The 72089-nt window shown below is 36.3% G+C and overlaps 5 protein-coding genes, 1 non-coding gene and 1 pseudogene across 6 annotated transcripts; 4 read left to right on the top strand and 3 right to left on the bottom strand.

The window, feature by feature from the left end:
- Positions 1-22606: 22606 nt before the first annotated feature.
- On the bottom strand, positions 22607-22680 carry TRNAK-CUU. The gene has a single exon. It is a non-coding gene; the product is annotated as a tRNA-Lys (tRNA).
- A 1810-nt stretch (positions 22681-24490) lies between these two features.
- On the bottom strand, positions 24491-25282 carry LOC113278617 (pathogenesis-related protein PR-1-like). The gene has a single exon (XM_026527420.1). The coding sequence runs from the start codon at positions 25262-25264 to the stop codon at positions 24752-24754; it is 513 nt and encodes a 170-aa protein (XP_026383205.1). The 5' UTR covers positions 25265-25282; the 3' UTR covers positions 24491-24751.
- Positions 25283-25676: 394 nt separating this feature from the next.
- LOC113284647 lies at positions 25677-29974 on the top strand (annotated as a pseudogene).
- Positions 26168-28116, top strand: LOC113280827. Its single transcript, XM_026529406.1, has 3 exons — positions 26168-26222; positions 26452-27534; positions 27608-28116. Exons 1-3 carry the CDS (start codon positions 26168-26170, stop codon positions 28114-28116), a joined length of 1647 nt encoding a protein of 548 aa, XP_026385191.1.
- Positions 29975-30826: 852 nt separating the features above from the next.
- On the top strand, positions 30827-31701 carry LOC113284648. Its single transcript, XM_026534161.1, has one exon. The coding sequence runs from the start codon at positions 30927-30929 to the stop codon at positions 31485-31487; it is 561 nt and encodes a 186-aa protein (XP_026389946.1). The 5' UTR covers positions 30827-30926; the 3' UTR covers positions 31488-31701.
- A 450-nt stretch (positions 31702-32151) lies between these two features.
- Positions 32152-46850, top strand: LOC113280826 (putative disease resistance protein RGA4). Its single transcript, XM_026529405.1, has 3 exons — positions 32152-32172; positions 33483-33973; positions 45132-46850. Exons 1-3 carry the CDS (start codon positions 32157-32159, stop codon positions 46848-46850), a joined length of 2226 nt encoding a protein of 741 aa, XP_026385190.1. The 5' UTR covers positions 32152-32156.
- A 6177-nt stretch (positions 46851-53027) lies between these two features.
- Positions 53028-54473, bottom strand: LOC113280825. The gene is made up of 4 exons (XM_026529404.1): positions 54413-54473; positions 53666-54152; positions 53450-53534; positions 53028-53324 (listed from the first exon to the last, which is right to left on the bottom strand). The coding sequence occupies exons 1-4, from the start codon at positions 54471-54473 to the stop codon at positions 53028-53030; spliced, it is 930 nt and encodes a 309-aa protein (XP_026385189.1).
- Between the last annotated feature and the right edge of the window lie 17616 nt (positions 54474-72089).

The raw sequence follows: 72089 nt of genomic DNA, 5'->3' as shown, positions 1-72089 counted from the left end.
TTGATGATGAAGTTCAAGCTTGACGGTTGTTATCGTCATTACCAAAGAGTTGGGAGACTGCAAGGACAACCATTAGCAATTCCGCAGGGAGCGAGAAGTTGAAGCTTGATGATATGCAGCAAATATTAATTGCTGAAGAGGAAAGAAGAATAGAACAAGGTTATAGTTCTAGTACTTCAAGCTCGGACTTAAGTTTGCAGGAAGAAGATAGAGGGAGGAGTTCAAATAGGAACAACAACAACAACAAATCCAGATGGAAGTATAGAGGAATGTCTAGGGGATATCTCAATCCCGTCCTAGAGGTATTGTTGAGTGTTGGGCGTGTAAGAAAGTAGGACACTTCAAGCGCGATTTTCCGGAAAACAAAGGTGCTAATAATGGTGGAAACAAAGGTAATCAAGAAGAGGTCAACATAGTTACAGCTGCGGAACCGGTGAAGGTCCTTGTTGATAACAAGAAGGTGATTACGGAAGGTTTTCTACTAATCTCTGAGGACAAGCAAGATGAGTCTTGGATTATAGACTCGGGAGCTTCTTTCCATGCAACTAGTGATAAGAGTATTATGATCTCTTATAAACAAGGATACTTTGGCCAAGTATTCTTAGGTGACGGTGAAGCATGCCACATCATTGGTTTGGGTGATGTGATCTTGAAAGTCAATGGTTCGACATGGAAATTGAAGGATGTACGACACGTTCCAAATTTGAAGAAGAACTTGGTGTCTGTGGGCCAAGTTTGTGATGATGACTGTGAAGTTGTGCTTACGAAACACAATTGGAAAGTGAAGAAAGGAGATATGGTATTAGCTTGTGGAGTTAGAGTCGGTACTCTATACCGGACTTCAGATGGAACTACTTTAGCAATGGCTAGTAGTGGTGAAGACACTAACTTATGGCATAGAAGATTAGGGCACATGAGTGAGAAGAACATGAAGATTCTGTGTTCGGGAGGATATCTACCTAAGGTGAAGTTTGTTGATATGAGTTTTTGTGACGACTGTGTTCTTGGAAAGAAAAATGGGTTAGTTTCAGCAGAGGCGACAGAGCCTTGAGAAGTGCGAAACTTGATTTGGTTCACACGGATGTATGGGGACCAATTTATGTTGCATCTCACAGCGGGTTCCAATATTATGTCACCTTTATTGATGATCACTCAATAAAAGTGTGGCTTTACTTCATGAAGAATAAGTTCGAGGTGTATGAAGTGCTTAAGAAGTGGAGAGCTTTGGTTGAAACCGAAACTGGTCTGAAGTTGAAGTGTCTAAGGTCAGACAACGGTGGTGAGTATGACAAAACAAAATTCTTATAGTTATGTGCTACAAGTGGAATTCGTTTGGAGAGGACAGTTCCAAGGACGCCACAGGATAATGGAGTAGCAAAACGTATGAATTGGACGTTGAATGCACGTGCTAGGTGCATGAGGTTGTAGTCTGCTTTGACCGAGACCTTCTGGGCACATGCAACAGAGACGGATGCTTATCTAATCAATAGGACACCTAGTAGTCCATTGGATATAAAGATACCAGAGGAGGTTTGGACCGGCAAAAAGGTAAATCTTTCATATTTGAAAGTTTTTGGTTGTGTTGGTTATGTTCATCTTAGTCCCGGTGAGAGGTCTAAGATAGGTGCTCAAGCAAAGAAGTGTATATTTCTTGGTTACGTAAATGATGCTTTTGGGTATAAACTTTGGGACTACGAGGGTCACAAAGTTATTAGAAGTAGAGACGTCACTTTTGATGAGAATGAGCTGTACAAGGGCAGGAATAAAACACAAGTTGAAGATGTAGGATCAAGCAACGTCGATAAGGAGTTGTATATCGATATTGATGATGTTTCTGGAAAAGGTGTGGTACAAGAAGGGCACGGTGTTGCTGATGGCGGAGAAGTACAAGGTGAAGAAACTTCTGCTGCAGTGGGAGTTACTCCTATAGTTACACAAGAAGTAAGAAGATCATCAAGAACTCCAAAACCAAACCCAAGGTATGCTCTGAATTATCTATTACTTATGGATGGAGGTGAACCTGAAGATATTAAAGAAGCACTAGCGGTTGATGATTCAGGCAAGTAGAAACTTGCCATGGAAGATGAGATGAATTCACTTGAGGATAATGGAACTTGGGTGTTAGTAAAATCACCAATAGGTAAGAAGGCGTTTCATAACAAGTGGATTTATCGGATGAAGTCTGAAGCAAATGGAGATATTCGCTACAAAGCTAGGTTGGTTGTGAAAGGTTTCCAGCAGAAACCTGGTGTTGATCACAACGAGATATTTTCTCCAGTTGAGAAGATGACTACTATCAGAGTAGTGTTAAGTCTAGTGGCTTCTGAAGATGTCTACCTTGAACAGTTGGATGTAAAGACAGCTTTTCTCCATGGTGACCTAGATGAAGAAATTTACATGAAGCAGCCAGAAGGATTCATAGTAAAAGGCAAGGAAGAGATGGTGTGCAAGCTAATGAAGAGTTTGTATAGTTTAAAACAAGCCCGAGACAGTGGTACAAGAAGTTTGATAACTTCATGCATAGAGGTGGTTAATCACTGTGTAATGCAGATCATTGTTGTTACTTCAAAAGGTGCGGTTCTGACTACATCATATTATTACTGTATGTGAGATGATATGTTGGTTGCCGGAACATCTCTACAAGAAGTTGATAATTTGAAGAAACAATTAGCAAGTGAGTTTGCTATGAAAGATCTTGGTGATGCGAAGCAGATTCTTGGTATGAGGATCATAAGAGACAGAGATAAGGGTGTACTTATGCTTAGTCAGGCTGAATATATTGAACGAGTGTTGAAAAGGTTCAATATGGAGAATGCTAAATGAGTTAGTTCTCCACTTGGAAGTCAAATTCGTCTTTCAAGTATGTAGTGTGCGAAGACAAATGAATAAAAGGAGTACATAGCTAACGTAGCATATTATTTGGCGATTGGGAGTCTAATGTATTTGAGAGGTATTTGAGAGGTAACACAACCGTACGATTGTGTTACGGAATAGGTGGTTCTATCTTGAGGGGTTATGTGGATGCAGACTTCGTAGGTGATGTAGATAAAAGGCGAAGTACGACCGGTTATGTTTACACTATGGGGTCAGCTGCAGTGAGTTGGAACTCACGATTACAGAAGTTGGTAACATTGCATACTACAGAAGGGGAGTACGTAGAAATAACAGAAGCGAGCAAAGAGATGATTTGGTTACGAGGTTTGTTAGATGAGTTGGGAAAGGACCAACGAGATAATGTTCTGTTTAGAGACAGTCAAAGCGTTATACACTTAGCCAAGAACTCAGCCTATCATGCCAGGACGAAGCATATAGATATTCGTTATCATTTCATTCGGGATCTCTTAGAAAAAGGAGAGTTGAAGCTCGAGAAGATTCTTGGTTCGAAGAATCCGGCGGATATGTTTACCAAGGGAGTTACATCAGACAAGCTAAAGCTCTGCAAGGCTTTAGTTGGTCTCTCAGAATGAGGATTTGGGAGGGGAGCCGCACTGACATGAAAATGTTTTAGCACCGTCAAATCCAAAGTTGAAGAAAAGAAGAATTGAAGACAATACATGAGTCTTTAAAGTGGGAGACTGTTAGTTAATTGAAGACTAATTAATTATTTCGTAAAGTTAGCCGTGGTATTTTAGGAAAGGGGTTTCCTAAACCGGTTATAATTCTTGGTGGCCAAGTTTGTAACCTACATAAATAGGTAATTAGGCCTTATAGAATTGTATTGTGTTGAAAACGATTAAGAGATCGGTGAGATATTTCTTGTATAACTTTTAGGATAAATCTAGGATCTCTTTGTGAGAGCATATTTGTGAGGAACAAGAGACAAGGTTATCGTCTCGGGTAATTGTTGCGGGGTAACCAAGGGTTTGTTGGGTATAGTCTTTCAAATCAGGGTTTGCAATCAATGTTATCTTAGTAACAAAGCATTCAATATTCACCGTTAAATGAAAACCTGATTAGATTCAAGCTAATATCTTTGAACCGCTGGATCGAAAACTTATCTTGTTACACACAAATGAAATGTATGATTTTAGGTTTGTGTAACCGTACCCAAACATGTACATTTGTTGGTTGAAAAGTAGTTAACCAAATGGTTAGCCATATGAGCACTTTCATATCAACCATATTCTTCTTCACCATTACTAGTTCAAATGACTCAAATGAACTAGTTAGAGAGTTGTTCAATTGTATAAATCTTATATAACTATATAAGACACAATCGAAGCAAAAACGATTTGATTCACTTGAATCGATTCATGAACTTTATAGTCATAGTTTGCATTTTGCATTCCTTAGTTTATATAAATATAAGTTCACAAATAATCGTCTTTAGATATAACCAACTCAAGTTCGTAGACTTAGTTCGCGGACTTAAGTTCCCGGAAGAAGTTCACAAACTCTAGCAGATATTCTCGGGATGAGAACCTCCGCCATTTCGCGGACTGGTTTCACAGCTCTTGTTCCGGTTTTCCTGATCAACAAAGTACGCATACTTTGGTTCAAGGAATAAGGACTTATACATATATGTGTTTCCAAACAATGCATATATCCAATATTGGTTATATAATCTAAACTCTCATTTCAATCATTGAAACATTCTTAGAGGACGTTATATAGTTGTTATTCACAAACCATTTTTCGTCAAAGCCATTTTCAAAGTGATTGAAACATAACATGACTTTCGTCACTAGGTAAAGATGAAATTGGCCAAAGCGAAAGCGTACCAACACATATTTCGAGAAATACATAAGCGAGATAAACTCGGCTCGAAATAGTAAATGTGTATAATCAAAGTCTATATAGCAAAACGACATTTGTCTCAAGATTGGAGATAGAGTAGATAGACTTTTGAGTGATAGATAAGTTCAAGTCTCCACATACCTTTTAGTCGATGAAGTTCCACCAGTTCCTTGAGTAGTTCTTCGTCTTGTATGATGATCGCCATGGAGTTCTTGATCTAAACTACACTTTCTATCCTAGTCCGAGACTTAGCTATAGTAGACTAGAAATCAATACTTATAGTTTTGATCACTAACATTGACAAACATGCTTGAGATAGAAACACATGCGAGTTCGACCGAGCAGTGCTCTAACAACCTTTCCTGCTGAAGATCCGTAAGAGTGGAGTAGTTTCCTGAGTTGGTTGTTACATTGGGTAGAAGATTTGAAAGTGATTAGAAGGTCGTTAGCATACATTAAATGAATGATGGGTGGTGCTTTGTTTGATGGGTGAAGACCTTTTACTAGATTTTGGTTTTGAAGGTTTCCCAGGTTAATTAATAGATATGATTTCGGCACATATTATGAAAATATAAGACGAAAGAGGGTTCATTGCCTAATGCCTCTTTTTGGGTTGGTGTATCCATGTGGTGTACCATTAATGTGATTGAGTATGTTATAGTTGTTACACATAGCATGATGTAATCCACAAATACTTTTAGAAATCCATGCTTGATGAATACAATTTTGATGAATCCTCAATCGAGGCTATTGTAAGCTTCCTAGATATCCAGTTTGAGAGTTATTTTTGTATCTTTGGTGATGCATGAGGTTCTGATATGGTGGAATAATTCTCCAGCAATTACTATGTTATCGTGTATTGATCTCCGTGGAACAAAATCACTTTGAAATGAACTTAGTAATAAAGGGAGGAGTGGCCTAATTCAGTTCCCATTTTTGGGATGACTTTATAAGTGACATTTCAGAGTTTCATGGGTCTGAATTGAGAAGTTTTTGATGTACGTTCAAATTTAGGTATTAACGTGAGGTTTGTGTGATTCATGAGTTGGTGTATATTCATATTATTGAAAAATATTTTGACCATGACAATCAATTGAGTATGAGTTGTTTCCTAGAAAACTTTGAAAAATTTACTTGTGTAACCATCTGAACCAGAACACTCTCGGAGTTTATGGAGAAGAGAGCTTGTCTGATTTCTATTGTAGATACTTCCTTAGTAAGCAAGTCCATTTGTCTGGTAGTTAATGTTGGGTTGATATCTGCAAAAATATCGTCATCTATCACCTTAGGTGGAGCCGTGTATCGTTCATAAAAATGATCAAGAATGAGTTGAACCACATCATCTTTATTATTAACCCAGTTGTTTTGTGCGTCTTGGAGTTGTTGAATATTGTTACAGTATCAATGGATGGTTTCTTTAGCGTGGAAGAATTTTTTGTTGAGAGCGCCTAATTGTAGCCATTGAATTATGGATCATTGTTGCCAGTATGTTGCGTGTTATTGTAGCAGATCTGCGTGGTTGTTTCTTAGATGTTTTTATTGGACAAGCCAGAATTATAGGTCATTTATTGTTTGGGTGGCACACTGATTCGATCTATTTTTGTTTTAGATGTTGATTTCTTGATCATAGTTGGTAGGTGACCAAAGGTTTTTTAATTCCACCCCGAAAGATATTGACTGGTTGTTGTTTTTTTATACAAGTACGCATACTGTACTATATCCAATCAATGGTTAATTACTCTAAACTCCCATTTCAATCATTGAAACATTCTTTGAAGACGAGAATAGCTGTCTCACACAAACTATTATCTTCAAAGTAATTTTCATGTGATCGGATGATCAATACGAAACATTCCGAGTCTACATCAAATGACTGTCTAACACAAATCATATAAGATGTTAATAGGTGATGTTCACATGATCATCTTTTGACTTTCGTCAAGAATAAAAGATGAAATTGGTTAAAGAGAAATATTACCAACACATATTTCGAGAAATATGTAAGCAGTTAAACTCAGCTCGAAATATCAACTGTGTCTAAAGTAAAGTCTATATAGCTATACGACTTTTGTCTCAATAGGAGATAAAATAGAAATAGACTTCTGAGTGATAGATGAGTTCAAGTCTCCATATAACTTTATTTATGAAGTTCCACAAGCTCCCCTTAGTAGTTCTTCATTTTCATTGATGAACGTCGTGAAGTCTAAAGCTCAACTACACATTCTATCCTAATCTGAGACATAGCTATAAGTAGATTAGAAATCAAGACTTACAGTTTTGACAACTAAACTTGAAAAAAAAGCTTGAGATATCAACGCTTGCGAGTTCGACCGAGCAGTGCTCTAACAAAAACGATAATGTTTGTTGCTGCTGTTGAAGATGACGAAGAAGATGAAGATGATGTTGTTGCAGGTCATTTTTACGAATGAACTCTATTTTATGCGAATTTTTGTTGTGTATTCATTTTGAAAAATGAACTCTGTTTTCTTTTATAGGTTTTTTTAGGTGTTCATTTGAAAGAATGAACTCGGTTTTCATATAGGTTTTTATTAGGAGTTCATTTAAAAGAATGAACTCGGTTTTCATATAGGTTTTTATTAGGAGTTCATTTGAAAGAATGAACTCGGTTTTCATATAGGTTTTATTAGGAGTTCATTTAAAAGAATGAACATATATAATTTTCATATAGGTTTTATTAGGAGTTCATTTAAAAGAATGAACTTTGATTTCATATAGTTTTTATTAGGAGTTCATTTGAAAGAATGAACTTTGTTTTCATATAGGTTTTATTAGGAGTTCATCTGAAAGAAAGAACTCGATTTTCATACAGGTTTTTTTAGGAGTTCATTAGGAAGAATTAAATCTTGTTTTTATTCATAACGGCGGAGTTTTTGTTGTGTATTCATTTGAAAACATGAACTCTGACTTTTTGTTCTTAATAACGAAAATTTTGTAGAATTTAATGAAGTGTGTGAAGTTCATAGAATATAATGAAGGTTCATGAGACAAAATGAACTCAAATAAAAAAAAAGCCTGATAGTTCATCAAAAAGAATGAACTGCTACAAAGAATAAGTAATTAATTAACACGGAATAGTATGCTGGTCTATTTAATATTTTTAAATAATTATGGACCAAACAGGAAACGCGTTTACCCAAAGGACCAAATTGACTTGGGACCACCTAAAAAAGGACCAAACGATATTTTCCCCTTATTGAAAACTATCTACATCGTCAATCGGGAAAGAAGCATGAGCCTATCAGTCCAATTAAAAAGGCCGTCAACGTGAGCCATGTGGTCAACGAAACAGTTTTAGATTTCATGTGCGTTACTAGTATGAGGTCCAACACCACGAGAAATTGTTAGCTTCTATTAAATAATTACCATATTGTTGATATTAGTGCCATATTGTTTGAAAAATTAAGGATCTTGCGTCTTAAAATCCTTGGGCGATTCTAACTAAGAAAGCCTGTTTTCGAGTGGAGTTAGGATTATTGACTCACCTTTACTCCCCGTCATCCGATTTAGTGTTCACGTGATAGACCCGATGAGGCTATATATGATGGGGCGTGTTGAGATTAGTCTCACATCGTATGAGAAACTAAAGATAAAGATCCTGCGGTTCATAACCTATGTTTAACGATATTTTTACTTCGCGTCACCCGATATAATGTCCACGTGTTAGACCCAACAAGCCTACACGTGAGCGGGCATGTTGAAATATGAGACTACACGTGAGGGGCCGTGTTGGGATTAGTCCTACATTTTGTGGGAAACTAAAGATAAAGATCATGCGTTTTATAACTTTTGGGCAATATAACTTTGAAAGCTGGTCGAGATCAGTTAGGCCGATGAAATTTAATACATTTAACCGCCCAAGAATGTTTGGAAGGTTTGTTTGTTTTTTGTTTTTCTTTTGATCAGTAAAGTGATAAAAAACTAAACCAATTTTGAGGAATACTCAATTTTTTTTGAGGCATAACAAATCATTTTCCTACCTAGAGTAGGTTTATAAGGGGTATCCTAGTGAAGGGTAGATTACTAAATTTCTCATAATTATTTTAAATTGCATATCCTTCACCTAAATTTAAAACATAAACTGATGCGTGTCGTAACCACAATAAATTAATTAATATTTTTCCACCTAATTAACAAGTAATATAGTGTAGTCAAGTTCGTTCCCACGAGGAGCAAGAGGTTTTAGGTGTTTAGTTGTCACAAAAAGGTGGGATTGGTTTTAGATTTTAAAAACAAAAGAAAATAAACAAATCAATTAAAAGTGTATGTTGAAACCAATAAGAGAGATTAGATCAAGGAATCCTTCTTCGTTGCAAAACAATGATTTAAGTTATGTTCTTTTCCACTTTTTATTAGTCACAGATTATCACCAACCGTAGGTAAAGCATCTAGCTCAGTGCTAGACCCCTAAATCCCTAGTATCACCGGATACGGAAGTTCTCGACTACCAGATTCTATTCACCAAACCACCTAGTAGTAGCTCACTCAAGGTGTAATTTAGTTAAACGCATTAATATTTATGAATTTATTAGGTTGATATTAGTAGTTAGACTCTTAGCTCAAAGTCTACTTGCTAACGTTGTTTTCACACACAATTGCTCCACGGAATCCCTCCGCAAGGTCTCGTATTTGCTACTTGTGTAAAGAGTCAAGAAACGATTAATTATCCCCTAACTTTCACTAGCTTTAGATCAACTAACAAATAAATTTAGTATGCATCCTAAACGACCTATCAATCAACCATGAATGTATAAACATTCCTATTAGTAAAAACAAACGATAATCATGTGAAAGCTTCAAAGTAGATTTAAAACAAAACTCAAAACATGTCAAGAACTAGGAATTCATCCTTAATCAATAAAATTAGCTACTCATGCTAAGGAGTTCACATAAAGAATAAAGAAAAGAGAAGTGTTGTGTGTGTAGAGGTGTGTAGAAAAGTCGTATAGAGAACTTCTCTATTTATAGGCTTCAATTTGCTTCAACTCTTCTTAGGAATAGAATCATTTTTCCTTTGTAGCTCAACTTCCAAATCCAAGTCTTTCTCAAATCTTCCATCTTCTCTTTCCAAATCCAAGCCCAATTCTTCAAACCCATGAGTCTAGATGAGTCTAGAAAATTCTTCATTAATTGAGTCACCGGAACTTCACTGGTACCACCGGAAAGCTCTCGTACGGTCACTGGAATAGTTCTGTCGTCGATGGAATATTTCGTACCGTCGTCGTTACAGTTAACGGTCAAACAAGTCAATCGTCAGTCAATTGGGTCAAAAGGGAATCAGCTTCTTAGTCAGCCCGTCTAACTCAGCTTAAGCATCTGATTCGGTCTTACTCAACGAGTCACTGAGTCAACTCGTCAGACTGAAAAAAACGACAGAGTTCATTTTGATTTCTGGCTATTCCCGGCCAATTTCAGGCCTTTCTTTCTTCACCTGTTACAAGCCTAGCATACATCTAACATTATCAAATCCTTCAATTCAGCTTCCACCTGCATACAGGTCAACCCACATTCACATCACCATCTTTTGCATATCAAATCCTAGTTTCATCAACCCTTGATAATCAGCAGCATCAATGCCCATCGATCTATGGTAACCACAAACAACTTTCTCTGGATTTCACTCAATAATCCATATCAACCCATTTAAACTTCACCCATCGTTTCAGAGACAAAATCATATTCTTTATTCAACAGAGATCCCCAATTTCTTCTCAGTATCATTAATCGATTCAACAGAAACAAATTCAAACCCATCTGTAGATACCCATTTCTCAATTCTTTGAATCCCATCTATCTAACTTCAATTCAAGAACAACAGATTCATCTTCTACAGCTGCTAACCATCTCCATCATTTCGAACACAAATTCAGCCCCAAAATTCCTCTGATTCTTCTTCTTCTCCAATTTATTCTTCCAATCCAGATCCCCTTTGAGCTGCACCACTTCATCATGCCTTCGAAGTAAATTGGTCTCAATCTATCAATTCGTCACCAACCCATATCTGTTCTTCATCTAACTCATCCATTTCATCATGAATCCATCGACAGCAACAACACTGCAAATTCATGGTAGCTCTCATCATCTTCAATTCATTATAAGCAATTGAATCTCAATCAACACCAAAATCTAATAGTAATTCTCGATCCACAAAACCCATCTTCTTCTCTCTGTAACATCAATAGCATCTCCAACTTCTTCACTATTTCTCGATTATAGTCCTATAATTTTTTCTACCAGCATCGAGATTCAACGGCAGTAAACTTCGAATTCTTCCTTTTTGGTGTCGAAATCACCATCTAGCTGCTCCACTGCTCAAACCCATCTCTCAGTTGAACTCAGAATCGACATCCATCTGTGCTTCTCGATCATCTTCTCTGGATCTCAACCATAGGACTTTCTTCATCTGATTTCCAGAACAACCCATGTTTCATCTTCCTCTTTTGGTGGCAATAACACCAATTTCTTACATCTGCTTTTGATTTCAAATACAACACACAGATCCCCTGTTGAACTTCGTCTCAATCCACCAAAATAACTCAAACCCCATTTTTGTCTTCTCGTTCTAAGAATCGATCTTCTTAATTTCGACGCAGATCCATTTCGATCAATCTTTGTTCTTAGTTTCCTCTCTAAATCTCTCGGACACAACAATAGCAGCAGCGACTGCTAATGGCTGCGCCTCTATCTCGTCTCAATTTCAGGAGTTGTCTTGAATAAATGAATGAGAAACGAGTTTCTCGATTTAGGGTATAGAAGTAGGTTATATTCGATGCCCGGTCACCTTGATAAGGGCTATCCCACCTGGCAACCCCTTAAAATGAGCTGGCTGTCTTTTGTACTTCTTCAAAACAGAGTTTCCCCTTAACCTTGGCTGGGCTCCAGATAGTGTTCGCACTGGAAATGACAAATCTGCCTTTTCGTAGAAATTGGGTGATTTCTTCTTCTTTTCCTCCGTGCGACTCCAAAATACCTAAAACACTCAAAACAAACGTAAAATACAAAATTCACAAGAAAAAATAGCAAATAAAGCATAACTACTGCATAGTAAATTAGGTGTTTTAGACAGCTATCAAATTCCCCCGCACTTAGACTTTGCTAGTCCTCGAGCAAATCAAATTAAAATCCACTCTAATTTCAAATCTTTCCAGCGTGGCAAGCATCCAAAGAGATATGAAGACATAGAGTTTCTGCACGCTAGTAATAAGAAGTTGGAAATACCAAAGAACATATCCTCATTCTTAAATGTTGAGTGAGAAATAACCACACCATATGAGAGAATACGTGTTTGAGAAGCGATCAATAAGCATTTCGCCTCGACTTCTGCCTCACCAAAAAGGGTTTTATAAAATTTCACTCAAAAGACGTACTTTTTATGGTTCTCACATTTGTGCAGGTAGGAATGAAAAGAGAATTCCTGCAACACGTTGAATGGCGGGAAGGACAACTTCCGAAATATTTTAAGAACCCACATCTTTTAACATTTTGAAAAACCATTTTTCTGACGATCTCTAAGAAAGGAAATCAACAACTATTATCGAGAATGAGACTACTTACTCACCTTCACACCCGATTTCCAATTATGGTAACACCACTCTCACGACATCCAATAGAAACGTCTTCCACTCCTCGTCTTCATCTTCTTGGTCTTCGTCTTCGGCTTCAACTATTAATGATAAATGCTCGAACTTCGTAATTCCTTGACAATTTGTAACTCTTTACCTTAAATCCTTGTCGCTTGAAACTTCTTTATAGATTTTCCTTCCCCACGGCTTATTAAATAAAACAAAAATAAAATTTCTCTTGTCTCGTTTTTTTTTATGACAAGAGAGATAAAATACAAAACAAACCATGGCCTTGGGAAAAGTACTTTACCGCTTGATTCTTCACAACTTGTATCGTCTCGAAATCATAAACTTCAACAATTCCCACCTTTTTCTTTTCTTTGCTCTTGTAAATAAGTTTTCAACTTGGATATAAAATTACGCTCTTTATATGTAAGTCTTCAACATGTATATATAAAAATCCTCTCATTATATGTTGCTTTACTTGGATATGAAATTTACTCTTTTCTTGTTCCGTTGCTTGTAAACCTTGAACGTTTTCAACTTTCCTTGTAGATTTTGATGTCGATCCCTTGTTGATGATGATGGTGTTTCTATAGATCCGTTGTTGTCGAGACAGAGAATGGTGCTAACTGCAAATCGAACTACAAGAAGGAGGCTTTCATCTATAGACGTCACCCTTATGATTGACAAAATTAGCACTCAAGAGATCAAAGAGTAGTGCTTCTATTGGTGGGAGGTTGGGTAGCTCACCATTCTACCCGGAATTAACGTACGGTGACACACACTCAAAAGAAAGCTCTTTAGTTATTTATAAAGAAATCTGGTCGGTGCCTCGCATGATATAAATAGGGTAGTCTCCACTAATGATTGATCAACAACTCTAATAATGCATGTCTCCCTGCTCCTAATCAGCATCACCGGCATGATTAAATCCATTATTTAACACTCTAACAAGCAAGAAATCCGAACGTAATTCCCTAACACTTCCAAGTTCAGTTACGTCGGTCATGATTCTCTATGTAAACATACCTAGAAGTATGATAATGACTCTAAAATCTCTAAAAGTTGGAGGTTTTATGCAAATTTTTTTTTTTTTTTTGAATATGCTTAACCACTCCGCCACACTTAAACCTTACATTGTCCTCAATGTAATTGAATACTCCTAGTAAAGTCAAGGTGTGAAATCCTAACATGATATGGAACAAGAAAAAAAAAAAAAAAGAAAAAGGATAAGAAATACAAAACCTATGGGTTGCCTCCCATTAAGCGCTTGTTTTAAAGTCGACGACCCGACTTGGCTTCTTGTAATATTTACTCCCCATATACTAACAATCTGAAAATTTGGGGATCCACCCACAGTACCTGTTTTGCAAACAATAACTCCATACAAATGTTAGAACAAGAAAATAATAATAATGTTATCGCTCGATAGAAATTTCCCCCACACTTAGTCTTGTTCACACTCGGAAGTGTATAAAGAACATAGAATTTGGGAACTTCCATGTATTCCTCTTGGCAAACCTGCATAGTGTTAGTATCAAGTGTTTCCAATGGTGGATATCTAGAAACAAAATCATCCAAAAATACTTTCGAAGAACATACATTCAAACCAATAAGAGGTAAAGGAGAAGAATCAATATGCAAAGAGTTAGACAAACCTTGCACAATCTCTTGTATTACGGAATCCTCTTCATCCTTAAAAAATTCAAGTGAATTACTTATCTCTTGTATATCATGGTCCTCTACCAAACCTTGCAACCATTCTTCGTTGTTTTCCACATTAACCAAAGTCTTGGCATCATTAAAATCATTGGAAAGTTCAATTGGGTCTTCCATAAAATCATTCAATTCAGTTTCATTCTCGAGCATCACCTCTTCAACATTTTCATCATCGGAATCGGGCCATTCCTCTCTCATAAAATCTTCTTCTGTATAAATCTCAAGATCTTCTTGTGAGAGTGTTACACCGTTTATAACAATAGGTAAGTCACACCCAATCACCTCCTTTTGAATAGGTGAAGGATCGTTATTATGACCCGGACTTGGAATAACTTTATCCTTGTTGCAACGCTCATACACTACCGCGGACTCATTTCTTTCCCTAAGGAATTTTTTAAAAGCACTAATTGCATCTTCCTCAACCTTTACCTTTTGAATAGGTAATTGATCATTATTAAGATCAAGGCTCGAGTAAGATACACTAGCATCATCAAAAGTCTCCAAAGGTTGGTCCTTTTCAACACAACCATCTTCACTTTCAGATTCACCATAATAAGAATCTTCATCGGTTTCATAACCTTTATCCAGACGTCGTTTAAGTTCCATATAAATGGTCCTACTAATTTCTGCGACAAGCTCTTCCGAGGTTCCATCATCTTCCAACTTGTATAATTTCTGTGCAAGTTTCTTGACGTTCACACACTTACCACCGTTGGCTACAATAGGTTCTCTTTCCCAAGACTCTTCCCTTTGAATGGGTGAATGATCATAACTACGATCCAGAGTCGGGTAAGAAAAAGTGTTGCAGAAATTGGTTTGTGCGACGTTCTTTTTATCACGGTCAAGTTGGTCTAGTATTTGTTGCATATCTTGCAATTCTTTCATAATCTGCGTACAACTCGAATGAAGCCAATTAGAAGTAGACTTATCCCACCTTGGTGCTTGACTTACATACCTACTACAAGGTTGTTGATATGTATGAGAATATCCATAAGATTTTGTAGGAAATTGATCATAGCCAAAAGATTGGTTTTGATTGTATCCTAAAGATGGTTGGAAGTTGCCATAATGTTGAGGTTGAAAACCGTATTAATTGTTGTAATATGCTTGCTCTTGTCCACCATACATGGAAAACTGGTACCTGAAATAAGATTCTCAAAAACTAAGTTAGATACGATATAAAATCTAACAAAGCCATAATAAAGCAATAAAATAAAATAAAAATAACTAAAAATCGTCCGCTTCTCCCTGGCAACGACGCCAAAATTTGATGCGTGTCGTAACCACAACAAATTAATTAATATTTTTCCACCTAATTAATAAGTAATATAGTGTAGTCAAGTTCGTTCCCACGAGGAGCAAGACGTTTTAGTTGTTTAGTTGTCACAAAAAGGGGGGATTGGTTTTAGATTTTAAAAACAAAAGAAAATAAACAGAGCAATTAAAAGTGTATGTTGAAACCAATAAGAGAGATTAGATCAAGGAATCCTTCTTCGTTGCAAAATAATGATTCAAGTTATGTTCTTTTCCACTTTTTATTAGTCACATATTATCACCAACCGTAGGTAAAGCATCTAGCTCAGTGCTAGACCCCTAAATCCCTAGTATCACCGGATACGGAAGTTCTCGACTACCGGATTCTATTCACCAAGCCACCTAGTAGTAGCTCACTCAAGATGTAATTTAGTTATACGCATTAAGACTTATGAATTTATTAGGTTGATATTAGTATTTAAACTCTTAGCTCAAGGTCTACTTGCTAACGTTGTTTTCACACACAATTGCTTCACAGAATCCCTCCGCAAGGTCTCTTGTTTGCTACTTGTGTAAAGAGTGAAGAAACGATTACTTATCCCCTAACTTTCACTAGCTTTAGATCAACTAACAAATCAATTTAGTATGCATCCTAAACGACCTATCAATCAACCATGAATGTATAAACATTCCTATTAGTAAAAACAAACGATAATCATGTGAAAACTCCAAAGTAGATTTAAAACAAAACTCAAAACATGTCAAGAACTAGGAATTCATCCTTAATCAATAAAATTAGCTACTCATACTAAGGAGTTCACACAAAGAATAAAGAAAAGAGAAGTGTTGTATTTGTAGAGGTGTGTAGAAAAGTTGTGTAGAGAGCTTCTCTATTTATAGGCTTCAATTTGCTTGAACTATTCTTAGGAATAGAATCCCTTTCCCTTTGTAGCTCAACTTCCAAATCCAAGTCTTTCTCAGATCTTCCATCTTCTCTTTCCAAATCCAAGCCCAATTCTTCAAACCCATGAGTCTAGATGAGTCTAGAAAATTCTTCATTAATTGAGTCGTCGGAACTTCACTTGTACCACCGGAAAGCTCCTGGCCGGTCACTGGAATAGTTCTATCGTCGATGGAACATTCCGTACCGCCGTCGTTACAGTTAACGGTCAAACAGGTCAATCGTCAGTCAATCGGGTCAAAGGAGAATCAGCTTCTTAGTCAGCCCGTCTAACTCAGCTTAAGCATCTGATTCGGTCTTACTCAACGAGTCACTGAATCAACTCGTCGGACTGAAAAACCGACAGAGTTCCTTTTGATTTCTTGCTATTCCCGACCAATTTCAGGCCTTTCTTTCTTTACCTGTTACAAGCCTAGCATACATCTAACATTATTAAATCCTTCAATTCAGCTTCCACCTGCATACAGGTCAACCCACATTCACATCACCATCTTTTGCATATCAAATCCTAGTTTCATCAACCCTTGATAATCAGCAGCATCAATGCCCATCGATCTATGGTAACCACAAACAACTTTCTCTGGATTTCACTCAATAATCCATATCAACCCATTTAAACTTCACCCATCGTTTCAGAGACAAAATCATCTTCTTTATTCAACAGAGATCCCCAATTTCTTCTCAGCATCATCAATCGATTCAACAGAAACCAATTCAAACCCATCTGCAGATACCCATTTCTCAATTCTTCGATTCCCATCTATCTAACTTCAATTCAAGAATAACAGATTCATCTTCTATAACTGTTAACCATCTCCATCATTTCGAACACAAATTCAGCCCCAAAATTCCTCCATTGATCGATTCGATCCAAACCCCATCTCTGATTCTTCTTCTTCTCCAATTTCTTCTTCCAATCCAGATCCCCTTTGAGCTGCAGCACTTCATCATGCCTTCGAAGTAAATTGGTCTCAATCTATCAATTCTTCACCAACCCATATTTTTTCTTCATCTAATTCATCCATTTCATCACGAATCATCTATAGCAACAACACTGCAAATTCATGGTAGCTCTCATCATCTTCAATTCATCAGCAGCAATTCAATCTCACTCGAGACCAAAATGCAACAGTAATTCTCGAGCCACAAAACCCATCTTCTTCTCTCTGTAACATCAATAGCATCTCCAACTTCTTCACTGTTTCTCGATTATAATCCCATAAGTTTTTCTACCAGCATCGAGATTCAACGGCAGCAAACTTCGAATTCTTCCTTGTTGGTGTCGAAACCACCATCTAGCTGCTCCACTGCTCAAACCCATCTCTCTGTTGAACTCAGAATCGACATCCATCTGTGCTTCTCGATCATCTTCTATAGATCTCAACCACAAGACTTTCTTCATCTGATTTCCAAAACAACCCATGTTTCATCTTCCTCTTTTGTGGCAGTAACACCAATTTCTTCCATCTGCTTTTGATTTCAAAAACAACCCACAAATCCCCTTTTAAAGTTCGTCTCAATCCACCAAAATAACTCAAACCCCAATTTTGTCTTCTCGTTCTAAGAATCGATCTTCTTAATTTCGACACAGATCCATTTCAATCACTCTCTGTTCTTAGTTTCCTTTCTAAATTTCTCGGACACAACAATAGCAGCAGCGGCTGCTAATGGCTGTGCCTCTATCTCATCTGAATTACAGGAGTTGTCTTGAATAAATGAATGAGAAACGAGTTTTTCGATTTAGGGTATAGAAGTAGGTTATATTCGATGCCCGGTCACCCCTATAAGGGCTATCCCACCTGGCGACCCCTTAACATGAGCTGGCTGTCTTTTATACTTCTCCAAAACATAGTTTCCCCTTAACCTTGGCTGGGCTCCAGATAGTGTTCGCAGTGGAAATGACAAATCTGCCCTTTTCGCACAAATTGGGTGATTTATTCTTCTTTTGCTCCGTGCGACTCCAAAATACCTAAAACCCTCAAAACAAACGTAAAATACGAAATTCACAAGAAAAAATAGCAAACAAAGCATAACTACTACATAGTAAATTAGGTGTTTTAGACACCTATCATAAACCTAAACTAATCAAAATAAAAAATCATTTTCATTTCTTACCTAATCTAATCATTATCATTGTTTTAATTTTTTTTTGTCGCCAATGAATTTTCGATCCATAAATCTTTGATCATTTATTAAAATCATAAATATAAAATGAGTCGTGTGAAGCGTTGCACAAGAGACTTAGCTCCAGATTCGCATATTGGAACCCAAATCTTTGTTTTTTTTTTTTTTTTATATATATATCTTTCAGAAGAACAGTTCGGCAGGCATTGAAATATCGCGTTTTCAGCCAAACCCATATTATAATGAAGAAGGCTTTTAGGTTCGGCTGATTATCTGATATATTATTTTCAGCGAACCTTGTTTATTTCGCATAAAATCCATGTTTGTCTAGTTCGAAAAATTAAATTACTAGACGTACTTATAAGAATGTTGCACCAAGGAAAGGTTTGTCTCATATTAGAATTGCAGTTGTATAGCCGAATCTTCAACTTGTGTTTTTACACCATAAAGTTTGGCTATATTATAGTACAAGCCGGACATGACTCTCTAAGTCGCAACTTATAAAAAACTAAACAACGAAGTACAAGTTCGGCGATTGCAGTTCGAATAAGCCGAACGTCAAATATTTTTTTCAAACATTTATGTTCGCTTTTAGAAGTATCAACCGAACGATCTTCCCACCAAGATTCTGCTAGTAATTCTATAGTCGAGAACCCAACACTGAACATCCGAAAAAGTTTGAAAAAATTCAAACATTTTTAAGAATTAAATTTGTAAAATTTAGATTAAACATCGTCTACAACTATACATGTGAATCTGATTTGAATCACATATTTTGATCACTTCTAACTACTAAAATCCCAAAACTCAAAAAAAAATAATTCACGTTTTCTTTTCTTCCTCTCAAAAATCCCAACTCTCTCACGTAAATCTGATTATTCTATTAATTTACCATTAAGAATTTAATATTAATCAATCATTAACATTACTAATTAATCATTACTATAATTAAATGTAGTCATAATTATTAATACTAATCATATAAGATAGTCATGCCATTATCAAGAAAAAGTGGATAAGGGATGATAGAAACTTTTACTTAGTGATCCTGTTATTTCACTATTAAGTATGTCTCAAAAAAAATAAAAAAATAAAAGGAATATGCCTCAAATCAGGATGCTAAACAAAACTGGCATTTTTCGGGGCAGCCTAGAAAGAATTAGGGGTGCCTTTCTTATAAACATCTAATGAAGATGATTATGGGGTGTCTTAAACTAAATTTTTTTTATATTGTCCTCCACCTTTATACTAAATCTAAACCTATATCCTTTATTTTCATAATCATAACATTCCTCCTCTTCTTCTTCTTCTTCTTCTTTATTCTACCGACTGAAAATTTTCTCCATCGTTTTAATTTTGATTGAAATGAAATATCGTCGATCAAACTTTAGGATTAATTGTTTAAAATCAAAATCCAAAATTCATTACCCTTACAATTGAAACTTTGAACATCAAAAAAAAAGGTCGAATTAAACAAACAAAGATAAATAATAGTAGTTGTGTTCCAAAATTAGGATTTGATTACTTGAAATCAAAAGACCATTACATATAAAAAGATTCCCGTCACATCCAAAATTCCGTCACATAAAAATTCCGTCAGTACTATTGTTATGGAGCGTCTGATTTTCGCGTTATTAACAGTTAGATTTTACAATTTCCATAATTTATTTAAAAAGAATGCCCCTTATATTAATCTCACCCGCACACTTATTTTCGTCATTTTTTCTTCGAGTTTTTCTTTTTCCTCAACTCCATCCCTCTGTCGTACTAAGTCCTCCATTAACTATGTCTTCGAAATGCTTGAACTTTTGCTTTCAGAAAGTTGGCTCATAGCTTTACACAAAAGATATTGGATTTCAGCTGCCTTACTTACTCGGAGAAGGAAGGACTAATTATGCCATCGGTAGAAATAATGGATTTCAACTGCCTTGCTTACCGGGAAAAGGAAGGATTAATTATGCCATCAGTAGAAACATGATGACCTATGATCAAAGAGCCAATGGCAGACAAATTGGCTTGAAAGAATACCGTGTACCTCATTAACAAAATCATTACCGAGTCTAACATCGATAAAAAAACGTATTCCCTGGCTTGCAATATATTCGATGAGTAGAGTTTTGATTTCTCTGTAGAGTGTCGAAAATTGGAGATGAGAGTGGAAAACTGGCATTTGCTGACGTGGAACGCACGTATATTCTACTTGTAATCGGTAGGTAAAGTAGATTGTTATCTACCAATTATTTTTGTGTCAAAAACTTCAATTTTTCGGTACTAAAATTTTAGCACAATTAGTAGATAAGATCCACCTGTGTCTACCGATTGAGGAAGTAAACAAATTCGAAATATTAGGTTTTGAAAATTTTGAATTAGGGGCCAGTGTCACTATCGATATATAATTATTATCATAAAACTACCGATTGAGAAAATAAAAAAAACGCAAAAATCCACTAGTTTTTGAAAATTTTGAATTTGCGGCTACTACCACAATCAGTAGATAAACATTATCACGAAACTACCGATTGTAAAAATAGAGAAATACAAAATTCCACTAGTTTTTGAAAATTTTGAATTGGGGCTACTACCACAATCGGGTAGATAATGAACATCACGAAACTACCGATTGTGAAAATAGAGAAATTCAAAATTCCATTGGTTTTTGAAAATTTTGAATTGGCTACTGCAACAATCGGTAGATAATGAACATCACGAAACTATCGATATTGTGTAATCGGTAGATAATGAACATCACAAAAATACTGATTGTGTTTCTCTATTTGAACAGAAAGGTATAATTGGTAAATAAAATACTCTATTATCTACCGATTCTGAGACGTTATTGGCGCTAAATGCATTTAATCGTCTCATGATGTTTTCTACCTTCTTCTCCATCCTCATTCATTTTTATTTTATTTTAGGTAAACCTAGTTTTTTTCGATCTCTTTCTTTTTCTTCTTCTCTAAAATCTAAAATCTTAATAACTCAATTAATTTTCCTCTATACAATTTTTTTTTCTGATTGTAAACTTAATTACCAATTGTTAAGGATATATAGATTCACCATTACGAAAAATGAGAGTTAAGGGGTGGGTTCATTTTAGATTTGGGTAATCCTATTTTATTTTATTAGTCGCCACTAATTTCTTTCAAGTTGCCCCCAAAAATGTGACGTAAAAAAATGAGGCACAAAAGGCTTGCGCCACCCATAGGAAATATAACAGAGATAAGAAGAATACGAAGAGGACCACCAAAATAGAAAGAAAAGAGAACTAAAAGAAAGAAAAAGAAGACAGACTAATTTCTGAATCTCGTAAAATGTCTAGTGTGTCGATTCATTAATTGGCATTATTGTGTGAGTTAGTCGTTCTTCAGGTGATGTATCCGGTCTCATATGTACTTTGGTTTGGGAGCATCTTTAATCTTTAATATATCATTTACCTTCAGCTAAGAAAAAAAACCTTATGACACCACTAGGTCTTAATTTTGTAATTTATGGTTTTTTTTTTTGGATGTCGCTGGAGCAGAGAAAGGACAATGATTATAATGATACTACTGATATAGTGATATGCATACTCCAACTCCAAAGTCCAAAGCAAGGCGTTTTAACAAATTCAAACGGTCGTGACTCGTGAGCACGTTTAGACTCAAACAAGAAATAAAGAAATTGCTTTTAGAGGAGATGTTCTTCCTTGACAAATCTCAAAACCCCGGGCTAAATGTTAGTTCCCTAACTTAAAATGTTTACCTCATTCACAAATGTAGGAGTGAAATATCGCCCATTCATTATGTATGCGAAGTAAAGGTCATGTAATATGAGCGAAGATCATCGCGTATAGCCAAATTAAGATGATGTATTTGATGATGTCACTATAGTCACGAGTAAAGTGTGAAGATCTGTGTGAAGTATAAAGTGTGCGAAGATGAAGGAATGAACATGAGGGATTGTGTCGCACGACGATTCCGAAAATAAAGGATCCATTAGTTGTCATCCATTATTTAGTACCCTATATAAAGGAAAAGGTTATCATGTAATAGAGAGATCTCAGTGAGTGTGTTAGATAAGAAATTAGGAGAGAGAAAGTTTATTTGGAGAGCAAGTAAAACTTTTGTATTGTCTTGTATCCAATTTAAGATTTGAATGCGTAAATATATGATTTTTACCATGATTTGTTAATACACTGCTCAGATAGTTATACAAGTGTGGTTGTAGGATTTCCTGCAACTACATCTGGCGCTAGAAACAAGGATTGAACCGGTGACCTTGTGGTTAAGGGCCACACGCTCTAACCAGCTGAGCTATTCCAGGTTTGTTAAGTCAAAGAATTTGGCTAAGAGAACTAAGACTTCGCACAATGCATCATCTTCGCAGAATATCGAAGTAAGGAACATTCTTTCTTTAGTTTTAATTATATTGTTGCCTCTATTCCTTATCTTGGTTGACACGTTCTTCATGATCGCAATGTAGTAATGTTTAAAGAAATTCTCAAGAGTATAATCAGCAGGGTTGATAGCTTTGTCACGAAACAGTTCATTTCGCACTTCATAAGCATTGGAAGTTCCTAATCCTGCCGCGCGATGCGAATACTCCAAAATTATTCTAATAGCATCACCACTTAGCTGAAATATTCCCCGTGCGAACCGATCATCAGCCAGAATTTCATAGAACAAGGGAATTTCTGGGTTATACAGTGGGATAGGAAGAATATTCAGAAGTTGTCCTAGTGATACGATAATTTTCTGATTAGTCCATTGTTCGAAATTTATTAACTCAAGATTGAGTTTGGACGAATAACTAGAATCAGAAGGAAGGGAAAGTGAATAACCTCTGATATCAAATTCTTTCTTGAATCTGGTGAATTCTATTTCCATCTTTTTTCCAGCAGGAGCCATTGAAGGATTGGGAATGGTGAGTTTAAAAGTAGAAAATTCTTGATCAAGATCAAATCAGTAAAAGTGTGATCAAATTAGTGAAATTGAGATTAAGTTAGGAGAAGAGGGGAAAAAGTGGAGAATGATAAAGAGGATGGGGAAGAAATGATAGACTATAAAAAGGAAAAGGTGATGAAGAAAGTTGCAGTAACAGGTGAAAAGGAAAGAACAAGTAAAAAAAAGAAAGAAGAAGACGAAGGAAGATTTACTCTCGATTTCCGAGGTTTATCTCATTTAATGCGAAGAATAAACGGATAGGAAGAAGCGGTTATAAGGACGTGTCAGATAATGAATGGTCAAGAAAACACGCGTAAATCAAGAAAACTCAAATTCCGGAAGTATGTCGCCAAAGCAGAATATGAAAAGTTGAACATGCGCGATATTTTAGGATGTGGATTTCTCATATCGTTCACTCTATGAAGAGAACGAAATGATAAGGAGCAAAATATAGGAGTGAAATATCGCGCATTCATTATGTATGCGAAGTAAAGGTCATGTAATATGAGCGAAGATCATCGCGTATAGCCAAATTAAGATGACGTATTTGATGATGTCAGTATAGTCACGAGTAAAGTGTGAAGATCTGTGCGAAGTATAAAGTGTGCGAAGATGAAGGAACGAACATGAGCGATTGTATCGCACGACGATTCCGAAAATAAAGGATCCATTAGCTGTCATCCATTATTTAGTACCCTATATAAAGGAAAAGGTTATCATGTAATAGAGAGATCTCGGTGAGTGTGTTAGATAAGAAATTAGGAGAGAGAAAGTTTATTTGGAGAGCAAGTAAAACCTTTGTATTGTCTTGTATCCAATTTAAGATTTGAACGAGTAAATATATGATTTTCACCATGATTTCTTAATACATTGCTCAGATAGTTATATAAGTGCGTTTGTAGGATTTCCTAGCAACTACAACAAGCATCATAAGGAGGGTACAAAATTAAAGCCAAAATGTAGTTCCACCATCAAGTACACATCAAAACTAGGTAAATCATCGGAAGGAATGCGTTTATAGGATCTTATATCAAATCATCATGTTCAAGCCAAAGGAAAAGAATATGAGCGTTTTCTGTATTTGGGTGGTGAATTTTGGTTCCACTTTGAGGGTTCGTTTGGGTCGAATTTTTCCTTCCATGGTTTTGGGTTGTCCGTAATTGGTTCTCTAGAATCTAGATGCCTACGTATGTACTAAATCATAATAGAATTTATATAATTTCGAACTTCAGCAAATAAAGTTCCTGAAAAAACATGAATACAGAAGGACAGATAAGTAGTGGAAGATGATACATCAATCCAAAGACACATTCTATGTCATTGAAGGAAAGAAACCAAATTGAAAACAAGTTTAAAACTCAGAACATCACTCAAAATCCAAAAACCTTTAAACCACAAGTGAGGACTATAAATTTGCATAGTCCCTCATAATCCATCAAACCTTACTATGATCAATAAGGTCTCTCACCCATGTAATTCCCAGCAGGATCATAGTTGCATGTTATGAAAACACCCCTACCACCGAAACAATCCACCTTAGCACACCCTATCCTTCTTGTATCACGCCATACGACCTGTGTATAATGCCCACATTGCTCCCCGTTGCAACTATTGCTATACGGATTAAACCAACGTTTTTCTGCAACCCACATCTTGACAGCTTGAGCTGGAGTCCAACCCCATCCACCTCCCCAGAAGAGATTCTCACCATAAGGACCGCTAGAGTGAATCAAGGCACAATCATAACGCCTTAAGTTTGCGTATGCTTTAGCATAACGTTCTAGACGTGTATCCCATACCAACGGTTTGGCGCCAACTGCTTTACGTGCGGCATTATGCGGAGCCAAGCATTGGTTTGCGAAACTGACATAGGCTGCACTGGTGGTTTCCGATAAGATGCAGAAGGAAAGGAAGATGGCGAGGATGGCAATGAAGCCAACCTTTGATGAGTAGAAAGTAGACATGGAGGCGATGTAGATGGATTTTTTTTTTGATTTTGATGTACAAATTATAGGTACAACTGTAAGGTATATATAAGATTTCATGTTGTCTATTGACATTTCAATGAATTTCCATTTTCAAAATGAAAAATAAATAAATAAATTATCTTTGACTTATGAGTGAGAAGTTTTCCGACAGTGGGAGTGCTCAACATGATCGATAATGGGTGCCACTAAATAAAAGCAAGCCGGAATTTGACTTTTAATAGTTTACCTACCGGGCCGGCCTGTGCTGAACTAATCACGGTTGAAAAGTATATAGGGCGCCCACTTGTATTAGGCTGTTGATCACGTGCAAAACCCGTGATGGGTAGTTTCGTCATTGTGAACTTGACCATAAGTAAGACCAAAAGCTTTACTCGAGTGAACTGAAAAAGCTTCGTTCTCTCGTTTCTCTCGACGGCAAAACACCTCTCGGCGATTCGGAAGGAGGAGGAGAAATCTAGGGTTTCGTTTCTGCTACCGGTAAGTCTCTTTCCTTTTGTTTACTTCCTCTGTTTGTTAAACTCAGTTTCTTTTGCTTGTGGATGTATAAAACTAGGAAAGATTTCATTTATTCAGCATGAAAAACCCTGAACAAGAACTAGGCTGTTAGATTCTATGAAATTACATGATTTGAAGTGTTTATTTACAGTGTTAATGTATTGCTTAGAGTGAATGTATAAGAATCCGCATGAAATTTTGATATTAAACTTTAATTTTGTGATTCTATGAAATTAGGGTTTTGTTTGATTTTGTTGTGGTTACTGTGGTGATTAATTTTAGGTAGTGTGAGTATTTTGATTTGTTTGTTTTGCTTTCCGGTTTTGTTTGTTTTGTTATGGGTGTGAAGTGAAGATTTTGTTGGAAGTGTGGTTTTTAGTGTTAATGGATCATGGAAAGGGTAAAGGGAAGAAAATAGAGGAAGGAGATGGGGATATTGGTAAGTGTGGGTATGGAAGTTGTGAAAAGAGACTTGGAATTGGTGATATTAAGATAGTAGGGGAGGTATGAGAGGAGTACATGGAGATTTGGTGAGTTCGGATGGTAAAGGTGAAGAAATGGGTGAGAAGGGAAACGAGGAAGAAGAAATCAGTGAGGAAGTTTTGACAAGGTATTTTGAAATTATGAAACATCTTCTTGGAAGTGATTTGCCATTGTGGGGAGTCTAGGTAATCCAGGAGTTATTTTTGATTTGTTGGAAGTGATGTCTAAAGTTGATCCAGAAATGAAAGAGCCCTTTCAGCAGCTTGGGAAGCGTGATATTCGTCGTGATAACTTTGGTCAGGTAGTTTTAATCAAATTGTATGACAGGATGGGGTGTCAGATCAAGAGCGGGATTGTTGAGAAGATCCAAGAGGCAAAGTATTTTTCAGTTGTACTAAACTGCACTCGAGACGCAAGGAGTGAAGAACCAACATCTCTTGTGATAAGATGTGTGGATGTTTCAGCAACTCCTCCAAAGGTAGAAGAGTTCTTTTTAGGATTTTTAGAGTTGGATGGCAAATCCGGGGAAGAAATTTTCGGGGAACTGAAGGGTGTATTGAGCAAACTTGAACTTGATATTGGTGACGTAAGAGGGCAAGGATATGCAAATGGCCATAGGTTGAGGGGGAAAGAAAACGATGTGCAGAAAAGATTACCCGAAATAAATCCTAGAACGTTCTACACGCCATGTGGGTCTCATACCCTTAATACTGCACTCTATAATATGGTAGTATGTTGTCCAAGAGCTTCCAGTTACATTGGTTGCTTCGAAATTATGTATTCAGTGTTCACTTCTTTGCCAAAGATATGGCAATATTTCACTGAAAATGTTCAAGATCTCACACCTGAGCCTTCGTCATCAAATCGTTGTGGTGCTCACGTTGGATGTGTTGAAGCATTAAGATTCAAGGCTCCAGAAATACTAGATGCTTTGGACAACTTCATAGAGACAGAAAAATATGATCTCGCTTCGGTTAGTCTAGCTGACAGACTGGCAAATAGTCCTATATTTGGAATTGGAAATTTGGAGTTCTTGTTTGGCATGATTGTTTGGCACAATCTGTTGCTTGCTTTTGACCCAGTTAGCAAAATGCTTCAAACTGAAGACTTGCAACTCGACTCTGCTATTGGTCAATTAAATGGACTGATTTCTTTCATTGAAAAATATAGGCAGACTGGATTTAAGGAGGCCATGGAGGAAGCTAAAAAGGTTGTAATTGCAATGGGATTTGAATCTGTATGGGAAAGCCCTGACGGATGTTTCATGGGTAAAAACACAAGAAGATGAATCATTATCACTTGAGGAATCCGTTAGAGTTTATTATTTCGAAATTTTATTAGATTTAGCGCTCTCTTTAGCTAAGAGTAGGTTGGAATTATACCAAGTGTATGAGGAAGCCTTTGGGTTTTTGTTTGATTTGAAGAAGCTTCATTCCGCAGATGATGATAGCCTGAGGGATTCCTGTGCTAAACTAGAGGAATTTCTAAAGCATGACAATGTTTCTGATATTGATGGGAGCGGCTTATTTTCAGAATTGAAATTCTTGAAGGAAGTTTTACCTAAAGAAACGAAAAAGGCGATTGAAGTATTGTCTTTTCTGCAAGGGACGAATGGCTACCCAAATGCATGGATTGCTTTCAGGATCCTACTAACAATTCCAATTTCAGCTGCATCTGCAGAAAGGGGTTCAAAGTTGGAGTTGATCCACTCTTACCTTCAGTTAGCCATGTCAGAAGAAGCATCTGAGGGATTAGCTATGGTGTCTATTGAACTAGCTATGCTAGAGAAGCTTGATACTGCAAGCGTAATTGCTGATATTGAAGCTAAAACTTCTGCGCGACAAACCTAAGCATTACTTTTCATATTGTTTGTGTGCTTACTCATTGTTGAGTGTTTTGGGTGTGATCATAGGCATTGTCCTGGTTGCGGTAGTTCAAAAGGATTGTGTGCTGTTCTAGATATTATCTTTTTTCTTTGTTTACTACACTTTGTATGATTTCACTTCCTACTCTTCGACTTATTTAATACGGTTTGACGGATGCTGCCAGCATGATTCTGTATACAGTATTTATAACTATAAATTAATGACCTTATAGCTGTGTGTTGTATTCCCTTCTTATAAGCTCTGCAATCTCTTTATCTTGAACAGCTGATTAACTTGTTATGTTCTGTAGTATTTTTGTATTTTGTCACTGTTTCAGTAGAGTAGTGTTCATCAGCAAAAAAGCTTTGACCCTAAGTTTTAAGGTATTGGGCTGATTTCGTCTTATTTTCTATTCCAGGTTGCAGACTAAACAAGCGTGGGAAAGGCTTCTTGTTTTTGTTAACTTAAAGCCATGCAAGCTGTGTCTAGAGAAAGTGGGAATGCTTTGGCTTTGGGAGGTGCAAGACCTATGGAGTGGTCTACGGTTCCCTTTAATGGTACTCAAGCTACAGGACCAAATGGTAAACAGCGAACATCAAGTCTGGAATCACCGATAATGTTACTAGCCGGTCACCAGAGTGCAGTGTACACCATGAAATTTAATCCGTCTGGTACTGTCATTGCTTCTGGGTCCCATGACAAAGAGATTTTTCTTTGGAATGTTCATGGGGATTGCAAAAATTTCATGGTGCTAAAAGGTCATAAGAATGCTGTTTTGGATCTTCAGTGGACCACTGACGGGTACCAGATAATATCAGCCAGTCCTGATAAGACTCTTAGAGCGTGGGATGTAGAAACAGGGAAACAGATTAAGAAAATGGTTGAGCACTCGTCTTTTGTTAATTCCTGCTGCCCTTCTCGTAGAGGTCCACCTCTTGTTGTTAGCGGATCAGATGATGGGACTGCAAAGCTTTGGGATCTCCGTCAGAGAGGAGCAATTCAAACATTTCCAGATAAATATCAAATCACAGCAGTTGGGTTTTCAGATGCAGCAGATAAGATATTCACTGGTGGGATTGATAATGATGTTAAGGTGTGGGATCTTCGCAGGAATGAGGTTACTATGACTCTTCAAGGTCACTCTGACACCATCACAGGTATGCAGTTGAGTCCCGATGGATCCTACCTCTTAACAAATGCTATGGATTGCTCTCTACGCATTTGGGATCTTCGTCCATACGCCCCACAGAATCGTTGCGTGAAGATATTTACAGGCCATCAGCACAATTTTGAGAAGACTTTGTTGAAATGTAGTTGGTCTGCTGATGGAAGCAAAGTCAGCGCTGGTAGTGCAGATAGGATGGTTTATATCTGGGATACGACTTCTCGACGCGTTTTGTATATGCTTCCTGGTCACAATGGATCAGTAAATGAGTGTGTCTTCCATCCTACTGAACCTATCATCGGATCATGCAGTAGTGACAAACAAATCTACTTGGGAGAGATCTGAACTGAGTTTTATTCGCATTCAAAGGAGTCCCTTGAAGTTAACAATGGTAAAACTTAAGGTACAGTACTGATGGAATCATTCGAAGTAGCATGTAGTTAATTTGTCATTCAATGTTTTCTGTAGCTTTTCTGGAGTTTTACGTCAACAGTGAATTTTGTGGGTGAATGAGGGGTTTCCAGACTGGTAATTTCGTTTTGAACTCCTTTATCATTATCGTGTGTTTAATACATCTACAGACCATTTCATCTCTCTAGTTTTCTGTACCGTATCACTCTCTGGTTACTTTGAATGATGAGAGAAACTTCATTTTAGATAACGCCTGATCCTTTAATACAGTTAATCTGTGTTTCACAACAAACAGTAATACTTAAATCTGTTAGTTATTCTAGAGCTTGAATTCTGGCTCTGCGGTTTGCTTGCTTTTTTTATTTGGCCGGTTTAGGAAGTTCATTGAACCTTGTATGCTGGTAGTTGTTGCCTGTTCTTTGAATTGACACACAGCCCAATTTATGCTTTTATACAACAGAAAACATTTTAGTCTGAAAAAAAGCTAACCAAATCTGGTGGTGGACCAAATTGTACTGCCGTGAAAAATATGAATTTGCCATCACATTTTTTCCGGTCGATGAAGAATAACCGGATTTTTTTCCCGGAGTTGGACTGAATTGTATATTCCCTAGTTCTCTACATCTTTTTAGTCAGCTCACCATTTGGATTCTCCATCACAACTTCCCAAACACTTCTGATCCACATCCACTGTTGCATCATTTCTTGGATGCTTGAAGATCCCCTAACCCATTTTTTGAATTTCTAACCCGCACTAAACAAATATTAATGCCTGTAAATCGCATCGCAATTTAAAATTCGACCCCAGGTGTAGTTCTATTTTTCATAGGATTCTCTTTTAGCTACCTAACAAAAGTGACCTCACTCATCGAACGGTACAAAAATTCAAAAATCATAGAATCGGACGACTCAGATGTCTTCTCTAGCTTTATGGTGTTCCCTAATTAAAATTGAATAAGCTTTTGTTGGAATAATTTTCCTTATAAAAAATAATTAAAGAAAACTAGCCGTTAAAATAATTAATCTCCCAACGGACATATTTCTTTCCAAATCAAATTCGACCGTTACTACTCTCTCCCTATATCTTCCCCAAATCTCCTTTCACTTCTTACACCATCTCTCACTAATTTCTACATACCCATCACCTGAGAATCAAACCCATTGCCGGAATCAGCCACATTTTCACAGCCGGAAAACTAGAAAATCAAATTAAACAGAAATGGGTCTTTCAATCGACAATGGGTTACCTTCAGATGTATCAGATTCACACTACAGAACACACAAAATCTTCTTACTATCTAACTACATTCTCTTAGGAGCAGCATCAAGTTGTATCTTCCTCACACTTTCTCTCCGTCTAATCCCATCTCTCTCAGGCTTCTTCTTGATTCTCCTCCATGTTCTCACAATTGCAGCTGCAATTTCCGGTTGTGCAGTAGCTGCAGCAAAAACAAACAAATGGTATGCTCCACATATGGTTGCAACTGTTCTCACAGCTATTTTCCAAGGAGCAGTATCAGTACTAATCTTCACCAGAACTGATGATTTTCTCAGTGAATTGCATTCTTATGTTATGGAGAAAGATGCTTCTATGATTTTGAAATTAGCTGGTGGTCTTTCTGTTACAATCTTCTGTTTGGAATGGGTCGTTTTGTCACTTGCATTTGCATTGAGGTATTATTCATATGTTGAAGGAACTGGGAGTAACAGTGGAATGAAGAGAAGTGCTAAGGTTCAACAAGAAGATGCTAATGACTGGCCATGGCCTTTCCAAGTTTAAGATTGTTGAATTGATTATGAAAACTTGTCGTTTTTACCAGTCATATCGATCTATCTATCTATATCTAGCCAGTATATTGTCCCTCGTATTCGATTATTATTCATCTTGTCCCTCTGGCTTGATGAACTAATTAAGATTATTATGTTGTTTAATTTTTTACTTTATAATGTAATGGTTCGATTAAAATTCAATGAAATTCTTTATGTTTATTTACTGTTCTTGAGGTTAAATGTCACTGTTGTTAAAAGCTGAATCTGTAGCATGGTCAATTTTGGGTGGAGGCAGCAAAATAATTTTTGGACCCCATCATTATCTAGGCAGCGATCATTTTCTAGCCAGAAAAATCTCTGATTCTGTGCAAAGCCAAGTCTATTTCATATGGGCAACCACTAACAGCAGTTGTGCTTATAAAGGGCCTCATCCTGTTTCATCACTTGTTTTTTCTTTTGCAGGTAAAAAATGTGTTCACAGTGTTTTTGTAATTTCTTTTGGATGTCGGTGAACTCTAGAGCAGTAGGTGCTAGAGATCTAATGATTCCTTTTGTTCATCAGGGAAATTTGCTGGAAGAAGCTTGACTGGCTGGTAGGAGAACCACATTTGGCAAGCACTAGCAGTATTTGTTACAATGGCATAGCTACTTTCTTTGCAGGCAACAGTGAAAAAATTCCATGAAAATGTACCAAGGTTTGTTCCTCTGATGAACTTGCTTTAACTTGTTAAAATGTCATATGGTGAGAATTTTCTTCAATTGTGAACAGTCGTATTCTTTTGGTTGTGTCTAGAATCAGATTTTCGCAGAGTTAATTGTGAATATTGGCTTAGTTTTTGCAAACAGTCCTATTTTTGGTGTTGCCACTAGAGTCTAGATTACTTAATGGGCTGGTTTTTGTTGTATCTTGTGTTGTTTGTTGAAGTTTCAACCAAGTGGCTTGAATTATTTGCAGATTTAATAGTAATAGTCCTATTTTTGGTATTAGCACTAGCTGGAGTCTAGAATCCAGATTGGCTAGATTTGTGCAAATAGTCCTATTTTTGGTCTAGATTACGAAATGGCTCACATAGTTTTCATTTCCTTATTTGATTGTTGTATTTTGTGTTGTTTGTTGAAGTTTCCACCATGTGGTGGTTGGATAGAATTGTTATTATATCATCCTAACTGAACCACAGCCATTAGAAGACAAAAATTCAGTATTTTGACAGATCCCAATCAGTCTACTAAAATATGTTTTGTCGTCCACACAGACTATCAATCCTTCAAGAATCCACAGAAACATTTGTTGTTTCCTTTACAGTTGTTACAAACATTTGTTCCTCTGAGCATTTGCTAATAACCTTGTGGTTGTTTGCAATTCAGTTGCAAATAGTTCTATATCTAGTGTAGTCACTAGCTAGAGTCTAGAATCCAGATTGGGTAGATTTGTTCAGGTTCAATCACAAATAGTCTTATTCTTGGTGTTAGCACTAGCTAGAGTCTAGAGTCCAGATTGGCTAGATTTGTGCAGATTCAATAGAAAATAGTCCTATTTTTGGTGTTGCCACTAGAGTCTAGATTACGTAGTGACTCGAATTTCGTTACGTTATATTCATATCCTTGTTTTTTTGTTGTATCTTGTGTTGTTTGTTGAAATTTCAAGCAAGTCGTGGTGGGGTGGTTGGATAAAATTATTCTTATATCATATGAACTGAACCACAATCCCAGTAGGAGACAACAACATATAAGAGTAACAAAATTTTAGTACTCTTAGGACAGGTCTTCATCAGTCTACTAGTGTCTGTCCGGTGGTCGGGCCGAACAGATGCCGGTAATAGGACCATGGACATATTTGTTGTTTCCTTTACAATTGGTACTAGCGTAGTTCTTGTCAAGTCCTCTTCCCAAGGTGTTTTTTCTTCTGTATTGCATCCATCTTTATTCGCAGTTATCTTCATTGTTGTTGTTTAGCTTTTGGCATGAATCTCTGTACTAACAACATAAGAAAAGGAAATGGCTGCAGAAATTGTTGGTTCTCCTGTCATCAGTGCCTTGATCAATAACTTGATACCCATCGCGTCCGAGGAGATTTATTATGTTTGGGGTGTCAAAAATGAAATCACAAAGCTTCGTCAAACTTTACTTGGTATTCTAGCTGTACTTACTGATGCAGAGAAGCAACTAGAGAAGGAAACATTTATGGTCTGGTTACAGAATCTAAAGGAAGTTGTTTATCAGTCTGATGACATATTGGATGAAATTGCATATGAAACACTACGGCGTAAAATGGAAGTTCAAGGTCGGGTGCAAAGAAAGGTAAACAACTTCTTTTCGCTATCGAACCCACTTTTGTTTCGTCTAAAGATGAGTCACAAAATTAAACATCTGAACCAAATTCTGGATCACGTCGCGAGGGAGAAAGATCAGTTGGGTTTACGCGTACGTACTTCCTGCAGCGGCGCTGCTGCTACAAGTACTTCTAGTGGTCTAAGACACAAGGGAACTTTCTCTCATGTTGAAAATCTGCAAGGAAACAAAAAAAAAACAAAAACGTAAAGAAGAACAAAAATAATAAAAATAATAAAAATCTAAAAAAAATGCTAACTAAACACAGGTCCGCGTCGGCGGCGCCAAAAATTTGATGTATTTCAAATAGTGATTGTAGTTGTAGTGGTAAAAAGGTTCTTTTCAGACTTGTGAAGGTAACAAAATTTCTAGATTTAAATAAAATTTAGGAAAAATAGCAAACTGAAGTAAAATTTTATGGAGAAATAGGGGTTAAGATTCCACCAATCAACAATACTTATGTGATCTAAATTTTTTTTTACTATGCAATTTAAATAATTGGGTTGATTCTAAATATTGCCAAGAGCAGATTTTCCAAAATATCAAATGTTAATCACAAGTATAATGCATCAAGAGTCTAAAACTAAGCATGCATTATCAAGGGAAAACACAGTTGATTAATAAAAACCATTTAAATCATTTTTATCAATGCAATTAATCATATAAAAATATTGCATAAATTAATAAAATAGAGATTACCACATAATTATTGTGAGAATGGCTTCCTCTGTCACCCCTGGGATTGGGTTTAGCTCCTCATCTCAAAAACACACTCACAAGATATATTCATGGCTAAATAAGTGTTTTTATTGATGAAAATAATTGATAATTGAAGTTTGTAACGCTGTTATACTGTTACAGCGTCACTGTTACAAAGGGGTAGTGCTGAAAATAATCGATAGAACACAAGTGTTGTATAACAACGACACAGAGAGCTCGCTGTTTGCACTGTTGAAGAACTACGACCCGCAGTGGACAGTCGATGTCACTGTTGATAAACGACGGCCTTGGAGAGTCTGTTCTTCACGTTCTTCCTCCTCGTAGCAGCAGCAGCAACAATCAATGGTATCTTCCTTGTTTCGGCTCTGAACTCTCTCCTATTTCTCTCTAAACTTTTCTCCCCTTTTTATGACTTGAAACCACTCTTATATATCCCACAGGCCCCAAATATCTCGTATAAATTCCGACTTTTTTCTTTTCTTTTTCTTCTCTGCGCTGTTGAGAGAATAATCCCTTCTGTTGAGCTTTTTCACGTGCTGTTAGCTATAAAATAGCTACCAAACTCTTCCCTAGACTTGAATAAGACCGTGTACATGTTAATCCATCGTCAAAGTCCTCCAGAAATCTCTCAAAAATCTTTGAAAGTGCACAACAGGACACGTCTCTCTGTTTTAACTTTGATTGCTTCTCCCGGATATTCTAGCCCAATTAAGCCCATGAAATCATCCATACTAGAAGTTTATATCCATATCACGTCCAGCCCAATCAATTTCCGGTGTTTAATCTCCCTAAAACAGCTCCAACAATCGGATCAAAATTCAACAGCGATATGCATGGCCTTTCCCGCCAAAAACCAGTATTTGAAATTTGAAGAAGACCCCCCCCTATCCAGTTCTGGTGTCCCTTTAGCAGCTGCCTGGAAATGGGTCACCCCTTAGTAATTAGGTTACCCCTTATCCAAAGTGAGAGTCGGTATAGTAATTTTCTCCCACGAGCGCAAAAACCACTTTCTTAGCCAATTTCGCCGCAAAAGCTTATTTCTCCGGAAATACCTACAGGGACATAAAAAGCCATAATAAGTACAAAAATGGGTACTAACACAATATACAATGGGGCTATATTAGACACATAAATGCGTCTATCAAATACCCCCAAACTTATTATTTGCTAGTCCCGAGCAAATCAAATAGAAAAAAAAAATCCTAACTCACTGTCGCAGGCATCGTCGATTGCATTTAGCGTATGCAATAAGCCTTTAAACCCCTAGGTGGCCCTAGTGGCCGAGTTATAGTCTCGGGAGGGCTTACCAGAGATATACCCACAAAATCTTAATACTCCAGACCTTAGATATCTACGCAGAACCTTGGAAGGCACTAAAGAATCTCCTTGGTTGGCATACTTATTGACTACAGGAAGAAGTACCCTGATGCGAAATTCCAATTGCTGTACACGAGTTTGCACTTAAGCATACTAAAATTCATATAAAGTGACAGAGCTCTACTCAGATAGTTGCACTATGGACATCATATTCGGAGTCAAAACTAATCACATGGATAGATCAAGAAGATGGATATAGAAAACATAGATGGTTTTGATGTTTACTAAGTGAACGACGTTTCCCATATCTGTCTGAAGGCCTCCGCCAAAATGAACCTATCCTAATGGATTGAGATACTAGTCTGACTAATATCAACACACTGGCATATACAAGGGTACCAGTGGTCGATAACCTAACTCTAGGTCAACACAACTGGCATATACAAGGGTACCAGTGGTCGACTTTATTGAATTTATTCCTTTTGGTCAAATGGTCTGGTCTTTTTTTTTTTTTTTTTAACTCTTTTTTTTTTTTTTTCTTTTTTTTTTTTTTTCAACTTTTTTTTTTCATGGTATCTCAATCACTCTAATTCACCCTAGCATTGGTAACAACTTGAATCGTGGGCCCCACCTATCACTTAGAGAAACATAGTTTAAAAACAAAATAAAATAAAAATAGAAGTGAAAAGGACTCAACGAGATATGGTGAAACTATCATGTTATTTCTAACACCTGAGCTCTGTGCTTTTATGAATAGACTCTTTTAGATGTTTCCATCTAATCAGATTGGTTCCTCAAACTCCTACAATCAAAATGCTTCCATCCACTTAGATTAGTTAGTGCAATCCTCAATAGGCATAAATTTCTAGGCTCTGGAGTTTATTTATTTATTGCAACTAAAAGCTAACAAAAAGTTTCTTCCCCACCCCCAAACTTAAATCTAACATTGTCCTCAATGTTTCTCATGAAAGAACAGTACCAAGAATATAAGTAACATGAGGAAATAGTAAAGAGAGAGTTCGGAAAGATAGTACCTGAGTGAAGTGAAACCAAAAACTGAATATAGAAATTATACAACATACAAATCACCTCGATGGTCAATCAAGGGTAAACAGGGTCCTCCAGAGGGACCTCCTCAACATCACCTGTAGGAAAAGGCTCTAAAAAGGGCTTCAATCGCTGACCGTTAACCTTTGAAGAACTACTACCATCCAGTGTCTCGATTTCAACAGCTCCATGAGGAAAAACAGTACGGACCACAAAAGGACCGGTCCACCGAGAGCGCAGTTTCCCGGGGAATAGATGCAAACGAGTGTCATACAGAAGAACTTTTTGACCTGGAGAAAATGACTTCCGTAATATGTTTCTATCATGCACAAGTTTCATTTTGTTCTTATACTCCTTCGCACTATCGTAAGCATCTATACGAATCTCGTCCAACTCATTGAGCTGGAGTTTCCTATGGGCTCCTGCCTTGTCAAGTGAAAAATTTAGCTGCTTAACAGCCCAATAAGCTCTGTGTTCTAACTCAACAGGTAAGTGACATGCCTTGCCATAAACAAGCCGATAAGGCGACATTCCAATGGGGGTCTTAAACGCAGTACGGTAAGCCCATAAGGCATCAGTAAGCCTAGACGACCAGTCTTTCCGATTAGGATTAACTGTTTTCTCTAATATACGTTTTATCTCCCTATTGGAAACCTCTACCTGACCACTAGTCTGTGGATGATACGGGGTAGCTATCTTATGTGTAATACCATATTTCTTCATCAGAAGTCTAAAAGTCCCATTACAAAAGTGCGACCCTCCATCACTAATTATAGCTCGCGGTGTACCAAAACGTGTAAGTATATTATTTTTCAAGAACTCAATCACAACCCTATGGTCATTGGTTTTACACGCAACCGCCTCAATCCACTTAGAGACATAGTCTACGGCGACAAGGATGTATAGGTTACCAAAAGAATTAGGAAACGGACCCATAAAGTCAATACCCCACACATCAAAGACCTCAACAATTAAAATAGGGTTCAAGGGCATCATGTTCCTACGGGAAATGGTTCCTAATTTCTGGCATCGTTCACAAGTAACGCAGTAACTGTGGGAGTCTTTAAACAACGAAGGCCAATAGAATCCACACTGCAATATCTTAGCAGCAGTTTTCTTAGCACTAAAGTGACCCCCACAAGCATGATCATGACAAAAGGAAATAATACTGGACTGGTCACTCTCAGGTATACATCTCCTAATAATCTGGTCTGGGCAATACTTAAACAAATAAGGATCATCCCAAAAGAAGTGCTTAACCTCAGCTAAAAATCTAGAACGATCTTGTTTACCCCAATGTTGGGGCATTCGACCAGTAACAAGATAGTTCACTATATTCGCATACCAAGGTAATTGGGTAACAAAGAACAATTGTTCATCAGGAAAGCTATCCCTTATAGGAAGGGAATCATCTGGGGAACTAACAACTAGCCTAGACAAGTGATCTGCTACAACATTTTCGGCACCCTTTTTGTCTCTAATGTCTGGAGAAAACTCTTGCAACAACAGAATCCACCTAATCAATCTAGGTTTAGTATCCTTCTTAGACAAAAGATATTTTAAAGCAGCATGATCAGTATATATGATGATCTTAGAACCTAAGAGATAGGGTCTAAACTTGTCTAAGGCAAACACAATGGCTAATAGTTCCTTCTCGGTAGTGGTATAGTTCAACTGGGCATCATTCAGAGTTTTGCTAGCATAGTAAATCACATGAAGTAACTTATTTTCTCGCTGACCTAGCACAACACCAATAGCATAATCTGAAGCATCACACATGATCTCAAAGGGTAGGTTCCAGTTGGGTGCCTGGACTATGGGGGCGGTAGTGAGTAATGACTTAAGCTTCTCAAAAGCCTCTAAACAAGCATCATCAAAAACAAACTTAACATCTTTTGCAAGCAAATTGCAAAGAGGTCTAGACATCAAGCTAAAATCCTTAATGAAACGACGATAAAAACCAGCATGTCCTAAGAATGACCTAATATCTCTTACGGTTTTTGGGACCGGTAAAGTTTTAATAAGGTCAACTTTTGCTCTATCCACCTCTATACCCTTTGAAGATACAATATGCCCTAGAACAATTCCTGAACGAACCATAAAGTGACATTTCTCCCAATTAAGCACTAAATTCTTTTCCTTACACCTAGTCAAAACTAATGACAAATGATGCAAGCACTCATCGAAAGACGAACCAAACACTGAAAAATCATCCATAAAGACCTCTAAGAACCGTTCTACCATGTCAGAAAATATGCTCATCATGCAACGCTGAAAAGTCGCTGGGGCATTACATAGCCCGAAAGGCATGCGTCTATACGCAAAGGTACCAAAGGGACAGGTAAAAGTGGTTTTCTCCTGGTCTTCTGGGGCAATAACGATCTGATTATATCCAGAGTAGCCATCTAAAAAGCAGTAGTGACTATGTCCAGCTAATCTCTCTAGCATCTGGTCGATGAAGGGAAGGGGAAAGTGGTCCTTCCTAGTGACCTTGTTCAATTTCCTATAGTCAATACAAACACGCCAACCCGTGGTCATTCGGGTCGGGATTAACTCATTGTTATTATTCTGGACTACAGTAATACCAGATTTCTTGGGAACAACCTGAACGGGGCTGACCCACTTACTGTCTGAAATAGGGTAGATAATTCCTGCATCTAATAGCTTAAGAACCTCAGTTCGAACTACTTCTTTCATATTGGGGTTTAGTCGACGTTGCATCTCCCTAGAAGGTTTGGTGTCTTCCTCTAAATAGATCTGATGCATACAAACAGTAGGACTTATACCCTTAATGTCTGCTATGGTCCACCCTAAAGCTTCCTTGTTGTTTTGAATGACGGTTACTAGCCTACTTTCTGATCTATATCCAAGTCGGAAGAAACAATCACAGGTAAAGTCTCAGACGGGCCTAAAAACACATACTTCAGGGTATCTGGCAATGGTTTTAGGTCCAACTTAGGAGGCTCTTCTAAAGAAGGAACTAGGGTAGACTTAGAAACTGGTAGTGGTTCGAACTTAGGTTTCCATCCATTACTAGTATCTAACAAAGGGGTTGAATCTAACAAAGCATTCACCTCATTAATTACATTATCATCATCAAAATCAATCCCAAAGTGAGCTAGGCATTTTTCTAATGGATCTTCTAACAAAGTGTTTGGTAATGACTCCTCGACTAATGTTCCTATCATGTTCACCTCTTCTACATTCGAGTCATCTAGTTCAGAGGGTAGCTTACTAATATTAAAAATATTCAGCTCAATAGTCATATTACCAAAAGACAAATTCATAATACCATTTCGACAGTTAATGATCGCATTGGATGTAGCTAAAAACGGGCGACCTAAAATCACTGGTATTTGGTTCTCTGGGTCAGGGACAGGTTGGGTATCTAGGATAACAAAATCCACTGGATAAATAAACTTGTCAACCTCTATGAGAACATCCTCGATCACACCACGAGGAATTTAACGGACCTATCAGCTAACTGAAGTGTCATATGGGTAGGTTTCATCTCACCAAGTCCTAGCTTAAGGTACACATGATATGGAAGTAAATTCACACTGGCTCCTAAGTCAAGCAAAGCTTTCTCAACACGGTACTTACCTATTGTACAAGCAATGGTAGGGGACCCTGGGTCTTTATACTTAGGAGTAGTGGTATTCTGAATAATAGAACTCACATGACTAGCTATGAAGGCTTTCTTCTGGACACTGAGCTTACGCTTTCGCGTACACAAGTCCTTAAGGAACTTGGCATAAGAGGGAATCTGCCTAATTGCATCTAATAATGGAAGGTTGATATTAACCTGCTTAAAAACCTCCAATATATCATTAAAGTTGGACTCCCTCTTAGTCGGAACTAGCAGCTGGGGAAACGGGGCTCTGGAACAAAGCCGGGCTTAACAGGACCCTCATTGGTCTCTTTGGAGACTCTATCAGTCTCCTCATTTTCTGGCTCAGCAGGGTGAACTACAGCATGTTCACTATCAGGCATGGCAACCTTGTTGTCAACTTTCTTTCCACTCCTAAGGGTTGTGACAGCATTCACATGATTGTACGATTTCTCTCCTTTTGGGTTGGGATCAGTACGACTAGGGAACCTTCCATCTTCTCTCTCACTTATGAACTTAGCTATTTGTCCTACTTGAAGTTCTAATTTGGCAAGACTCTGGGAATTATTCTTCAATTCTTGCCTAGTTTCTTGTTGAAAGCTCATGTGGTTCTTTGTTAGCATTTCATGGTTATTTGCTAACATAGTGAGAGTATCCTCTAAGGTAGAGATCTTTTTCTCGGAAGTGTTCTGAAACTGGGTTTGACCTGAAGAGTTCTTAAAACCAAAACCTGGGGGAGGCTGAGAATTGCTAGACTGGCCTTGACTCTGGCCCTTAGACCAAGAGAAATTAGGATGGTTTCTCCAACCAGGGTTGTAGGTTTCTGAGTATGGGTCAAACTTCTGACGGTTCTCAAACCTAGAGTTGTTATAGACAGCATGGGCTTGCTCTTCACTAACCTGACCTTCCCAAAATGAATTATCGGGCTCTATTCCACAACTAGAGACTTGAGAGGCTCTATTAGGTTCAACAAGGGACCTATTTTTAGTCTGAACCATTTCTAAAGCTTCTAACCTTCTGGATAAAGCAGCAACTTAGCATCTGACGCAAAACTCGTATCTACCATATTGGTGCTACTTCTATTGACCAAGAGTCTTTTAGGGGGTTCAACACAAGATTCCCACTGTTGGGATTTTTCAGCGATAGCTCCTAAGAAGGCAAAAGCATCATCAGCATTTTTACTAGTGAACTCACCAGTGCACATAGACTCAACTATGGCTTTGGTCGAATAGTCTAAACCATCATAAATAATCTGTACAAGTTTCATATTATCAAATCCATGGTGAGGAAACTGAGATAGGAGATCATTGAATCGCTCTAAAAACCTATAAAGAGACTCCCCCTCTTGTTGCACACTAGCACTAATTTTCTGCCTAACAGCTGCAGTTTTATGCTTAGGGTAGAATTTCATATAGAAGGCAGCAATAAGTTCATGCCATGTTTCAATGGATTCAGATGGTAGGTTGTTCAGCCAGGTCTTGGCTTTATCTCTCAAGGAAAAGGGAAACATCTTAAGTTTCAAGACTTCATCGGTAAGGTCCTTTATCCTAATTGTCCCACAGATTTCCTCAAAGTCCCTAATATGAAAATAATGGTTCTCATCATCTTTTCCTAAGAATATAGGGATCATCTGAAGAATACTAGGTTTTATCTCGAAATTAGCCGTAGTGGCTGGCAGTTTAATGCATGAAGCTCGGTTGGTCCTAGTTGGGAACATGTAATCTTTCAAAGTTGCCATCGCTGGCACAACAGAAGTACTAGGGGTACTATCCTCACAAAGAGACAAATTCTCAAAACAGAAGTTTCAAAAAACAGGGCTCTCCAAAGAAAAGTCTTCGAGCTCCCTGCTTAAATCAGAAGAACTACTAGGTTTTTCGCTAATCAATCGACCTAGAGTATCTCTTTTCCAAGCCCTATTAACAAAATCGGGCATACACTAAAAAGAATTCAAAAAGAAATAAAAAAAATCCTAACAGGAAGGTTCTAGCAATCACACAGCAGGCTGACTCGACTTTACCACAGCAAACCTAAAGATTTCTAGCAAACAACAAGCATGATGGCTCCACTTAGATTGTTTCTAGACCAGCTTCTAATCCTTCGAAAGGGAATTCGTTACAATTTGAGCAAACCCCTCTGGAATCAATCCGAGTTTAAGCAAGTTGAATCGAGGCGAGGGAAGCTCAGTGGAATTTGATACCCAAAACCTCACCGATCCAATGCGGCGCAGTCACGCATTCAACTCGCAGAAACCTTCAAGAACTTCGAGGTGTGCTTAAAAGAGTAACCAATATTTTTCGAATGATTGTCCTGTTAAGCTCGATACCATATAAGTCTCTTTCTAGTCCAAATTTTAGGCTTAGGTTCGCTTTAGGTTTCGTTTTCCTAAGGCGGGCAAGAAGGGAGCGGTGATGAAATCCGAACCCTTATCTTATATGGTCCAGTCCTTGCCCTTTACTAGGAATTTAAAAACAGTCCATATTCAAGTCCTCAGCATATATTCACCTTAAGGAGTCCAGTAACCTGCTTGCAGGAGATTCGCGGGTGTTTAGAATTTTACCTCCCGTACCAGAAGGGCGAAGAACCGCTGAAGTCGACTCGGGCCACGACTCCTATGCCGTGTGCGAACCCGAGGGGCCGAGATGATATTGTAATCGTCGTCCTTTCCTGCAAACAGTTTATATTTAAGGGTACCCTTCCGTAGGGTTTAAAAATAAAAATAAAAATGTCCCAAAATTAATGTCCAAAGTCCATAAAAAAAAATACAAAAGAAAAGAAAGTCTAATAAAAAAAAATTACAAAAAAAAATGTCTCTCTTTTTTTTTTCTCTCTTTTTAACAAAATAAATAAATAAAATTCTTCTTCTTTCGCTCCTTTAGCTTTGCTTTTCGCTCCCAAACTTTAAGTAAATCACCACAAGCTTTGGCAAAATTGTCTTTCGCTCCAATCTTCAAAAATCTGCAAGGAAACAAAAAAAAACAAAAACGTAAAGAAGAACAAAAATAATAAAAATCTAAAAAAAATGCTAACTAAACACAGGTCCGCGTCGGCGGCGCCAAAAATTTGATGTATTTCAAATAGTGATTGTAGTTGTAGTGGTAAAAAGGTTCTTTTCAGACTTGTGAAGGTAACAAAATTTCTAGATTTAAATAAAATTTAGGAAAAATAGCAAACTGAAGTAAAATTTTATGGAGAAATAGGGGTTAAGATTCCACCAATCAACAATACTTATGTGATCTAAATTTTTTTTTACTATGCAATTTAAATAATTGGGTTGATTCTAAATATTGCCAAGAGCAGATTTTCCAAAATATCAAATGTTAATCACAAGTATAATGCATCAAGAGTCTAAAACTAAGCATGCATTATCAAGGGAAAACACAGTTGATTAATAAAAACCATTTAAATCATTTTTATCAATGCAATCAATCATATAAAAATATTGCATAAATTAATAAAATAGAGATTACCACATAATTATTGTGAGAATGGCTTCCTCTGTCACCCCTGGGATTGGGTTTAGCTCCTCATCTCAAAAACACACTCACAAGATGTACTCATGGCTAAATAAGTGTTTTTATTGATGAAAATAATTGATAATTGAAGTTTGTAACGCTGTTATACTGTTGCAGCGTCACTGTTACAAAGGGGTAGTGCTGAAAATAATCGATAGAACACAAGTGTTGTATAACAACGACACAGAGAGCTCGTTGTTTGCACTTTTGAAGAACTACGACCCGCAGTGGACAGTCGATGTCACTGTTGATAAACGACGGCCTTGGAGAGTCTGTTCTTCACGTTCTTCCTCCTCGTAGCAGCAGCAGCAACAATCAATGGTATCTTCCTTGTTTCGGCTCTGAACTCTCTCCTATTTCTCTCTAAACTTTTCTCCCCTTTTTATGACTTGAAACCACTCTTATATATCCCACAGACCCCATATATCTCGTATAAATTCCGACTTTTTTGTTTTCTTTTTCTTCTCTGCGCTGTTGAGAGAATAATCCCTTCTGTTGAGCTTTTTCACGTGCTGTTAGCTATAAAATAGCTACCAAACTCTTCCCTAGACTTGAATAAGACCGTGTACATGTTAATCCATCGTCAAAGTCCTCCAGAAATCTCTCAAAAATCTTTGAAAGTGCACAACAGGACACGTCTCTCTGTTTTAACTTTGATTGCTTCTCCCGGATATTCTAGCCCAATTAAGCCCATGAAATCATCCATACTAGAATTTTATATCCATATCACGTCCAGCCCAATCAATTTCCGGTGTTTAATCTCCCTAAAACAGCTCCAACAATCGGATCAAAATTCAACAGCGATATGCATGGCCTTTCCCGCCAAAAACCAGTATTTGAAATTTGAAGAAGACCCCCCCTATCCAGTTCTGGTGTCCCTTTAGCAGCTGCCTGGAAATGGGTCACCCCTTAGTAATTAGATTACCCCTTATCCAAAGTGAGAGTCCGTATAGTACTTTTCTCCCACGAGCGCAAAAACCACTTTCTTAGCCAATTTCGCCGCAAAAGCTTATTTCTCCGGAAATACCTACAGGGACATAAAAAGCCATAATAAGTACAAAAATGGGTACTAACACAATATACAATGGGGCTATATTAGACACATAAATGCGTCTATCAGCTAGATGTTGATGAAAATCATGAAATGGGAACTAAAAGACTGCGCCATGTGTGTTTCGCCCTGGGGAATGAGTTCTCTACAATTCCAGAAGCCATGTACCAGGAAACAAACTTGAGGACGTTTATCGCTTCTACTCCAAAGTTTATAAATGATGCTTACGCTGCGCAGATTTTCACGAAATTCCGTTGTTTACGGGTACTGGATTTAAGTGACAGTGCAATCATCGATTTACCATCTTCAGTTGCAAAGTTGAAACACTTGAGGTACCTGGATCTCTCGAACTCTCAAGTAACGAACTTACCTGATTCTCTCACAAGTCTTTACAATTTGCAGACTTTGATTCTCAAGAATTGTTTCAAGCTTAAAGGTCATCCGAGGAAAATGAAAAAGCTCATTAATTTGAGGCATCTTATGATCTGCAAAACCGGAAGGAATGAATGGATCCCTCCAATGCCAAGTAAGGTACGGAATTTGCGTTCCCTCCATTACTTGCCCATATTTGTTGTAGGAAACAAGAAAAAAGGATTCGGTATCGAAGAGTTGAGAGACCTTAATCTTCTTGGTGGTAAGCTACAAATGCACAACCTCGACAATGTCCGTGATAATGAAGCTGAAGCAGGATGCTTAAAAGAAAAGCAGCACATTCTTAGATTGGAGCTGCATTGGCCAGAGATTGATAATTCTAGTGGTATTGTGAGTGATGGATTTGCAGTGCTAGAAGGTCTCCAGCCTCATCAGAATCTCAAGCGACTTGGTATCTACAACTACGTTGGCTCGAAATTCTCTACTTGGATGACGAACCCAAATAGTTTGCTGCTTAATTTGGTCTTGGTTGTTCTGAAAAACTGTTATTTATGCGAGAAGCTTCCGCCGCTTGGGTTGCTTCCTTGTCTCAAGATTCTCAAAATAGAGGGACTTTACTCTGTGCAAAGTATCGGTGGTGAGTTCTACGGCGGAAACGATGTATCGTCTTTCCCTTTGTTGGAAGAGCTCTCTCTAGTTGATATGCTTAATTTAGTAGTATGGTCAGATGAAGCTTCTTCATCGAGTTTTCCTCGGCTTGAGCAGTTGAAGGTCAAGTACTGCCACAAGTTAACAATCATGCCAACCCGGTTTCCGTCCCTCAAAGTATTGGAGTTCGAAGACTGCAACGGAAACCCTGTCAGTTCATTGGTGGAAAACAATCTAAGTTCTCTTACTTCTATTCAGATTAAGTTATGTGAGGAGCTAGTATTTCTTCCGCGGCGATTGCTTATAGGAAATGATATCCTCCACAGTCTTGTAATTTGGAACTGCCAAAGGTTTGAAGGCTTTTATCCGGATCAAGACCTCGAGGAGGAGGAGGAGGAGCACGTCGAGTTACTTCCTAACAGCGCTCTCTACACCTTGTGCTTGTTTGATTGCCCGACATTAATCTCTTGGCCGGACTTGCACGGATTCAATTCCCTCTCGTTCTTGCTTGTCATAGGTTGCAAAAGAAAGAAGTACATCTCAAGTGGTATAGAATGCCTCCCGAAACTTGAATATCTTGGAATTGGTGGGTTCTCGGAAGAGTTGGACTCGTTTCCGTTCCCTGCTGCCAATATCGATGAAGAAGGAAACGCGGTTGGAAATTACTTCCCGTCGCTGTCTCTGTTGTACATTTACGGGTGGTATAAACTCAAATGTCTGCCTCACCAAATTCAGTACCTTACTTCGTTGCAGACTCTGCATATGTGAAATTTTCATTCCTTGGTGGTGCTGCCGGAGTGGCTGGGTAACTTGGCTTCTCTTAGGGACTTGGAGATAAACTCTTGCCAGGATCTCAAGTGCATGCCGTCTCAAGAGCAGATGTTACGCCTTACCTCGCTTCAACAACTGAAACTTATTGATTGTCGACTGCTGGTGAATAGGTGCAAAGGAGGAGGACAAGAATCGGACAAGATAAGACACATTCCAAAGGTTGAATTTCATCTCAGTGAATAGAACCAGATAGATTCGCTCACGTAAGGTGTGTTACTGATGTTCACTTCTAAATTTTCTTGCAGTTGTGTCTGTTTGTATTGTGGGAATTCATTTTTACTCATTTTGTTTTCTTTAGTTCCAAATTTGGAATTTAACTTACGATTATGAAATACAGAGTTGTAACTTATTTGAAGTTACAAGGCGTTTAAATTTCTAGAAGATGCAGAGCCTTTGAATTTTCAGTTCTAAACCGGTGTTTTAAAAACCGGATCGGACCGGCCAGTCAGACCGGTGATCCACTAACATGTTAAAAAACCCAGATAAAACCGGATGACCCGGCCGATCCAACCAATGACCCTTACGACCCAGTCCGGTTTTAAACTGGTTTTCTCAAATGACCCAGTGCACCTCAGGCGACCCATATATATGTTGAATATGTTGGACCCAAATTTTCATACAATTTTTTTTTTTTTAATTTACCAATTGAAACACAAGAAAATAACCGGAAGAGATAAAGATTGAAATGAATAGGCAAATATACAAAGATTATAGATCTCTATTTCATTATTTGAGACCAAAAAGGAGTAACATATAGTAATGAATAGGTAAAAATACAATATTGAATTTGAAAAATAGAAGAAGAAAGATAGAGAAGAGGAAGAAGAGTAACATATAGTAATGTATAGAGAGATGGAGGCAGAAGAATAGTTACGGCCGCCTATGTTAGGGGAGAATAAAGTTAGTTTTAAATCTTAGGGTTTTCTTGGTCAGAACAATGGAAGGAGGAAATGTCAAAAAGGCCCCTAAATCACGTTTAACATATCTACATAATCAAACGCCAGCTATATCTTACAAAAATGACATATTTAGCTTAATCTAATTGAATTGATATATATTCATTGACCCAGTCAACCCACTGGTTAGTCCAAATGTACCAGACCCAGTAAGTTTTCCGGTTCGACAGCCAGTCTGGTTTTCAAAACATTGTTCTAAACTGCTGCATTATGTGAAAACATCGACTATTATTCGATTCAGCATAGATATCACAGGACACGGTTCACAAGAAAATTCAAATATACAACGACTCTCAAATCCGGTAATATGCAAATGATGAAAATATATGGGCGTCTTAAGGTGAAACCTGTTTCGAGGCATACTAAATTTTTTTTTGAGGCATACTAAATGATGATACCATCTAGGGTATGCTTATAAGGGGTGTCCTAGCAATGGGTAGATTACTAAGTTACCCTTAATTATTTTAAATTACTTAAACCTAAATTAATCAAAATCAAATCAGTTCAATTATTCTTCCCTTATTCTCCCTCTCAAACAATTTGAAGTTTTTTTCGTTGTCGATTAATCATTCACCCATAAATCTTTGATTCTTGATTAAAATCACAATTGTAAAATCATCAGTAAAACGAAGAGATATCAAACTGTCGCAAAATCCCTAATTGAACCTACCTTCGTTCTCATTTTTTTTGTGTTTCAGATTCTGCTGATCCACGAATATCAACTATGAGCCGAACCTAGTTTATAGTTTAAAAAATCATTAAGATTAGCTGATTTGAATTTGTTATATTTTCAGCCGAACTGAAGACTTCAGTCTCATAAAGTTGCTTTAGGTTCGGCTTATAATGGATGTCCAAGTATTATCCGAACTTAATATTGTAGTTCAAATATTTTGAATAATTAGCCGAACCTAGGCTGTTTAGGGAAATATTAGGTTCGTCTGATTCAACTCTGGTTGGTTTTCGGCCGAATTTTTGACTTGAATAGGTTCAGATATTCATTGATGTTCAACTGGTTTTGGTATTGGTACATTTTGAGTCGAACATTATACTGTGAGTCGCCTTTTAAACTACAAAGAATAAAGTCAAGGTTCGACTAACTATTAGAAGAGTTTGAATGAGCCGAACCATAAACAAAAATTCAATACTTGGGTTCGGATTTAAATTTATAAGCCGAATGGTTCTTCGAGCGTAAAGTTCGGCCTTTAGTTTTCAGCCGAACCCAAAACAGATTTCCGAAAAAATCAAATTTTTTGATGAATTCAACTCAAAGAAAGGAGACTAAACATCTTATATACAACTATACTTGTGTATTATTAGTATAAAGTTCCTCATCACCAATTTTGAATCACAAAATTCTCAGATTTGTCATAATTCTCTTAAACCTAGGTTTTTTTCTCTTTTTCTTCCTCTCAAAACCCCAAACTCTCTCACAATTTTTTTCTACTAATTACTTAACGTTAATCAATCTTTAACAACACTAACTAATGACAATCATAAACACTAATTAAATAGGATATACTTTCCATTAATAAAAAAGGGTGGATAAGGGGTGATGTTCTTTTTTATTTAGTGACCCTATTTTGTCACCATTTGGTATGCCTCAAAAAAAATCAGTATGCCTAAAAACAAGTTTCCTGAAGGTCTAGGCGGCCTAGGCGGGCAGCCGCATAGATCCCAAAAGTCATAGGTCCCCAAAAGAAAAAATAACATGGAAATTTTTTCATGTATCAATGTATCACACATTTGATGACCATAAGGTTCGAGGGTCTGGATGAGTATATTTTTCGATTATAGGTTCAACTCTGTGGTTGTATATCTTTTCCAATATGAGCAAAGGGTTATGTGATAGCTTATTATAGGATGTAACACCATATCTCATTCAAAAAAAAACATACAATTGGAGGACATGCAAAATAATTAGGCATATGCTAATAAGACAAAACGAGGATTTTAAATAGTAATTCCCAAGTACCCCATATCCATATATTTTATGTAATTTCTAATTTAATCTTCATTTATTATATTTAACAGTTAATCATGTGTAGCATAAATCATTTCATTGAATTGTCGATGCAACAACATTAAATCAAGTTATTTATGATCATGAAGGTTTAGGCGAAGATTCAATCCAGGAAAGTAAACAAGCTGATCATATAAGTTTCACCTAACACTCATGCATGTATAGATATTAATGTATTGAAATTTGAATTTTTTATTGATTCGCCATTATTAAGCCTGTAAAAACTTAGTCTCAGTATAATAACAACATGAATATCATGCCGACAGGGACCTAACAGCATGGCATCCATACTTTCACCATGCCGACACACAATATCTCTAAATTTGAAATTGTAGTCAACATTTTAAATATAAAGAGTGTGCCTTAAGTACACTGACGACACAAAAAATTTATTATCGAGCGTAACTGGGAATTTTCAGTTACGATTTTACAGTCCAACGTAAACAAGTTCTTTTAAAATAAAAATTATCGATGATTAGGTTTCTTTCGAGGAGGCATGTTTATATAATTGAATTAATCGCCGAAGAAATTTTTGAAGTAACGATGAAACCGTGTTGAAATCGATAATGGAGAAAAAAAATCGTTTTCAAAGAGAGGAAATGGCAGAGAAGGAGGAGAGAATTTGAAAGGGAATGGAAGTATGAGAAGAATAGATTTAGGTTTGATTCAGTTTTATTTGTTTTAAATGGTAGGTTAGTACTTTCGCCTCCAAAAAAACATTCCTTAGCATGACTCTAAGGTTATTACGGTATCTCCCAATTATGCGTTCTTCTAAAATGAAATTGAATAATAATAATGAGTGTTTTCCCGTCTACAAGAAGAGTTGACGAGTGATAGAAAGAGAAACAAAAACAAAAAAAAACGTTAAAAAGAAGAAAGAATCTTAATTTGGGACATACATAATAATTTTGGGGCATACATATTTGTAACCCTATCCCATGGATATAAAGGGTGTATTAGAGAGAGTTAAGTTATTAAGATACGTTTGAATCTATTGAATTGCACTAATATTTTTCCTTATTCTTTATTTTTGTTTATTTAATTTTATTAAATTTTAGTTTTTTTGTAGATATATTTTTTAAAATTTTGCCAATCCTTTTCAATGTTTCTTCAACTTTTTTTTTAATATAATTTATCTATTTTTTTTAACTATTTGTTTATATTATTCGATAACGAATATTACATGGTAGCCTACCATGTAATAAGCTAAGCTCCAACGGTGTACTACTACATTAATTGAACAGGTTGTCGTGTTAGCCTACCAGTGAGTCTCATGAGGACCATCCAAGGAGCCGAAGCGGATAATGAGGCTTATTATGTCGCAAGGGGGAAAGTTAACTCCACCTTCCATGTCAAATATTGTAATATTACCGAAGCGGATAGTAGGGTTGATTATGTCGCAAGGGGGGCAAGCGAACTCTAGATTTCATGTCAAATACTGTAATATAGCGCCATCGGGGATTTGAACCTCGGACCTCCTAGAACGCATTAGCCTTTAAGGATCGGGGATGACCAAACTGGTTTTTTTTTTAATTCATCTATAAATTAATTAATCGGAAATTATTTGGTTGACAAAAAACTAGTTGGAATTCTAGCGACAAACTGAACACCAACACCTTTTTTGTATAACCATCCCTAATATCTAAAAGAAATAGTTACATTTCTTAACATTGACATCAATTATATAAAGATGATCATTGAAACTTTTCAAGAAATCCATACAATCGTCCCTGAGTGCGCCAAGCGTCGATAAATCCAACATGCCTAAACCGTAACCGTGCGCTAAACATTTATCAAAATATTTCTTGTATCTAATGGCATTGCTTAGAAATAGCCCTGGTTGGAAAGTGTGAACACCTCCACCCATGAATGGTGAAACCGCAGTGACATCCAAAACATCGCACCTGCTGTCCATTTGTAGACTAAAATATCCGCTGGTCGTGGAGCACCCCTATCATTAGACTAATGCACAACCTCTTTCATCGTTGGAACACACGCTCAAAAACATATGGTCGCAATAGTGTCTCAAACGAGATCATGGCGAACACATATGTTATGCCAAAATTTGTTTATTTATTAGAACTTCAAACGTGCCGTAACTGCACGAACTCCATGATAAGTTAAAAAAAATTTGTCATTTTTAACCCTTGTCAAAAATATTTTTAGCTCTATATAAACTGAAAAATTTTCTCCATTTTTTTTAATTATTAACTGAAAATTGTTTTCCATGATTTTCCTTTTGGATAATTGGTAGGTTGATCGAAATATCTATTTCGGAGAAACCACCGAGTGAAACATGTAGTAGGACCAACTGAAAACCTTTACTATCCCAATGGTAAATTCATTTACCTTAACATCCTTCAACTTTTTTCGGGTTTTTTTTCGGGACAAATTGTGATCAGTTTGTACAATTTTTTTTTGTTTTAGAACCAGCTTACATTTACATTAAAAAATCAAATAAACTTCTGTAATTATGTCATTTGTGTCCTAACGACATACAATAAACAATTTCCCACTACCATACTGAACCTTCACTACCACCAGAACCACCCATTATCACTATCGTCACCGGCTCCATGCATCACCCCCCTAAACACCACCCCTTTCATCCGTAACTCTATTGATATGATTATTAATAAATTTATTGTTTGTTTGATAAAAATATATTAAAAAAAATGTGATGGATTGAATTTCTTTTTTATAAGCTGGTATTACGTTTCTTTATTAACAAATTTATTATTTATTTAATAAAAGTACATTTATTAAGATAATTATAATACATCTATAACGAGAGATTAATAAAATAAGTATTATTTAATAAATTAATGATACACTCTCCATTTCAGAAAGACCGTCCTCTATTCCTTTTTCGTCAGTTTCATTTGTGTCTAGTTTCTGTTTATAATCATACTTTCCAAGGAACTCTCTAATATATCCTTAGATTTTAGTATTCATAAATTCATTTTTAACAGGACCCGGTCTAAAATATTATTATTTATATTTTTTGAGGAGAAAGGTTAAGCTTCATTAATCAAGAAAAAGAAAAAAAGAGAGCTCATACATGTGCTTACAAGATCGTAACAAAGGTTGGATCAACAAAAAGAAGACGCACAAAGACGAAGCAGCCACTGCACAAGATCAATATTTGTTTTTTGCAGATTTCATATGACCTCTACCAAGAACCTCATGGCTACAATCGTATTTCACTCCTAACTTTTTCATTTCCTTCTCTATCTTGGGCGTTTTCCTACTCTTTGCAACCATAGGTTTTCTATTTTCATACTCAAGAGCTAACTCTGAGAATATATCTTTACTTTGTCTCTTGGACCCGCCGCAAGGTTTATCTTTCAAAGCATTTTCTTCCCCATGAACCTTATCAGATTCATTCACATCTTGTATTGCAATTTCTTCCATCCCATTTCCATCCTCACTTAACTTGCAAAAGGAAATTTAGGATCAAAGATGTTATTTGGATTTACCTGGATTACGTTCTCTCCTTCTACATGGATTTATTTTGTTTCATTTCCATCTTCCATTGTACTTTCTTCTTCTTCCATAACCTCCTCTCTAATTTCTGAATCATTTTGTAAATCTTCTTCACTTACACTTTCATGTTCTCCAGACAAAGCTTCAAAAGAATTTGGGCTGCAAGTAGAAACTTGCATAATACCTTACTTTCTACCTGCAATCATCTTCCTATTGGTGTAGGTTGTCCACTGCTTGGTAGAAACAACTGCATCCAACTGATTTACCATTACTTCTGTTTCACCTGTTACCTTATGAGCCATAATTGCCATAGAAATTTTCCCTCATCTACATTACCATCTTCTACTCTAATTTCATAATCTTGGGATGTTTCATTAGTAACGGAGCTTGGTTCACCTGTAGTTGAAGGTGCAATAGGAGGAACCCATTTTTTTGTATGCTTAGACTTTGAGTTAGAGCCGCAATTATGACTCAAATGACCAAAGTTTTTACAATGACAACATGAGGATGGTTTCCAGGAGTATTCTGCTGTCACTTCATATTTCTTATCATCTATTCGAAAAGGAAACTTTGTTGGATATTTGCAGTCAGCATCAATCTCTACACAAATTTTTGCAAAAGCCATTTTTGTCTTCATTACAGTTGGGGTATCTGTCATGATAGGTTTCCCCACAAAACTAGCAATCTTTGAAAAACCAGTAGCGTTCCAAAGATGTAAAGGAACACCTCTTAAGATCATCCAAACAGGAACAATATTAATTGATTCAATTTTTTGTTCTATAAAAGGTGTCCAAGGACAAATCAGGAAGAGCTTACTAGCAATATGTACAAACCCAATTTCTAAAACCTTTGTTTTGTCTTCTTCATGTGAAAATCTAAATACAAAAGCTTGTTCTCCATGTATTGTCATAGAGAAATCTCCTTTTGTTTTCCACAGAGAGGTTAATTGATCTTTCACAAATGAAAATGAATGCTTTTTGCCAAAAAATAGCCAACAACCAAAGAATTGCACAGATCTACATGAGTTTGTAGCTCACCTGAAGTAAAAGAAGCAAAAGATGAACATCCTCTGATATTTGGTTCCTCATAGGCTACCATTATTTATGAAGGTGAAGAAATCGACGGATCTGATAAGCATGAGATATCACTAAAATTTTTATTTCCTGGGTTTATTTATTTAGCTCCTGAAACAATCAGGGGAGGAAAATCATTCGACCCAAGAATGATAACAATGTTATTAACACTGCCTAGAGGAGATTAGAAGATGGCTTCATTAGAAGATATTACATTGCCTATAATTGCCGGAGTAGTGGGGATGGTGGGAGGATGAGCGTAAGGGTGTTTATCAATTAAACTTATCAAAGTGTCATCCCCAACATGTGAAATACCAGTAGATGTAAGAACCTTAATGGCACCTGTGAACATGCCACTTCGAATATTTTCTCTAAACACTCTCAATTTGGGAGCCTCTTGGTTATTACTCTTCCTCCGCTGCGTCTGTTTGGGCCGTTGTTGCTCGATCAATAAGTCACAAATCAACTTGAAACATCCATCCGGCTCATACCACTGTACCACAGCAAAATGAAACGATCGATAGAAGCTATCTGTAACTTCTTCTGAATCCCGGATTTTTACTCATAATTGTTTGTAGGAACATACAAGTGCAAGACACAAACAGGAAGAAGTAATGGTCACACCTAGTTGGAAATAACTCGGGGGTTAGCCAACACCCTGTCCAAAGTGAACTTCAAGACCCTAGATAATTCCAGTTTGCACTTAGGGGGGATGTATTTACAGTTTTAAACTGCAGATGGAAAACCCTATCGAGCAGCTCTAAATTAAGGCATGGCAAGCTTTCAGAAGAATCAACAGGTTCATTAACGTCATCAATGATAGCAACAGTAGATGGAGAAGTACAAACCAGACCATGAATGATAAATTCTGCCTTATTACCATTCCAAGGACAAGGAAGAAGATGAGACTTACACGATCTATACTCTAGGAATGAATATGCATACACTCTGTACAGAGCCACATTTGAAGTTGCGACAAAGCGACTTCCCATGCTTGGTACACCTCGTGAATTGCAAGCCTATCTCTGCATCGGTCTTTCTCCTTCCCATGCAAAAAGTGCTTATCATTCAGATGTTTCACCAGTGAGTCTCTCACTAATCCTCTTCCCCCCACGCCATCCTTGCATGCATCGTAACCTCTAAAGGGGAAATAGATAAAGGAACCAGATTGATAATCCTTAGAGATGCTAGGGCACAAAGAAGAACGAGTTCTATGCATTGAAAACCCTAAAAACCATGCCAAAAACCCGATGATAATGATCCACAGAAACAGGACAGGCAAGGATAAGAGTAATCCTTCACCCTCAAGAAGAAACAAAGAAGAAAAATGATTGATCAAAAGAACCCTAGTTCCTTCACAGGGACTTCCCGGGGGTTGCCGCCGGAGACTCTCTCTCTAAAATGAACTCCTTTATTTGAACAAATTTAGGTAGTCTTCATTGCTAACAGTTTTATCGAAATAAACATGGGTAGTTAAGTAAAATACTATGGTCTCGTTAATATTTTGACAAAGTCAAAGCGGCCAATCTTTTTGAAACGGAGGGAGTATAATAATGATGTAAATAACCACAACCACCGATTTAGCTTTCCCAAGAATAAATATGGAGCGTCATTTATCTTGTCTAAGTTGTCCAAACTATGTTTCGTAAGCTTGATTTATTTATAAAACCTATGTTTGGATGATAACGTGTTAGCCGAACCATCGATGATCCTCATATATGAAGAATACTGAGAGGTTCAGCTGATAACTTGTCAACCGAAACTTTCCTTATAAATACATACCTAGGTTCGGCTGACAAGTTATCCGTCGAAATTAACTTTGTAACCGTAAAGCTTAGGTTCGGCAGATTCGAGTAAAAAATAGGACAACCGAACATAACATTGTTCTACATAAACTGAAGTTCAACTAACACTTTTTGTTTAATTATCATCTGAACCATTCATCAACACAAAATGAAAAAAATAAGCAGTTTGGTTGATAATTTTTTTCAACTGTCCGTCGAACTTCGCTCTGTAGCTGTAGTAAAATCATGTTCTTTCGATTTAATCATAATCATAAATCAAATACAAAAAAGTATTACTTGGGTTTGTGGGATATGGACATATCCTTTCCATGAGAGAAGAAAGAAGAAAAGAAAAATAAAAGTAAAAAAAGAATTAAAGAAAATTAGAAAACAAAACTTCAAAAAAAGATTAATTAACTAATCAAAAGTACCCAATTAAAAGACATTAACCCTTAATCAAATAAGGGTACTATTAAAAAAGGGAAAATATTTTTTGGTATTATTTTATGTGGTCCTAAGTTAGTTTGGTTCACCAATAAAAGGGGAGTTCTGTTTGGTCCTTATTTATTCGAAAATATTAAAATATATAAAGTACTTTTTTCTCTCTTATTTTCCTTCTTCCTCGCCTGACTTACATATAGTTTTTTCTTTCTTCTTTATTTTGTTTCTACCAATTTCTCTCTCTTCTTAACATTAATAAATAAATAAAAAATTAGAAATTAAATATTTTTCAAAATATAAGCCGAAAATTAATAAATTTTATATGGAAAGTTCTTGACGAGATCTACACAACGAGTACTCATTAAATTATGTTTTGGAACTTAAATTTTTTTCGATATAATAGTGGTTTATATTTGAGAATGAACAATATTGTTGAACATCTAGTTCATTCTAGTTCAAGCAGTTTATTTCGTAGAATGAACTCGTATATACTAGCAATTTATTTTGTAGAATGAACTCATAATAGTATTTCATTTTGAAGAATGAAGTCGCAATGGTAATTCATTCTTATTATAGTTCATGTTGTAAAATGAACTCGTAATTATAATTATGGTAGTTCATATTGTAGAATGAACTCGTAATAGTTGTTCATTATGGTAGTTCATATTATAAAATGAACTCGTAAATGGTAGTTTATATTGTAGAATGTACCCATGATAGGAGTTCGTATTGTAGAATAAACTCGTGATATGAGTTCATATTGTAGAATAAACTCATAATGGTATTTCATATGGTAGAATGACCTCGTAATAGTAATTCATTATACCAATTCATTTTGTATAATGAACTCATATGTTATTTCATCCAAAAGATTCACTTTTTAGAATGAACTAGCTAGTATAGTAGTTAATTTTTAGCTAAAGGATAAGTTAAAAATCAAAAGCTCTGAAATATAGCAACAATGGTACTCGTTGGAAAGCTCTCGTCGAGGGCTTACCGAAGATATATTGTTTTTCATTTTTGGACATGTGGTTTAAAAGATATTTCACTTTTAAGTTTTTATTTAGGGATATTTTGTGTTTCCTCCCTTCCCAAGATCACTAATTAGTGTTTCCTCCCCAAAAAGATTGAAATTAGTGTTTCCTCCCGTCGTTAGCTTTTCCATCCGTTGCTCTGTTAACTAAGTCAACACCTGTGCATGCGAGGCGTAGATTGTACACGTGTTTCATGAACTACCTAAATTGCCCTCTCGTGCTCACATAGGTTAAATGCCTAATCTCATCTTCTTCCCTTTGAAATTTGGAAAAAAATTATGTAAACCTATTGTAATCGATTGATTATCACATCCCAATGAATCCAAGCCGATCTATTCATAACTGAACCTAATTGGAACAATCTTCGAATATTATCATGAGCCATACTAGGAAACAGACTGCGAATGAATGGGTTTGCAAGTTTTTCTCTAAAAGGAAATTTGGGTCTTCGATGGATTTGAAGTTGGTAACATATATGATTAATTGGCGAGAATATAAGACATGGGTTGTTTGCTGCACCTAGAAACATCGGATAAGGAAACAATTTGTTGATACGATTTCGTGCGATTGTTTTCAAAGTATCAGGACATGATTGAGAAGCTGAAGAACACGGAAGAATTGAAGATGGGATCTGTGGCTCAAGTATTAACCGATTGGTGAAAGTTTAAAGAGAATAATCAAACGTTGATTATACATGGGTTAGGATCTGTTTTAGTTTCAATTGAGCATGTGGTGCAAGATTTTGGTGAGTTATTAATGAAACTTCTTACCGTAAATATCAGTAGAAGGAAAGTTTTTGGACATGATTGTAGCAGATCTTGTTGCTTCTGTAGCCATGGCTACGACGGGAATTTAGAATGGGTTAGGAAACGTGGATTTTGTAATCTACTACCAACATTGACAACAGCAGTTCAAATTCAGCTTTATTCAAATTGGGAAATCGAAAGTGGAGTTGGTGATGAGATTGGAATTTGTAATACGGCGTAATGTGTAAAATATTGTGTTACGAACTATTGATACGATAGATTTGATCAGGATTTGAAAGAATTTCTTGTTAGGAATTTTTAAGTACCTTGAACGAAGGGAAGAAGATTGAGGAGCGAGAAAAAATATAATAAAAATATTTAAGGAAAATAGAGGATATTTTGGGTATTTTGAATAACACGTGTTTGGTTTTTTCACTTCTACATTTATGCTAACTCGGCTAACCAAGCAATGGATGGAAAAAGTGAGACGGGAGGAAATACTAATTTCAATTTTTTTGGGAGGAAACGCTAATTAGCGATCTTGGGAGGGGAGGAAACACATAATAGCCCTTTTATTTATATATTTTTATTAAGAGAGAGAAAAAATAAAAATAAAAATAAAAATATTTTTGCCATTAGGACCGAACAGTAATATTTAAGACCAAACAATAAAATAAATTTGAAAAAATGACCAAATAGACAGTTGACTAAGTCAACTAGACCAAACTCACTCTAATATATTGTTATTAGAACTAATTAGTATTTCCTAATATATTAAGAATTGGTGAAAAGGAGGATATACACAATTACAATTCCATGACCTAATTCTGTCTAAATCTATATTCCCTAATATTTTATTGTATGTCTCAAATTAGGATTCAAAAAAAAGAAAAAAAAAAGTGAGACAACCAATTTGATTTGAACAATCGACGCCTAAAGGGTTGTTGTTGTTTTTTTTATTGTTACCCCCAAGTGTTAAAAGTTTAGTTTCAAGATGATTTTCACACACTATTTCCTGCAAATTAATGTCCGGACAACTTTGGCTCGAAAAAGCTACTCCCTCCGTCCCACTATTAAATGACCTAGTTCAAGTTTGCACAATTCTTAAGGTAACCAATGGAAAGGAGTATTCTTAGGTATTTTTTACAGTTATACCTGATAAGCATGTAAATGATACATTTTATACCCATATTTATATTAGCTAGGATACAAAATTTTAGTTGCTAATACTATTTTAGTGCTTTTGTAGAAAGTACAAGTGAATTCGATCATCCAGCGAATAAACAGCAAAATATGAGACTTAATGGTGTTTGCGACGAAAATTGCAAAATGTGGTTGGCCTGATATTTCCATATATCAGCAACCATAATGATGAAATGTGGTCTGCATGGTATTTCCATATATCAGCAATCACAATGATGAAACGTGGTTGGCCTGGTATTTCCATGTATCAGCAACCACAATGATGAAATGGGGTTGGCCTGGTATTTCCATATATCAGCAACCACAATGATCAAATATGTTGGCCTGGTATTTCTATATATCAGCAATACTTATTATGTTGGCCTGGTATTTCTATATATCAGTAGCACTTATTATGCTGGTCTGGTATCTCTATATATCAGCAACACTTATTATGTTGGCATGGTATCTCCATATATATCAGCAGCATATAACTATTTCACAGCCGAGGTCACAATGGGCAGACAAGTTTTAATTTTCTCTTCAATTAATGCATGGTGAAGCGAGTCGACTTCATCACACTAATGCCACCTAAGATTGGTCAAGAGTGACTTTATTATTGTTAGCATAAGAATGGAAGAATATCATCTCCATGACCACGTGCAAATGAAGTGCAAATGAAGAAAAAGGAAAGATTAACATATCTTGTCCTTACATAAGTTCTCTTGATATATATATATATAAAAATAATCTGAAGGAATGTTTGAGACCAAATGACGTCATTTGTGCAAATACAGTTAAGGTGGGCCCAACACATGCAAGAAAATATCATGCTTTTTAAATGAAATTAATTCATTTCCTTGGTGGTTTCATATACTATGGAAAGTGGAGATGCGCTGATACTTTATAATGTTTCGTCATATTATGACACGCGACACAATATTATTGGGCGGATTGTATTTCATGACATGTGGCAGACTTCTATTGGGAGGTGATGTGGCGACGACGTGAATTCATCTGTGGGCTATATTTATGTATTGTTTCAAAATGAAAATGGGGGGCACCCGACCACAGTCCCGCAACAAAGGAAGGGTTTTGAAGTTTTGTTTTTGATTCTTCATTTTTCATTAGTTAGAGTTTAGTTTTAATATGTTTATGGCTTTTGAGAAAGCCATTTCTAGCTAGTGTTATGTTAGGGTTTAGGTAGAAACCAATAAATTGTGTAAACTCTATATTTATATGCTCAATAATGATTTGAATGACTAGTAGTTTTTCTTCATATAGCTTGGTATTTTATTGTTCATGTGATTTCATTGATTATTTATGCTTTTCAATTGATATGGCGTGCTTTGATTAAATTCCTTGACGTGACATGCTTTAGGATTGATAGGTAATGCTTTAGAATCGCTATCCATGAAGCGAAGAAAACTATAGCGGAGAAACAATATTTGAAAATGCATGGAATTTATTTTTAACGAATAGTGAATTTGCATAATTAATTGGTGGAAACTGAAAACCCTAATAACCCACACTCATTTTGTTTATCTTTAAATTATTTATCATTTCATTTTGTTCCGAATTTCTAAAAATCCTTAAAACATTATCTTGTTGATTACTTAATTTTTGGTATTAGTTGGTAGAGTATTTCACACTCCTCGTGGGAACGACCTGTACTTGCCATTGTCTACTAGTTAGACGCTGTGCACTTGCAGTATATTATTGTAGGTTTCCGAGCCTACCAAGTTTTTGGCGCCGCTGCCGGGAATTGGTTGCAAAATACTCTCTAATTGATATCATTGTATATAGTTTATTTTTATTTTAGTTTTAGTTTTTGTACATAATTTATTTTTATTTTTCTTTTAGATTTTTTTTAGTTTCTTTTAACGCAGTTTGTTTGATTTTTTTTTTAGGTACCTTAGTGATTGAAGTGCTGCAATTGAAACCAGTAGTGGGCGAAAAGAAAGTATGCACTCGCAAAGATTTTGCAAGAGCGACTTGGAAGATGCATTAGAGGTTTGCTTAGCTCATTTTGGATATGATTTTAATGATGATAGTGTTATTTGTGAAGTTAATGCTTTGTTAGACTCCACACCGCTGCTAGACACTAATAAATGGAAGCCCAAACTAGAACCTCTAGTTTTTTCTGATTCTCGACTAGTTCCATCAGTCGAGAATGCTCCTACCTTGACCCTAAGTTATGAATTTTTTCGTCTTGATATTCATAATAAAACCGTTTTAGATGATAATGGGTCTAAGAGTCGTGATATTATTGATCCATTGAGGCCTTGTTCAACGAGTGAATTTTAAAAAATATCAGTCGTGGAAGTTATTTCCGCTGACTTAGAACCAGATTTAGGGAGTACAATAAATGTTCAATTCTTTAGACAATCTTTAGTAATCATATGTGAACCTGATTTACTTCATATTCAAGGTTCGAATTATGCTTTAAATAAGATTGAATTCAGTTTTATCTCTCTGGGTACTAATCTTTCTTACTGTAGGTTCATGTTTTCAACTAATCAGATTAGTTGGGCTGATCCCCAACTCTTCAGGCATTATATATATAATTCGCAGCTTATCTAGGGGTACCAACCCCACATTGTTTGAGAACGTGCTACTGGCAAGTCGGGAAACAAACACATTTCGCTTCAAGGGAGTCAACCCATCAGATTTGTTCCCTGCACTCTATCTTTTATTTTTAGTTCTTTAGTTTTTGCATATGTATTTTAGAGTTTCCCACCTTAATTTTTACGTTGGATGACTCAATTACATTGAGGACAATGTAATGTTTAAGTGTGGGGGAGTGGCGCTTTTTTTAGGATTTTTCTAAAAAAAAAAAAATTTATTGCATAATATCTCTGTTTTGCTCGAGGACTAGCAAAATATAAGTGTGGAGGTGTTGATAAGCATGTAAATGGTACATTTTATACCCATATTTATATTAGATAGGATACAAAATTTTAGTTGCTAATACTATTTTAATGCTTTTGTAGAAAGTACAAGTGAATTCGATCATCCAGGGAATAAACAGCAAATTATGAGACTTAATGGTGTTTGCGACGAAAATTGCAAAATACGGTTGGCCTGGTATTTCCCTATATCAGCAACCATAATGATGAAATGTGGTTGGCCTGGTATTTCCATATATCAGCAATCACAATGATGAAACGTGGTTGGCCTGGTATTTCCATATATCAGCAACCACAATGATCAAATATGTTGGCCTGGTATTTCTATATATCAGCAACACTTATTATGTTGGCCTGGTATTTCTATATATCAGTAGCACTTATTATGCTGGTCTGGTATCTCTATATATCAGCAACACTTATTATGTTGGCATGGTATCTCCATATATATCAGCAGCATATAACTATTTCACAGCCGAGGTCACAATGGGCAGACAAGTTTTAATTTTCTCTTCAATTAATGCATGGTGAAGCGAGTCGACTTCATCACACTAATGCCACCTAAGATTGGTCAAGAGTGACTTTATTATTGTTAGCATAAGAATGGAAGAATATCATCTCCATGACCACGTGCAAATGAAGTGCAAATGAAGAAAAAGGAAAGATTAACATATCTTGTCCTTACATAAGTTCTCTTGATATATATATATATATATAAAAAGAATCTGAAGGAATGTTTGAGACCAAATGACGTCATTTGTGCAAATACAGTTAAGGTGGGCCCAACACATGCAAGAAAATATCATGCTTTTTAAATGAAATTAATTCATTTCCTTGGTGGTTTCATATACTATGGAAAGTGGAGATGCGCTGATACTTTATAATGTTTCGTCATATTATGACACGCGACACAATATTATTGGGCGGATTGTATTTCATGACATGTGGCAGACTTCTATTGGGAGGTGATGTGGCGACGACGTGAATTCATCTGTGGGCTATATTTATGTATTGTTTCAAAATGAAAATGGGGGTCTCCCGACCACAGTCCCGCAACAAAGGAAGGGTTTTGAAGTTTTGTTTTTGATTCTTCATTTTTCATTAGTTAGAGTTTAGTTTTAATATATTTATGGCTTTTGAGAAAGCCATTTTTAGCTAGTGTTATGTTAGGGTTTAGGTAGAAACCAATAAATTGTGTAAACTCTATATTTATATGCTCAATAATGATTTGAATGACTAGTAGTTTTTCTTCATATAGCTTGGTATTTTATTGTTCATGTGATTTCATTGATTATTTATGATTTTCAATTGATATGGCGTGCTTTGATTAAATCCCTTGACGTGACATGCTTTAGGATTGATAGGTAATGCTTTAGAATCGCTATCCATGAAGCGAAGAAAACTATAGCGGAGAAACAATATTTGAAAATGCATGGAATTTATTTTTAACGAATAGTGAATTTGCATAATTAATTGGTGGAAACTGAAAACCCTAATAACCCACACTCATTTTGTTTATCTTTAAATTATTTATCATTTCATTTTGTTCCGAATTTCTAAAAATCCTTAAAACATTATCTTGTTGATTACTTAATTTTTGGTATTAGTTGGTAGAGTATTTCACACTCCTCGTGGGAACGACCTGTACTTTCCATTGTCTACTAGTTAGACGTTGTGCACTTGCAGTATATTATTGTAGGTTTCCGAGCCTACCAAGTTTTTGGCGCCGCTGCCGGGGATTGGTTGCAAAATACTCTCTAGTTGATATCATTGTATATAGTTTATTTTTATTTTAGTTTTAGTTTTTGTACATAATTTATTTTTCTTTTTCTTTTAGATTTTTTTTAGTTTCTTTTTACGCAGTTTGTTTGATTTTTTTTAGGTACCTTAGTGATTGAAGTGCTGCAATTGAAACCAGTAGTGGGCGAAAAGAAAGTATGCACTCGCAAAGATTTTGCAAGAGAGACTTGGAAGATGCATTAGAGGTTTGCTTAGCTCATTTTGGGTATGATTTTAATGATGATAGTGTTATTTGTGAAGTTAATGCTATGTTAGACTCCACACCGCTGCTAGACACTAATAAATGGAAGCCCAAACTAGAACCTCTAGTTTTTTCTGATTCTCGACTAGTTCCATCAGTCGAGAATGCTCCTACCTTGACCCTAAGTTATGAATTTTTTCGTCTTGATATTCATAATAAAACCGTTTTAGATGATAATGGGTCTAAGAGTCGTGATATTATTGATCCATTGAGGCCTTGTTCAACGAGTGAATTTTAAAAAATATCAGTCGTGGAAGTTATTTCCGCTGACTTAGAACCAGATTTAGGGAGTACAATAAATGTTCAATTCTTTAGACAATCTTTAGTAATCATATGTGAACCTGATTTACTTCATATTCAAGGTTCGAATTATGCTTTAAATAAGATTGAATTCAGTTTTATCTCTCTGGGTACTAATCTTTCTTACTGTAGGTTCATGTTTTCAACTAATCAGATTAGTTGGGCTGATCCCCAACTCTTCAGGCATTATATATATAATTCACAGCTTATCTAGGGGTACCAACCCCACATTGTTTGAGAACGTGCTACTGGCAAGTCGGGAAACAAACACATTTCGCTTCAAGGGAGTCAACCCATCAGATTTGTTCCCTGCACTCTATCTTTTATTTTTAGTTCTTTAGTTTTTGCATATGTATTTTAGAGTTTCCCACCTTAATTTTTACGTTGGATGACTCAATTACATTGAGGACAATGTAATGTTTAAGTGTGGGGGAGTGGCGCTTTTTTTAGGATTTTTCTAAAAAAAAAAAAAAATTTATTGCATAATATCTCTGTTTTGCTCGAGGACTAGCAAAATATAAGTGTGGAGGTGTTGATAAGCATGTAAATGGTACATTTTATACCCATATTTATATTAGATAGGATACAAAATTTTAGTTGCTAATACTATTTTAATGCTTTTGTAGAAAGTACAAGTGAATTCGATCATCCAGGGAATAAACAGCAAATTATGAGACTTAATGGTGTTTGCGACGAAAATTGCAAAATACGGTTGGCCTTGTATTTCCCTATATCAGCAACCATAATGATGAAATGTGGTTGGCCTGGTATTTCCATATATCAGCAATCACAATGATGAAACGTGGTTGGCCTGGTATTTCCATATATCAGCAACCACAATGATCAAATATGTTGGCCTGGTATTTCTATATATCAGCAACACTTATTATGTTGGCCTGGTATTTCTATATATCAGTAGCACTTATTATGCTGGTCTGGTATCTCTATATATCAGCAACACTTATTATGTTGGCATGGTATCTCCATATATATCAGCAGCATATAACTATTTCACAGCCGAGGTCACAATGGGCAGACAAGTTTTAATTTTCTCTTCAATTAATGCATGGTGAAGCGAGTCGACTTCATCACACTAATGCCACCTAAGATTGGTCAAGAGTGACTTTATTATTGTTAGCATAAGAATGGAAGAATATCATCTCCATGACCACGTGCAAATGAAGTGCAAATGAAGAAAAAGGAAAGATTAACATATCTTGTCCTTACATAAGTTCTCTTGATATATATATATATATATATAAAAAGAATCTGAAGGAATGTTTGAGACCAAATGACGTCATTTGTGCAAATACAGTTAAGGTGGGCCCAACACATGCAAGAAAATATCATGCTTTTTAAATGAAATTAATTCATTTCCTTGGTGGTTTCATATACTATGGAAAGTGGAGATGCGCTGATACTTTATAATGTTTCGTCATATTATGACACGCGACACAATATTATTGGGCGGATTGTATTTCATGACATGTGGCAGACTTCTATTGGGAGGTGATGTGGCGACGACGTGAATTCATCTGTGGGCTATATTTATGTATTGTTTCAAAATGAAAATGGGGGTCACCCGACCACAGTCCCGCAACAAAGGAAGGGTTTTGAAGTTTTGTTTTTGATTCTTCATTTTTCATTAGTTAGAGTTTAGTTTTAATATGTTTATGGCTTTTGAGAAAGCCATTTTTAGCTAGTGTTATGTTAGGGTTTAGGTAGAAACCAATAAATTGTGTAAACTCTATATTTATATGCTCAATAATGATTTGAATGACTAGTAGTTTTTCTTCATATAGCTTGGTATTTTATTGTTCATGTGATTTCATTGATTATTTATGATTTTCAATTGATATGGCGTGCTTTGATTAAATCCCTTGACGTGACATGCTTTAGGATTGATAGGTAATGCTTTAGAATCGCTATCCATGAAGCGAAGAAAACTATAGCGGAGAAACAATATTTGAAAATGCATGGAATTTATTTTTAACGAATAGTGAATTTGCATAATTAATTGGTGGAAACTGAAAACCCTAATAACCCACACTCATTTTGTTTATCTTTAAATTATTTATCATTTCATTTTGTTCCGAATTTCTAAAAATCCTTAAAACATTATCTTGTTGATTACTTAATTTTTGGTATTAGTTGGTAGAGTATTTCACACTCCTCGTGGGAACGACCTGTACTTGCCATTGTCTACTAGTTAGACGTTGTGCACTTGCAGTATATTATTGTAGGTTTCCGAGCCTACCAAGTTTTTGGCGCCGCTGCCGGGGATTGGTTGCAAAATACTCTCTAGTTGATATCATTGTATATAGTTTATTTTTATTTTAGTTTTAGTTTTTGTACATAATTTATTTTTCTTTTTCTTTTAGATTTTTTTTGTTTCTTTTTACGCAGTTTGTTTGATTTTTTTTAGGTACCTTAGTGATTGAAGTGCTGCAATTGAAACCAGTAGTGGGCGAAAAGAAAGTATGCACTCGCAAAGATTTTGCAAGAGAGACTTGGAAGATGCATTAGAGGTTTGCTTAGCTCATTTTGGGTATGATTTTAATGATGATAGTGTTATTTGTGAAGTTAATGCTTTGTTAGACTCCACACCGCTGCTAGACACTAATAAATGGAAGCCCAAACTAGAACCTCTAGTTTTTTCTGATTCTCGACTAGTTCCATCAGTCGAGAATGCTCCTACCTTGACCCTAAGTTATGAATTTTTTCGTCTTGATATTCATAATAAAACCGTTTTAGATGATAATGGGTCTAAGAGTCGTGATATTATTGATCCATTGAGGCCTTGTTCAACGAGTGAATTTTAAAAAATATCAGTCGTGGAAGTTATTTCCGCTGACTTAGAACCAGATTTAGGGAGTACAATAAATGTTCAATTCTTTAGACAATCTTTAGTAATCATATGTGAACCTGATTTACTTCATATTCAAGGTTCGAATTATGCTTTAAATAAGATTGAATTCAGTTTTATCTCTCTGGGTACTAATCTTTCTTACTGTAGGTTCATGTTTTCAACTAATCAGATTAGTTGGGCTGATCCCCAACTCTTCAGGCATTATATATATAATTCACAGCTTATCTAGGGGTACCAACCCCACATTGTTTGAGAACGTGCTACTGGCAAGTCGGGAAACAAACACATTTCGCTTCAAGGGAGTCAACCCATCAGATTTGTTCCCTGCACTCTATCTTTTATTTTTAGTTCTTTAGTTTTTGCATATGTATTTTAGAGTTTCCCACCTTAATTTTTACGTTGGATGACTCAATTACATTGAGGACAATGTAATGTTTAAGTGTGGGGGAGTGGCGCTTTTTTTAGGATTTTTCTTAAAAAAAATTAAAATCTATTGCATAATATCTCTGTTTTGCTCGAGGACTAGCAAAATATAAGTGTGGAGGTGTTGATAAGCATGTAAATGGTACATTTTATACCCATATTTATATTAGGTAGGATACAAAATTTTAGTTGCTAATACTATTTTAATGCTTTTGTAGAAAGTACAAGTGAATTCGATCATCCAGGGAATAAACAGCAAATTATGAGACTTAATGGTGTTTGCGACAAAATTGCAAAATACGGTTGGCCTGGTATTTCCCTATATCAGCAACCATAATGATGAAATGTGGTTGGCCTGGTATTTCCATATATCAGCAATCACAATGATGAAACGTGGTTGGCTTGGTATTTCCATGTATCAGCAACCACAATGATGAAATGGGGTTGGCCTGGTATTTCCATATATCAGCAACCACAATGATCAAATATGTTGGCCTGGTATTTCTATATATCAGCAGCACTTATTATGTTGGCCTGGTATTTCTATATATCAGTAGCACTTATTATGCTGGTCAGGTATCTCTATATATCAGCAACACTTATTATGTTGGCATGGTTTCTCCATATATATCAGCAGCATATAACTATTTCACAGCCGAGGTCACAATGGGCATACAAGTTTTAATTTTCTCTTCAATTAATGCATGGTGAAGCGAGTCGACTTCATCACACTAATGCCACCTAAGATTGGTCAAGAGTGACTTTATTATTGTTAGCATAAGAATGGAAGAATATCATCTCCATGACCACGTGCAAATGAAATGCAAATGAAGAAAAAGGAAAGATTAACATATCTTGTCCTTACATAAGTTCTCTTGATATATATATATATAAAAAGAATCTGAAGGAATGTTTGAGACCAAATGACGTCATTTGTGCAAATACAGTTAAGGTGGGCCCAACACATGCAAGAAAATATCATGCTTTTTAAATGAAATTAATTCATTTCCTTGGTGGTTTCATATACTATGGAAAGTGGAGATGCGCTGATACTTTATAATGTTTCGTCATATTATGACACGCGACACAATATTATTGGGCGGATTGTATTTCATGACATGTGGCAGACTTCTATTAGGAGGTGATGTGGCGACGACGTGAATTCATCTGTGGGCTATATTTATGTATTGTTTCAAAATGAAAATGGGGGTCACCCGACCACAGTCCCGCAACAAAGGAAGGGTTTTGAAGTTTTGTTTTTGATTCTTCATTTTTCATTAGTTAGAGTTTAGTTTTAATATGTTTATGGCTTTTGAGAAAGCCATTTCTAGCTAGTGTTATGTTAGGGTTTAGGTAGAAACCAATAAATTGTGTAAACTCTATATTTATATGCTCAATAATGATTTGAATGACTAGTAGTTTTTCTTCATATAGCTTGGTATTTTATTGTTCATGTGATTTCATTGATTATTTATGATTTTCAATTGATATGGCGTGCTTTGATTAAATCCCTTGACGTGACATGCTTTAGGATTGATAGGTAATGCTTTAGAATCGCTATCCATGAAGCGAAGAAAACTATAGCGGAGAAACAATATTTGAAAATGCATGGAATTTATTTTTAACGAATAGTGAATTTGCATAATTAATTGGTGGAAACTGAAAACCCTAATAACCCACACTCATTTTGTTTATCTTTAAATTATTTATCATTTCATTTTGTTCCGAATTTCTAAAAATCCTTAAAACATTATCTTGTTGATTACTTAATTTTTGGTATTAGTTGGTAGAGTATTTCACACTCCTCGTGGGAACGACCTGTACTTGCCATTGTCTACTAGTTAGACGTTGTGCACTTGCAGTATATTATTGTAGGTTTCCGAGCCTACCAAGTTTTTGGCGCCGCTGCCGGGGATTGGTTGCAAAATACTCTCTAGTTGATATCATTGTATATAGTTTATTTTTATTTTAGTTTTAGTTTTTGTACATAATTTATTTTTCTTTTTCTTTTAGATTTTTTTTAGTTTCTTTTAACGCAGTTTGTTTGATTTTTTTTAGGTACCTTAGTGATTGAAGTGCTGCAATTGAAACCAGTAGTGGGCGAAAAGAAAGTATGCACTCGCAAAGATTTTGCAAGAGAGACTTGGAAGATGCATTAGAGGTTTGCTTAGCTCATTTTGGGTATGATTTTAATGATGATAGTGTTATTTGTGAAGTTAATGCTTTGTTAGACTCCACACCGCTGCTAGACACTAATAAATGGAAGCCCAAACTAGAACCTCTAGTTTTTTCTGATTCTCGACTAGTTCCATCAGTCGAGAATGCTCCTACCTTGACCCTAAGTTATGAATTTTTTCGTCTTGATATTCATAATAAAACCGTTTTAGATGATAATGGGTCTAAGAGTCGTGATATTATTGATCCATTGAGGCCTTGTTCAACGAGTGAATTTTAAAAAATATCAGTCGTGGAAGTTATTTCCGCTGACTTAGAACCAGATTTAGGGAGTACAATAATGTTCAATTCTTTAGACAATCTTTAGTAATCATATGTGAACCTGATTTACTTCATATTCAAGGTTCGAATTATGCTTTAAATAAGATTGAATTCAGTTTTATCTCTCTGGGTACTAATCTTTCTTACTGTAGGTTCATGTTTTCAACTAATCAGATTAGTTGGGCTGATCCCCAACTCTTCAGGCATTATATAATAATTCAGCTTATCTAGGGGTACCAACCCCACATTGTTTGAGAACGTGCTACTGGCAAGTCGGGAAACAAACACATTTCGCTTCAAGGGAGTCAACCCATCAGATTTGTTCCCTGCACTCTATCTTTTTTTTAGTTCTTTAGTTTTTGCATATGTATTTTAGTTTCCCACCTTAATTTTACGTTGGATGACTCAATTACATTGAGGACAATGTAATGTTTAAGTGTGGGGGAGTGGCGCTTTTTTTAGGATTTTTCTAAAAAAAAAAAAATCTATTGCATAATATCTCTGTTTTGCTCGAGGACTAGCAAAATAAGTGTGGAGGTGTTGATAAGCATGTAAATGGTACATTTTATACCCATATTTATATTAGTAGGATACAAAATTTTAGTTGCTAATACTATTTTAATGCTTTTGTAGAAAGTACAAGTGAATTCGATCATCCAGGGAATAAACAGCAAATATGAGACTTAATGGTGTTTGCGACGAAAATTGCAAAATACGGTTGGCCTGGTATTTCCCTATATCAGCAACCATAATGATGAAATGTGGTTGGCCTGGTATTTCCATATATCAGCAATCACAATGATGAAACGTGGTTGGCCTGGTATTTCCATATATCAGCAACCACAATGATCAAATATGTTGGCCTGGTATTTCTATATATCAGCAACACTTATTATGTTGGCCTGGTATTTCTATATATCAGTAGCACTTATTATGCTGGTCTGGTATCTCTATATATCAGCAACACTTATTATGTTGGCATGGTATCTCCATATTATCAGCAGCATATAACTATTTCACAGCCGAGGTCACAATGGGCAGACAAGTTTTAATTTCTCTTCAATTAATGCATGGTGAAGCGAGTCGACTTCATCACACTAATGCCACCTAAGATTGGTCAAGAGTGACTTTATTATTGTTAGCATAAGAATGGAAGAATATCTCCATGACCACGTGCAAATGAAGTGCAAATGAAGAAAAAGGAAAGATTAACATATCTTGTCCTTACATAAGTTCTCTTGATATATATATATATATATAAAAAGAATCTGAAGGAATGTTTGAGACCAAATGACGTCATTTGTGCAAATACAGTTAAGGTGGGCCCAACACATGCAAGAAAATATCATGCTTTTTAAATGAAATTAATTCATTTCCTTGGTGGTTTCATATACTATGGAAAGTGGAGATGCGCTG

This window comes from Papaver somniferum, chromosome 5 (assembly GCF_003573695.1).
Source record: "Papaver somniferum cultivar HN1 chromosome 5, ASM357369v1, whole genome shotgun sequence".
NCBI lineage: Eukaryota > Viridiplantae > Streptophyta > Magnoliopsida > Ranunculales > Papaveraceae > Papaver > Papaver somniferum.
This window is presented reverse-complemented; position numbering and strand designations above follow the sequence as displayed.

What these genes read in the sequence shown, in the direction of transcription:
- LOC113278617 (XM_026527420.1), bottom strand. Translation starts at nt 25,264, where the DNA reads ATGTCTACTTTCTACTCATCAAAGGTTGGCTTCATTGCCATCCTCGCC.
- LOC113280827 (XM_026529406.1), top strand. Translation starts at nt 26,168, where the DNA reads ATGGATCATGGAAAGGGTAAAGGGAAGAAAATAGAGGAAGGAGATGGG. An exon ending in GGAAGGAGATGGGGATATTG is followed by an intron (nt 26,223 to 26,451) that starts GTAAGTGTGGGT and finishes TGGGGAGTCTAG; the next exon opens with GTAATCCAGGAGTTATTTTT. An exon ending in CCCTGACGGATGTTTCATGG is followed by an intron (nt 27,535 to 27,607) that starts GTAAAAACACAA and finishes AAATTTTATTAG; the next exon opens with ATTTAGCGCTCTCTTTAGCT.
- LOC113284648 (XM_026534161.1), top strand. Translation starts at nt 30,927, where the DNA reads ATGGGTCTTTCAATCGACAATGGGTTACCTTCAGATGTATCAGATTCA.
- LOC113280826 (XM_026529405.1), top strand. An exon ending in ACAAGGGAACTTTCTCTCAT is followed by an intron (nt 33,974 to 45,131) that starts GTTGAAAATCTG and finishes TGCGTCTATCAG; the next exon opens with CTAGATGTTGATGAAAATCA.
- LOC113280825 (XM_026529404.1), bottom strand. Translation starts at nt 54,473, where the DNA reads ATGGTAGCCTATGAGGAACCAAATATCAGAGGATGTTCATCTTTTGCT. An exon ending in TTTTGCTTCTTTTACTTCAG is followed by an intron (nt 54,153 to 54,412) that starts GTGAGCTACAAA and finishes CACCTTTTATAG; the next exon opens with AACAAAAAATTGAATCAATT. An exon ending in TGGCAATTATGGCTCATAAG is followed by an intron (nt 53,535 to 53,665) that starts GTAACAGGTGAA and finishes TTCTACTTGCAG; the next exon opens with CCCAAATTCTTTTGAAGCTT.